This window comes from Gossypium raimondii, chromosome 10 (genome assembly GCF_025698545.1).
Source record: "Gossypium raimondii isolate GPD5lz chromosome 10, ASM2569854v1, whole genome shotgun sequence".
NCBI classification, from domain to species: domain Eukaryota; kingdom Viridiplantae; phylum Streptophyta; class Magnoliopsida; order Malvales; family Malvaceae; genus Gossypium; species Gossypium raimondii.
In genome coordinates, this window is record NC_068574.1 from 28,548,097 (window position 1) to 28,620,185 (window position 72,089).

At 34.5% G+C, this 72,089-nt stretch overlaps 1 protein-coding gene and 1 non-coding gene across 2 annotated transcripts; one reads left to right on the forward strand and one right to left on the reverse strand.

Annotated features, from left to right (window-relative positions):
• Positions 1-21,082: 21,082 nt before the first annotated feature.
• LOC128034184 (small nucleolar RNA R71) lies at positions 21,083-21,188 on the reverse strand. The gene has a single exon (XR_008190316.1). It is a non-coding gene; the product is annotated as a small nucleolar RNA R71 (small nucleolar RNA).
• A 3,647-nt stretch (positions 21,189-24,835) lies between these two features.
• On the forward strand, positions 24,836-43,391 carry LOC128033935 (uncharacterized). Its single transcript, XM_052622435.1, has 3 exons — positions 24,836-25,248; positions 25,346-25,409; positions 43,137-43,391. Exons 1-3 carry the CDS (start codon positions 24,836-24,838, stop codon positions 43,389-43,391), a joined length of 732 nt encoding a protein of 243 aa, XP_052478395.1.
• The last annotated feature ends 28,698 nt before the right edge of the window (positions 43,392-72,089 follow it).

Consider the following 72,089-nt stretch of genomic DNA (forward strand, 5'->3'; position numbering starts at 1 on the left):
TGCATCTACCAGTAATACAGTTACGTATACAGTTACATCTGGAATGGTACCATGCATTGATTAAGTGTTTGGTGAAACTCAAATTCTTGATTGTCATTAAAGTTCTATGACTTTGGGATTGTGGAATAACTGGTGATATTTATGTTGGAAGTTTCTTGAGATTATCCGAGGTAGTGAACGGGAAGTTCGTTAGAAATAATTTCCTGGTTTGAGAGTGAAATATTATCTTGATTTGCATTGAAATTAGAGTTGTGCAGCGATAGCGTGGTGATAAGTTTGGAATGTGAAATTTCAAATTTGTGGTTATGTGAATCGTTTGACAGTGGGAATTTCGAGAATGAAATTCTTTTAAGGAGAGAAGAGTTGTCACATCTCAAAAATTGAGTTAGAAGAAATTGGGTTAGTGAAACCAAGAGAGGTCACGTCCTGATTTTTAGTTAAGATTGTGAGAATATTTTTAAGTGAGTTAATTTAGTTTAGTGGTTAAGTGTTGTGCTTGTGTGTGAGAGGTCTAGGTTCGAATCCTTTTTCTTGTATTTTTTTCTATTTTTGTCTAAACCTCTATCTTTGAACATCTAACTTATATATTATTTTCACTCAATTGATGATAAGAATCTGCCAGCTGGTTCAGCGGTAAGGCTTCAGTTTACCCTTTGGTCGTGTGTTTGAATCTTGTGTGTGCAAAGTGGTAATTGTTTTTGGTTTGAACTCTGAAGGAATCTGATAGGTGGTCAATTAATGGGATTTAGTGGGATATGGGTAGTTCTGAAATTATCCCAAATTACCTCTCCCACTTCCCACTCTCTCACGTTCCTCTCTCCCACTCCCATTCTTCTCCATCTTTTCTTTTTTATTTTGTTTTTCCCCACCACTCCTTTCTATCTTGTGTGTTAGGATTTTTTTCAAATTTTTTCTTTTCTTTATTGTTTTTCCTTCATTGTGCTTCCTATTCTCATGCATTTTTTTGGCTTGTTGTGTGGTCGAATCTTCATCTTTTCATCATCTTTTTACAGGTGTTGATTGTGGAACGATCAATTATTCAGCAAATTAGTTGTTGTTGGTCATTTTTTGCAATGATTCGGAGTGTGCTGCTGTGTGGTTCATCAAAAGTATTGTTCGATATGTGATTCAAACCTGAAAAAGTGATTAAAACTCGGAAAAACCCAAAAAATAGTGGTTGTTTTGAAACTATTGTTCATCAAATGGTCGTGTGGCTATTCGTGTGCTAGGTCGTGTGCACCACAAGACCGTATGTCAGGCTGTGTAAAGCATACGGGTAATTCAAGTGGGCCTTATGGGACACTTAGGCATGTGAAATCACATGGGCAGATCAAGTAGGCCATGTGGAACACGGGCTGGCCATTTCAACCATGTGGGCCACACAACCATATGGGCCCATTTTTTGGAAAATTTCACCTAGGCCCATTTGACTCCGAAATTTGTAATTAGACCTTCCATAGGGTCTATTTTTCTTAAATAAGACTTAAAATGTAACATTTTTTGGTATGTGTATGTATGTGATCTAGGTAAGATATGTGAAAAATATAAGTGCGATATATGTTCTGATAACTCCGAAAGGATGATTACATATGAAAAGTATGCATGACATCTATTTGTGGAATATATGGGTTAGCTTATTTCTTCATGTGCAATTAGGAAGGGTTTGATATGTTATGGAGGAAGTGTATTCTGGCAATATTACTGCAATTTTGGCAGTTAAACTACAATATTTGTCTAACAGCTCAGTTGCACCTTTATTGGTTTGATTGGATAGATGGAATCTTATAGTCCTAATTGGTGTGATTGGTTGGACAGAGTTGGTGTGTAGGGGATGAGGGTAGGATCTGTGATTGCATTTGTATTTGAATCTGAATATGCATCTGTATCTGATTATAAAAATACATCCGAATTTGTATATGAAAATATGTTTGAATCTGTATCTGAAAATGTATATGTTTATTTATGTATATCTGATTTGTTACTTGGGATGTGTTACACGTTGAGCTCATAAAGTTCACTCTTTGTTTGTTATCATCTCAGGTAACCAGCAAGTTTAGGACTGGACGACGTGTGAGAGCTTGGATTGGTTTTCTACAGAAGATGGTTCGAATTATTTTAATTAAAATATTTGGACTTTTTTATTTTTGGACTAAGTTTTAAGATTTGGTTTTGTTTTGGTTTTTTTTATCTGTTCGTTGGTTTTTGGGGTTTTTAAACGTAAAACTGCAAAATCATATGAATTCGACCAATTAAAAGTTCAGTTTTCAAAAACTAAAAACTCTAAAAATATCCACTGCAAAATTATGTATCAAACTAAATGCTTTTCATAAAATGAGTAAGTTCTGTGCATGAGCTTTTCTAAATAGCAATGTGTAACAGCCTGTTTTCAGTGAAATTAAAAATTGGTTTTGGAACCATAAATCTGATGTGAAAATATTTATTTTATCATCATTTTAATGTCTACAGAATATTAGTAAGGTCGTATAAAAATTTCGTTAAGAAATTTTGACGTTTGCATGCTTAATTAAGTAAAAAGGACTAAACCGTAAAAGATTCAAAATTAGAGTTCTATAACTTAAAGGTACTAAATGGGTATGCTATTAAATGGTTAAGGGATTTATGTTGTAATTAGACCTGTCCATGGGCCGGGCGGCCTGGCCCGCCCAAAATATGGGAGGGTTCGAGTAAAAATATAAGCCCGAAATATGGGCTTGGGCAAAAAATGAGGCAGATTTAAAAAGCAGGCAGAGCCTCGAGCACCACTTTTTGGCCGGGCACCGAATATAATAAATATATATTTTTTATTTTTATTTTTTAATTTTAAAATTCTTTTAAAATATTTTTTTTATTTTTTTATTTTTAAAGTAATTTTTTAATGTTTATTAAAAAATGGGTCGGGCCGGGCCGGGCTTGGGCTTATGATATTTTTCCCGGGCTGGGCCTGGGCAAAATTTTAGGCCCATATTTCAGGTCGGGCCGAACCCGGCTCGGCCCGGCCCGGCCCATGGACAGGTCTAGTTATAATTAGACCATTGCTATTATGAATGGACTTTTATGGACATCATTTAAATGATTTTAAAGGTTAATGTATAAGGTTATATAGGTAATTTAATTAATAAGTTAATTAAAATAATTAAAACAAAGTTATCATCTTTGTTTTGTTCATCACTACCACCAAAATAGACCTAAGAAAAGCCATTAAAGAAACTTGAAGGTTCAGCCAAGCTCTACCTTGTGCATATCAAGTTAAGCCTCGTACAGATTTAGATCGAAGGAAAGATAAAGTGTCAGACTAGTCGATCCTATTTCATCGTTTTTGTGATCGAGGTATGTTCGTAAGTTTAAATACCTTTTAAACGTATTTGATTTAAATACTGTTATGTTATTTATCATATTATGCTTTGACGGAAAATCTAAAGACGTTTCGATGACTATTGAGCCCCATTTGAACCTTAGGAAAATATATGATACAAATGACATGTCATTAGGGTTACCATATTTAGGGTGCTAGTCTTGAACGTCCTACCGATGGCTGAGTTCCGGCATTTGTTGCAGATACTCATCTGCTTGTGTGAGCAGCATCGTGTAGCTACATTTCGATCGTCAACTTGTGTGAGCAAGCCCGTTTATGGCTCATATGAGCAATTACGTAAAGGAAAAAGGAAAGGAATGGTTTCGACCATGTGTTAGCACACTTTGTGTGAGCTTTCCGTGTATCCGATATTAGTCTAAGTAGTTTACCGGGCATGGAAAATGATGAACCGGTATGGGTTCTGATTAATTACAATATGAAATTATGAAAAGTATGAATTCATATGTATTATGATTATGAGATTTACCTTATCGTGTGATGAATTTGGAAAAGTTATGTGATTAAGCACTAGCTTGTGTTGTTGGTGATGCTTAGGCTTGTACCAAGCTTGTGTTGGATTGATTGATGTCTATTTTTATTATTATGCATTTAAATGGTAAGTTTTGTTCATGATTTACGAACTTACTAAGTGTTATATGCTTACGTTGTTTTTTTCCTTATGTTGTATAGATTATCTGAAGCTCGATCGGTTGGAAGCTTATTGGAGACCTATCACACTATCCAGAAACTATATTAGTAGATTTTGATGTTTTTAGTCATGGTTATAATGGCATGTATAGGTGAATTGTGTTTGATGATATAGTCATTATGTATGGCTTGTAAATGTGGTTTTATGGTTGATGAACTTTTGGCATTTTAATGTTTTGATGGATGGTGTTGAAATGGTCAAGTAAAGTTATGTTTTGAATGACCAATTTAGTATGCTTGAATGTGATTTTGGCATGTGGGCATTGTGGTAAGTTTGGTAAAGAAATATGTTAGAAATGTATGGTTGATGAATGACTAAATTATGCATATGTTTAAGTATATTTGATTGTTGTAGTTGAGGTGCCTATTGACATATTGGTTGAATGGAAAGATACTAAATTGAATTAGTCTTATTATGCATGTTTTAGGTATTTTTTGAAGTTTGATTGGTTGTGCAAATGGCTTGTAGGTGTGAGCTAAAATTGGGTGAAAGAAATGGCTTGAAATTGGCCTATTTCTTGTCCACACTGCCTAAGAAACGGGCGTGTGTCTCAGCCGTGTGTGACACACGATGTAACAGCCCGATTTTGACCCTAATCAGACACTGTGGTTTTGGGACCACAAACCTGAGTCAAAAAAATATTTGAATATTATTTTTTGTGTTTATTATGTGTGAATTTGATTTTGTGAAATTTTCGTGTTTTAATTTTGTCATTTGAGTGACCGATTAAAGAAAATGACTTAATCGCGTAAAATGAAAATTTAGCGGTTAAATCTAAAAGTACCTAATTGTTGTTGTCTTTATAAAGTGGAGCATTTAAGATGCAATAAGGCCAATATATAGTTAGTGGGTGGCAAAGGACAAGTATAAATTTATATATATATGTGTTTATTTATTTATACAAAGGTTAATTGTTAAATATAACAAAAATTAAGCCATATTCTTCATCTTTTGACCGAAACTAAGAAAGAAATAGAAAGGCTTTAAGCTTTGGTATTTTCGGCACATGCAAAGCTTGATTAAGGTATGAAATTTGTTTGGTTTTTGATTATTTTTATGTTTTTGAGATCGTTGTTTCGAATACTTCAAAACCATGTCTTAAATTTGTTAATTGATGATGATTTCGAAATGTTACATTGATGAATGTTTGAGTTTATGATGTTAGTTGATGAAAAATGAAATATATGTGTTAGTTTAACATGTTTTGTTTTTGAATTTTTGGTGAATTATAGTAATTAGGGCTAAATTGTGAAAATAAATTTTTGAGGGAATAAAATGCAAAATAAATGAAATGTGTTAGCTTGTATGAAGACTATGAATTTTCGGCCCTAGCATGATGTGTGTAAATTTTTTGTATTTTGTGTTTTATACAATAGGGACTAAATTGCAAAAAGTGTAAAATTTTAGGGGAAAAATAGTAGTTTTCTCATTTATGTGTTTTTGGATTAAATGGACTGAATGTGTGATTAAATTAGTTAAATTTGAATTTATTTAGATCAAAAACGAAAGAAAACGGAAGTAGATCGGGGGAAATCGAAAGTTATCGAATAGTCGATTATATCGTTCGACAACATCCGAGGTAAGTCTACAAGCATATAAATGTTGATAAATTTTACTATATATATAGATTACATGATAAATGAAATTGTATGAATTTTAATTGGTGTTGGTTGAATGTGATTTGAGCAAGAGAAATGTATTTTGAGTTCGATTTGATGAGGTTTCAGTATCAGAAAGCCCCTATGAACCCTAGGAATAGATAGGATAGTTATGTCATGACATAGGAGTTCTGATATGTGTTTCCGTGTAAGACCACATTTGGGACGTTGGCATCGACTTGTGTTTACGTGTAAGACCCTATCTGGGACAGTGGCATCGATCTATGATCACATGTAAGACCACATCTGGGACGTTGGCATTGTACGAGCTTTCTGACTATCCGCGTATCCTTTCTAATTTTGAACGGTTGAACGGGTAATGTTAAATAAAGACCGAATGTGAAAACAAATTAGAAGGTTCAGGTAAGTTGTATATTCAATTAATGATTCAAGATTAATTAATATACGCATGATATGTAAGTATGTTTATACTTATAAGTGATTTGGTTTATAAAAGCAAATGTGATATAAAAGATTTGGCCTGTTATTATAATTATAATTTATGAAATTATGAATATACATGGATTTCAGTATATATGCATCCAACTTTATAAACCTAAATACTTATTTATATTTGATTTACTTGGTTCGGCAAACTGGTTTGAGATATATGTTAATATGAATAATATTTGCTTATGACTTACTAAGCTACGAAAGCTTACTGTGTGTATATTTATTCTTCATTTTATAGATTTTGGAAGTGGTTACGAGCTCGGGGATCATTAGCAAGACTTATCACACTATCGACAACTTTTTTCGGTACTTTACTAATTTGATTTTGAGTATATGGCATGTATAGCATAGTTGGAATGTTGATTTTGGATCTAGTACTTCTAAATGTAATTAATAGCCATGCGAAAATGGCTTATCTTATTTTGATCGAGTTTGGTGTCTATGCGTATGGTCTTAATGGTCATTAAAATGGAGTTTATATTTATGCATATTTGATTATGGTATAAGCTTGTGATAGGTAAATAAGTTTGTTGTATATAGTTTGGACATATTAAATTACATTAAGTGATTAGTATATGTATAATTGTTATGCAATAGGTGATGGATTGATTTGGTTATGGGATGAATTAAATACGAATGTATATTTATATATATTGATTGATGCTAAATGAAATGTAAGTGTGGATAGGTATTAGCAAGTATATCATACTTGTATGGTGTGATTTGGTTTTGGTATTATATAGATTCGGTTATGGCTTATAAGTATAGAGCCATGTTTAATCCTTAAGCCTTTGATACATTAGTTTGAAATGATATTGCTAATTATGTATATTCGACTATGGTATGAGTTTATATATATGTGCATATTGAATTCGGTTTTAAGAATTTACCCTTAGCTTGTTTTATATGTAATATAATTACTTTGTTTATATTTGCGTGTATAATCTTGGTTAAGGTAAGTTTATGTTTAACTTGTTTAATATGTTTTGATAATGAGTGATGAATGAAGTTATAAGTATAGTAAGTATAAGTCTTACATGGAAATTTGAAAGTGTTAAGTTATTAGCTAAATTATTTGATTGGTATTAGATGGTATATTATATATATGTACATAATAGCCAAACTTCAATCGGCTAGGTTTAAGTTTGAATATATATATTCGACCTTATAGGTAGTTACCAAATTCGCTATTATGTGCTTGCGTATTTGGTTAGGTGAACTATTAAATTGTTAAATTTATGAATTGGTTATGTAGCATATTCGGTTCTAGTATTTGATTAAAATAGGTTCGATTATATTATTATAATGTGCTAAGGATTAAATAATTTATGTGCAATGATCGAATATGCTTATGTTAACTATATAGAGATTGTGAAATATGGATGGTTCAATATGTCTAGGTTATTTGAGTTTGATTGAAATGGTAAAATGTACACTTTTAATTTGCTTGAATGGTTAGTCTATGTACTTGAATTAATTATTAAGCATGCAAATTTGGTATACTTGATTTGTTTAATTTTGTTTATGCTATATAAAAATATATTTTCATATATAGTGCATTATTCAGTTTTTAATTATTAAAAAAAAGAGAAAGAGTTCTTATGTTAACTAAAATTTAAAATAAGCTTTATGTCTGGTAATGCCTCGTAACCCCAATTCGGTGACGGACGCAGGTTAGGGATGTTACATTTGATTCGTATTAGAGCTACAGTTTAGTCGATTCTAGGACTAACATAGAGCGTGAGGGTCTAGCTAACATGCCATATTTTTTATTTACTGGGATAGTGTGATGACTTCTGACATCTGAAAATGTGTTTTCGTACAGTAATGGATCCCGATAGAGCCGTAGCTGATGATGTTGAGAGTATAGCGCCTACTCCCACGCAGGGGACAGAGCCAGTAGATTCTAGACTGACCTCGAGTAACTAGGAGGGAGAGGCTAAACAAGCCTTTTACCAAATGATGATCGACTGGTTTACTCAATATATCCGGACTAATCCGGCTGCAGAACAACCTCCACCCCCGACTAATCCATCTTCGATACCTGCTATACCTCAAGTGAGTGATCTGGTGAGATTGCTTAAGCCTCCTATTGATAAAATTCGAAAACACGGTGCTAAAGAGTTTAGAACCACTAATGATGATGATGCTGAGCGAGCTGAATTCTGGCTCGATAATACTATTCGAGTGTTTGATGAGTTGTCTTGCAACCCTAATGAGTGCTTAAAATGTGCCATATCTTTGCTACGAGACATTGCATATCACTAGTGGAATACACTAGTATCGGTGGTTCCAAAAGAGCGAGTGACCTGGGAATTCTTTCAGACTGAGTTCCGTAAGAAATACATCAGCCAGAGATTCATTGATAAAAAATGCAAGGAATTTCTTGAATTGAAACAGGGTCGGATGACACTGACAGAGTATGAGCGAAAATATTTGAGACTCAGTTGGTATGCCCGAGAGTGCATTTCGACCGAAGCTATAATGTGTAAAAGATTTGAAGATGGGCTGAATGAAGACATTAAATTGTTAGTTGGCATACTTGAGATAAAAGAGTTCGTAGTACTTGTTGAGTGAGCTTGCAAAGTTGAAGAGCTTGGGAAAGTGAAAAGAAAGGTTGACTCTGAAGATAGAGATTTACGTAAAAGACCATTCAGTAAGTTATTCCAATTGACATCAAAGAAGTTTCGAGATGATTCTAGCCGTACAAAGGCTACTGCAGGGTATTCACGACGTGATTAGGATAGACCACCTGTGTGCTCGAGAGCTACCTTAGTAGCTAGTGTGGCTAATGTCAGATCAAATCAACCCGAGTGTGAACATTGTGGTAAACAACATTCTGGCAGTTGCAGATTGCATGATCGAGCCTGTTTTAAATGTGGATCGAGGGATCATTTCATTTGTGAGTGCCCAGACTTAGCGGATCAAAATCCGATACAGAATACGAGATCATGTAACATTGCAGCTAGAGGTAGACCACCCAGAAACACAGGTAATATGAGTGGCAGTCAGAGGGGTACCAAAGATACAGTTGTTAGATATGAGGCTCACGCACCTGCCAGAGCATATGCTATACGCGCTCGCGAGGAGGCTTCTTCCCCATATGTCATTACTGGTACTTTCACTCTCTATGATACTAATTTTATTGCATTGATTGATCTTGGTTCGACTCATTCATATGTGTGTGAGACTTTAGTATCCAGTCAGACTTTGCTTGTTGAGTCTACTGAGTTTGTGATTAGAGTATCAAACCCCCTGGGCCGATGTGTTTATGGTTGACAAAGTGTGTAAGAATTGTCTGTTGATGATTCGAGATTCGTGTTTTTTGACTGATTTGATGTTGTTGCCATTCGACGAGTTCGATATAATTCTGGGTATGGACTTGTTGACGTTACACGATGCTGTGGTTAACTGCAAAAGAAAGACTATTGATTTAAGGTGCCAGAATGACAAGATTATTCAGATTGAATCTAATGATCTGAATGGTTTACCAGCAGCGATATCCTCGATGTTGCCTCAGAAGTATGTGAGAAAAGGATGTGAAGCTTACTTTGCATATGTTCTTGATAGTAAAGTGACCGAAAAGAAGAATCAATCCGTACCAGTTGTGTGTTAGTATTCAGATGTGTTTCCCGAAGAATTGTCGGGTTTGCAACCTATTCGAGAGGCAGAGTTTGGTATTAAGTTAGTATCAGGGACGACTCTAATTTCGATAGCTCAGTACCGTATGGCACCGACTGAATTAAAAGAGTTGAAAGCACAGTTGCAAGAGTTGACAGATAGAGGTTTCGCACGACTGAGTTTCTCTCCCTTAGGTGCGCCAGTTCTATTTGTGAAAAAGAAAGACGGAATGATGAGAATGTGCATTGATTACCGAAAGCTCAATAAGGTGACTATAAAGAATAAATATTTGTTGCCACATTTTGACGACTTGTTCGATCAGCTAAAAAGGGTTTCAGTGTTTTCGAAGATAGATTTGAGATCGAGTTACTATTAGTTACGAGTTAGAGACTCCGATGTGCCTAAAACTGCTTTCTGAACAAGGTACGGGCACTATGAGTTTTTGGTTATACCTTTCGGACTTACTATTGCACTACTGTTTTCATGGATTTGATGAATCAGATCTTCAGATAGTATCTGGATCGATTTGTGATAGTATTCATAAATGATATTTTGATCTACTCTCATGATGAAACTGAGCATGCCGAACATCTGAGACTTATGTTACAGACTTTGCGAGATAAACACTTGTATGCAAAGTTTAGTAAATGTGATTTCTGCTAAAGTGAAGTCAGCTTTCTGGGCCATGTTGTATCAGTATCGGGTATTCGGGTTGATCCGAGTAAAATTTCAGCTATATTGGATTGGAAACCTCCAAGGAATGTCTCAGAAGTTCGAAGCTTTCTGGGGCTCGCTGGTTACTACAGATGGTTCGTGAAAGGATTTGCTATGATTGCAACCCCGATGACGAAGCTATTACAGAAAGATGTTAAGTTCGAGTGCTCAGAAAGGTGCCAAAAAAGTTTTGATTAGTTGAAAGTCTTTTTGATCGAAGCTCCAATACTAGTTCAGCCAGAGACGGGTAAAGAATTTGTTATTTTTAGCGATGCATCTTTGAACGGTTTGGGCTGTGTTTTGATGCAGGAAGGCAAAGTTATAGCTTACGCCTCGAGATAGTTAAAGCCACGTGAAAAGAATAATCCGACGCATGATCTCGAATTGGCCACTATTGTGTTTGCTTTGAAAATATGGCGCCACTATTTGTTCGGTGAAAAATGTCATGTTTATTCTGATAAAAAAAGCTTGAAATATTTGATGACTTAGAAGGATTTAAATTTGAGACAACGACAGTGGTTAGAGTTGCTAAAAGATTACAAGCTTGTTATTGATTATCATCCGGGAAAAGCTAATGTTGTTGCTGATGCCCTAAGTCGAAAATCACTATTTTCTTTCCGTGCAATGAACGCGCATATAGATATGTCTAATGATGGTGTGATAATAGCTGAGTTAAAAGCAAAACCATTATTTATTCAACAGATTTGTGAAGCTCAGAAAGCCGATGATGATTTAAGTGCAAAACGGGCTCAGTGTGACTTGAATGTTGATTCAAAGTTTCTAGTTGATGCTGAGGATTGTTTGAGATTTAGAAACCGATTATGTGTTTTGAAAAATTCAGAGTTAATTCAGATGATATTGAATGAACCTCATCGTAGTCAATTATCTATTCATCCGGGCGGGTAGTACAAAAATGTATAATAATCTGAAACAGCTTTACTGGTGGCATGGTATGAAACGAGACATTTCTGACTTTGTTTCGAAATGTTTAGTCTGTCAACAAGTAAAAGCTGAGCATCAGATACCTTCTGGATTATTGCAGCTGATCATGATACCTAAATGGAAATGGGACCGAGTCACGATGGATTTTTTATCCGGTTTACCGTTGACACCGAACAAGAAATATGCAATCTGGGTTATTGTTGATGGATTGACAAAATCGGCTCACTTTGTTCCAGTCTGTACTAATTATTCACGTGATAAACTTGCTAAATTATATATTTCTCAGATTGTGAGATTGCACGGGGTACCTATTTCTATCGTTTCTGATCACAAATTTTCGTGTTTTAATTTTGTCGTTTGAGTGACCAATTAAAGAAAATGGCTTAATTGCGTAAAATAAAAATTTAGGGGTTAAATCTAAAAGTACCTAATTTTTGTTGTCTTTATAAAGTGGAGGATTTAAGATGCGATAGGGCCAATATATAGTTAGTGGGTGGCAAAGGACAAGTATAACCTTATATATTTGTGTTTATTTATTTATATAAAGGTTAATTAGGTAAATTAATTATTAAAGTTAATATATGTAAAATATAACAAAAATAAAGCCATATTCTTCATCTTTTGATCGAAACTAAGAAATAAATAGAACGGATTTAAGCTTTGGTATTTTCGGCACATGCAAAGCTTGATTAAGGTATGGAATTTGTTCGGTTTTTGATTATTTTTACGTTTTTGAGATCGTTGCTTCGAATACTTCAAAACCCATGTCTTAATTTTGTGAATTGATGATGATTTTGAAATGTGCCATTGATGAATGTTTGAGTTTTATGATGTTAGTTGATGAAAAATGAAATATATGTGTTAGATTAACATGTTTTGTTTTTGAATTTTTGGTGAATTTGAGTAATTAGGGCTAAATTGTGAAAATAAATTTTTGAGGGACTAAAATGAAAAATAATTGAAATGTGTGGGCTTGTATGAAGACTATGAATATTCGGCCCTAGCATGATGTGTGCAAATTTTGTGTATTTTGTGTTTTATGCAATAGGGACTAAATTGCAAAAAGTGTAAAATGTCAGGGGCAAAATAGTAATTTTCCCATTTATGTGTTTTTGGATTAAATGGAATGAATGTATGATTAAATTAGTTAAATTTGAATTTATTTAGATCAAGAACGAAAGGAAACAGAATTAGATCGAGGGAAATCGAAAGTTATCGAACAGTCGATTATATCATCCGACAACATACAAGGTAAGTCTACAAACATACAAATGTTGTTAAATTTGACTATATATATAGATTACATGATAAATGAAATTGTATGAATTTTAATTGGCGTCGGCCAAATGTGATTTGAGCAAGAGAAATGTATTTTGAGTTTGATTTGCTCAGGTTTTAGTATTTGAAAGCCCGTACGAATCCTAGGAATAGATAGGATACTTATTTCATGACATAGGATTTTCGATATGTGTTTTTGTGTAAGATCACGTCTGAGACGTTGGAATTGTACGAGCTTTCTGACTATCCCCGTATCCTTTTTAATTCCGAACGATTCAAAGGGTAATGTTAAATACAGACCGAATGTGAAAACAAATTAGAAGGTTCAGGTATGTATTTATACCATGTTATGAAATTAAGGTAAGTTGTATATTGAATTAATGATTCAAGATTAAATAATATACGCATGATATGTAAGTATGTTTATACTTATAAGTGATTTGGTTTATAAAAGCGAATGTGATATAAAAGATTTGGCCTATTATTATAATTATAATTTTTGAAATGATGAATATACATGTATTTGAGTATATATGCATCCAACTTTATAAAGCTAAATGCTTATTTATATTTGATTTAGTTGGTTCGACAAACTGGTTTGAGATTAATGTTAATATGAATAATATTTTCTTATGACTTACTAAGCTACGACAGCTTACTGTGTGTATATTTATTCTTCGTTTTATACATTTTGGAAGTGGTTACGAGCTCGGGAATCGTCAGCAAGACGTATCACACTATCGACAGTTTTCTTCGGTACTTTACTAAGTTGATTTTAAGTATATGGCATGTATAACATAGTTGGAATGGTGATTCTGGATCTAGTACTTGTAAATGTAATTAGTAGACATGCGAAAATGTCTTATCTTCTTTTGATCGAGTTTGGTGTCTATGCGTTTGGTCTTAATGGTCATTAAAATGGAGTTTATATTTATGCAGATTTGATTATGGTATAAGCTTGTGATAGGTAAATAAGTTTGTTGTATATAGTTTGGACATATTAAATTCGGTTAAGTGATTAGTATATGTATAATTGTTATACATTGGGTGATGGATTGATTTGGTTATGGGATGAATTAAATATCGAATGTATATTTATATATATTGATTGATGCTAAATGAAATGTATGTGTGGATAGGTATTAGTAAGTATATCATACTTGTATGGTGTGATTTGGTTTTGGTATTATATAAATTCGGTTATGGCTTATAAGTATAGAGCTATGTTTAATCCATAAGCCTTGGATAAATTAGTTTGAAATGATATTGTTAATTATGTATATTCGACTATGGTATGAGTTTTTATATATGTGCATATTGAATTCGGTTTTAAGAATTTAGCCTTAGCTTGTTTTATATGTAATATAATTACTTTGTTTATGTTTGTGTGTATAATCTTTGTTAAGGTAAGTTTATGTTTAACTTGTTTAATATGTTTTGATAGTGAGTGATGATTAAGTTATGAGTATAGTAAGTATAAGTCTTACATGGAAATTTGAAAGTGTTAAGTCATTAGCTAAATTATTTGATTTGTAATAGATGGTATATTATATATATATATGTACATAATAACCAAACTTCATTCAACTAGGTTTAAGTTTGAATATATATATTCGCCCTATTGGTAGTTACCAAATTCGCTATTATGTGCTTGTGTATTTGGTTAGGTGAACTATTAAATTGTTAAGTTTATGACTTGGTTATGTAGCATATTCGGTTCTAGTATTTGATTAAAATAGGTTCATTTATATTATTATAAGGTGCTAAGGATTAAATAATTTATGTGCAATGGCGAATATGCTTATGTTCACTATATAGAGATTGTGAAATATGGATGGTTGAATATGTCTAGGTTATTTGAGTTTGATTGAAATGGTAAAATGTACAATTTTAATTTGCTTGAATGGTTAGTCTATGTACTTGAATTAATTACTAAGCATGCAAATTTGGTATACTTGATTTGTTTCATTTTGTTTATGCTATATAAAAATATATTTTTATATATAGTGCATTATTCGGTTTTGTATTATTAAAAAAAAGAAAGAGTTCATATGTTAACTAAAATTTAAAATAAGCTTTATGTCCGATAATGCCTCGTAACCCCAATCTGGCAATGGACACGGGTTAGGGGTGTTACACACAGCCATGCGACATGGATGTGTGTCCCTTGTAGGTTTCAAAGGGTTGCAAGTTAGGCAGTTACACAGCCTGGGACACGGGCACACGGCCTAGCAGTTACATGGACGTGAGGCCATTTCGAGAGTTACACGGCTTGGCACACGGGCGTGTGGCTTGGTCGTGTGACCCAAGTCAGAGAGTTACACGGGCACAGACACGGCCTAAGACACGGCCGTGTGTCTTAGCTGTGTAAGTCACACGGCTTGGCCACACAACCCACTGTGACCCCTGCAGTGTGAAAATTTCTATCTTTTTCGTTAAAGTTCTAAATGTTTCCAATTTAGTCTTGAATCATTTCTAATGTGTTTATAAGGCCTCGAGGGCTTGAATTAGGGATGATATGCATGTGATTGAATGAATTATGCTATGAATTATATAATGTTCAGAATGAAATGTTTTAAGTCACGATTTTATAGTAATGCTCTGTAACCCTGTTCCGGTGACGGATACAGGTTAGGGTGTTACTCAATGTAAGAGTTTTGCCAAAAATTAATATTTTCAAAACACAATATTACTAATGCTAGAGTGGAATTACTTAAAGTTTTCGCTGTTTTTATAAGTAGTTGTTTAACATATCATGTTGTGAAATAGGTGTTTTCAAACATGAGAATTTCCTAAAACTCCTTATGAGCTTAGCGAAATTAAGATTTTAGATTACACAATTTTTTAGCTAGATTTTAGTTTTTCAAATGAGTTGATGTAACTTCTCCAGATTTGACCGTAACATCTAGGCCAGGTTTGGGGTGTTACATTATGTTGCATGAAAAATTTTTAACAGTACCTTGAAAGTGAATAGTGTATCAATGTATGAATTGAAACTTGACCGAGTTAGTAATATAGGGAAATTCACAGGCTTGAGCTCAAATGTCTGCAAAACAGGATGCAACAACTTTGTTAATCACTGGTTTACTGAAAGAATATTGTTGATATAACATGATAATTGGAAGTGAAATAAATAGTCCCAATAGATACCATAGGTCATATGTTTGCTGGTTACTTGAGAATGCTCATGTATGCCTTGAGGACTCCCAAGATTGAAAAGCGTAAAAAATAATAAAAATAACATTTGACATTGTGGACTTTGAGGTACAAAACTACTGCTGACTAGGGCCATATTTACGAGGAAATGTAAAGGGACATCCTTCTCCATTGGAGCATGCATTGAGGAGATAGTTATAATCTTCTTGACCTTTGTGACAAAGAGGAAGTTGATAAACTCTGCAAAAATTTTTTCTCGTTCGTAGAGCTTCCCTGGGTTAAGCTGATGAATGGGAGTTTGCCACCAATGATGAGCTTTCGAAACACGAAAATTTATATGTTTTTACATGCGCTTTTTAACTTAAAATCATGCTATTTCGGTTAAATTCTTGTTTAAAAATAATTAAATATTATAAAATAATTAAATTATGTTAAAAATATGAAAATGATGAATTTTAATTAATTTTATAGTTAATTTTGACTATTTTCGATAGATTCGCATAAAGGGCGAAAATTGGCTCGGCAGACAATGCTCGAAGAATAAAACCGAGAAGCAATTTGAAGCATCGAGGAAAATTTATTTCCAGCCTAAGATGGTCCAAAACTGTGTGTTAATTCATAATATAATTAATTTTAATTTATTCCCAATTTAGTTTGGGCTAAATAAACTATTATTAATTAATTATGGAAAAAAAGGGTCCAGTTGAACCGCATTGGTTGAATTGAATCTACTAAACCGAACCAGCCACCAATTGGGCTGCCCAGAACCATCCATAAGCTGACACAAATCAGTATTTTAGTTGACTAAATAAGCTTGCAAAGAAGCCCTTGAAGAACTTTCAACCTTGCATTCAAACCCCTCCAAAAAATGTGGCTTTATGGATTTGCCCCAGGCTATTTTTAGCAAAGTTGAGTCTCTCAACTTTGCCATGTGTGTGGCCAGCCAAGGGGGGTCTCTTTGGCTGATGGAATTTGTTATTTTTAGCAGCCACAATCAGCTACAAAAGCAAGTCCTTGCTGATCATTCAACACATCCCTCACACTCTCATTCTCTCTTCTCTTCTCTCACTTTCTCTCAACTTTTCCTTCCCTTTTTCCTTTTTGTTCAAGTGTCGATTTCTTCTTTTGGGAAAGAGGTCCTCATCAGCCATTGTTGAGCAACAATTAAAGTGTTCATAAGCCACCTTGATAGCCGAGGACAACGGACAACAAACAATGGAGAAATCATTCAAGCCAAGGAGAAACATCGGATTTGCTTCTTGTTCCCTGTCTCCTTAAATTTTTTTTTTGTTTTGACAAACATGTTTATGAATATTTATGCTATTAAAATGGTTAATTTAATCAATCTAGCTTGAATTTAATCCGTGTTGTTGGGTTGATTATATTTTTCCTGCTTGAATTATTGAAATTGGGTTTGTGCTGTTATAGGCTTCGGTAAGATGCTTGATTAAGTAAAATCATGCCTAAGTTATTCTTGCAATATTAATTGTTAAATAACTAATGAATTAATTACTAAATCGTATTGAAATTGTAATTCGTCAACACAATACTTAATCAGTGCATGTTTATTCTTCTAAGGTAGCTGAAGTTAATTTAGCATTGTATTTGGCGATACATATGCCTTGCATAACTTGCAAGATTATTGTGATTAGACTATTTCAAGGTAGAAATACTCTGTTACCTCACTTGATCTTTTATATGCTTGTGAAGATTGATTAATTGCTTGGATTGACATTGAAAAATGTTCAAGAGATTGATTAATTTAATAAGTATGTATGAGCAGTAGTTAGCAAATTACCAAGTTGCCGTGAATTTGTTCGTAGCAGTATAAACATAAGTTTAATAATTCTAAGTTAAATGAATGTAATAAATCCAACACAATTATATCATCTTGATTAAACCTTATTTGAAATCGTGTACTAGAACCTATTTATTTTTAAAATTTTTTACTTAGTTTTTAACCCTTAGTTTTTAATCATCTTTAAACCAAATATTTTCCATCACCAAAGTGTTTTAACATTAATTTCATAAATATTCTTTTTTACAGTCCCTGTGGGTATGATAACTCGACATTTACTTGTAACGCCTCGAATTTTTGGCCTAGAAGTATTGGGCCTTGAGCTTGGAAGCGGATAGGAGACTATTCTTAGATATTTTAGTTGTGCAAGTGAGTAACACAAATTGCATGTTTGGTTGAGTGGCTAAGTGATTTGAGCATAATTGGGAGTGCTTGAGAAGCTTGGGCTCAAGTCTAGCCTTTGCGAAAATATTAATTTTTGGGCTCTTAAGGGAACTTGGATGTTAGCTTACATGATTTATAATTATCTGTGGTTGTTTTATGACACAAAGAGAGGGGATGGTCTAGTGGGAAGGTGGCGTGCTGTTTCTGGTAGGGGACTAGAGTTTGAGTCTCATTGTATGTAGATGGGATTATATATTTTGTTCAGGAGGAGGCAAGAGTTGGTGTTGGATTTGAACTCTGTTGTTGGAGAGTTTGAATTGGTCTTGTGAGTTGGTTGTGGATGATATCAATGAGAGATAAGGGGAGAAAATCAAGGAGATGGGGTGGAGATTTTCAAGGAGTTTGAAGGCTTGAGAAGTTGTGCCGAATTAGGTTTCTTGCTCTTGGAAATTTAGCTAGGGGCTTTTGTTAGGTATATTCGAAGTACCGAAGTGGTTTTCTAGGCTGGCTCTTTTGTATGTTACCGTTTGGTCTCTCTTTTTCAGCTTTAGTTTTGCTTATTTTCTCTAAAAGAAGTCGAATATTGTTTCTTCTCTGCTTGAAACTTCCTACTCATCTCTTCTTTAATCATTTTCTACTGTAGTCGACCCTCTCTTTTACTTTCATCTCTACCTCTTTTCCAATTCTATTTTTCCTTTCTTTGTTAGGTCGAATTCTCATACTCTCTCCCTCTCAAATCTCTTTATTCTTCTTATTTCGGGACGAATCTTCCTGACTAACTATTTTCGAAATACGTTTGTTTTATTGGAGGGGGGATTTGCCCTTGATTAGCAGTGAGGCACTAGTATATGTTAGATCTAGTAAGGTTTTGTGCTCCAGATTATTCGTACTCTTCGTTGTTGCAATCAGGTGTGTATTTGTATGCGGTATTCGATGATCAGCTGAAAAGCCTAAAGTATGTTTTGCTACACTGCTATGACTGTAGATTGGAAAAATGCCAAAAAGTCAGAAATATGGCTATGATATCACACGAGCGTGCGATCGTGCGTGTGGTGAATCGAGCTAACGAACATGGGCGTTAGTCTGTAGAGGCCACCACGAGCGCTCTCGTGGTCTTGGGCTGTTCTGGGCCTCGTTGGGCCAAAATGGGTTGTGTGGGCCCTGTGGGCTTGTGGGCCACACGGATAAAATGTATGTGATGTGGTAAGTGTTGTTAGACTGTGATGTTTGCATAGTTGGGGCCATTATGGGCCTTTGTGCCAATCATATCACCGTTACTGATGGCTGTATCCCAATCATATCACTGCTACTGATGGCTTAGTGCCAATCATATTACTGTACTTATGGATTGTAGCCATTCAGTTTATAGCTAATAGCTATCCTACTTACGGCTCTTAGCCATTCTGGTTACTAAAAGCTTTGCTGTAATATTGATTAGTGCCGCAACCGGTGCTGATATTGATGGTTGGCTGGGTGGGTCGATTTTATCCCCACATGGTGTGTTGGTTGATACAAGTGGTGTGTTGGCTGGATTAGGATGGGTTGCATGATTGCATTGTTGCATTTCTATTACTGATTCTGTCACTGTATTGGGCGTAGGCCCACATGTATTCTGTTTCTGATTTTGATACTGTAATGGGTTAAGGCCCACATTACACTTTTACTGTTTTGGGCTAAAGCCACATTGTTCTATTACTAAAAAGGGCTCAAGTCCAGACTGTTACTGCTTATATTACTGACTGAATGATAGTGGATTACACACTGAGTTTTTGTAAACTCACCCCGTTTTTAACCTTTCAGGTAATCCCCAGTGTTAGACGGTTCGGAGCTGCGAAGGACTCGGAGAGGGCCACACAACTGCACAAGTTTTATTCTGTTTTGCTCATTTACTAAAGCACTTTGATTTTGATTTGGGTTGTAATAAGGTCTCAAAAATTTTGGATTTTAAATTCGGGATTTATTGATTGTGATTCTTATCTGCTAGAAAGAGAACCTGGTTTTCCAATACAATAACTATTTTCAAACGCTACGTCTCCGCAACTCAATTTTTAAATAACACATTTTCGCAAATCATTTGTTTTAAATTAAGCTTTCACAACAATAAGATTTTGAAGGTAACAACGTTTCTTTAATAAACCTCGATTGAAAATAAGCAAACGCAAACTGAGGTTTTGTACAAGTTTTAAATGGTAAGAAGTTTGAAATTTCAAGAAGGGTTTTCAATGAAAACATGGTTTTCGAAAAACACTTCAATGTGACACACCAGATTCGGCAATAACGTCTAGGTCGGGTTTAGGGTGTTACATTACTTGTTGCGATTGTGTACACTTGTACATTTTCGTCGTTCTAAGTTTTTGGCGCTATTGTCGGGGAGTGTTTTAAAAAAAGCCATTATTTGTGAATTTGTTTTTACATTTTGGTTTATTTATTTTCCTTTTTAAATCTTTACTTACTTAATCTTTCTGTGATTATTTTAGGTGTTTATGAGTATTGACCAGATTATCGACTTACTTCCTGTGGACCCTAAAATAGAACTAACTTTTCGACAGTGAAGAAGACAAGCGAACCAGAGAAGGACCAAAGAGATAAACTTTGAGAATATGAATCAAGGAAACGGAGCAAACCTTGCTCAGAATCCTATCCTTATTGCTGATGATAGGGATAGAGCTTTACAATAGTATGTCGTGCCAATATTTAACGATCTTAATCTGGGTATTAGGAGACTCAAAATCGAGGCATAATAATTCAAGCTGAAGCAAGTCATGTTCCAAATGCTTCAGACTATGGGCCAATTCAGTGGAATGCCTACTGAAGATCCTCATATTCACTTAAGACTATTTATAGAAGTGAGTGATTCTTTCAAGTTAGCCGGTGTACCCAAAGATGCATTATGACTGAAGCTGTTCCCATATCCGCTAAGGGACAGAGCTCATGCTTGGTTGAACTCATTGCCACCGAACTCCATTTCTACATGGCAAGAGTTAGCCGAGAGTTATTTCCCGCCGAGCAAGAATGCCAGGTTGAGGAATGAGATCACTGCCTTCCAACAAATGGATGATGAGTCCCTGTTGAGGCATGGGAAAGGTACAAAGAATTATTACGAGATTGCCCTCATCATGGAATCCCACATTGCATTCAACTTGAGACATTCTATAATGGTCTCAACGTTTACATGAGGATGGTAATGGACACCTCTGCTAATGATGCTCTCCTTTCTAAGTCTTATAATGAGGCTTACGAAATTATTGAAAGGATTGCCAGCAATAGTTACCAATGGCCAACCAATCAAGTAGCGTCAGGAAGTCGAGTCGCTGGAATACATGAAGTGGACGCTCTCACTTCACTCGCATCTCAGGTATCTTCAATATCCTCAATGCTTAAGAATCTTACCACTAATGGGTCTAACATTTTTGCAGCCCAACTGCCTAACCAATTTGAGAATATAGCCTGTGTGTATTGTGGGGAACGAAATTTGTTTGAAGAATGTCCATTGAACCCCAAATCTGTATATTACATGGCTAACCAAAACCAAAACCGAGGGAGGCAAGGACTGCAATCCAACTTTTATAACTCATCATGGTGAAATCACCCGATTTTTTCCTAAAGTAACCAAGGGGCTAGAACCAATAATACTTACGCCCAACCTAGACCAACTCAGTTGCCTAGTTTCCACCAACAAGTTCAGAAACCAACGCAAGCGGAACCATCCAATAGCTTAGAGAATCTATTGAAGGGATACATGGCAAAAAATGATGTCACTCTAAGGAATTTGGAGAATCAAGTGGGCCAGCTTGTTACTAAACTCAAGAACCAACCATAAGGTTCTCTACCTAGTGACATGGAGAATCTGACAAATCTAGGGAAGGAACATTGTAAAGCGTTGACATTGAGGAGCAGAAAGACAGTAGAGCCCAACACTGTCGAAGTTGAAAAGGAGCTAGTTGATGCTCAAGATTCAGAAGAAGTTCAAGCAAGTGTTGAAATTCTAGTTTCACCAAAACCAGACTCGACAAAGTAAGCTCAAGACCAGCTAATTCTGATCAACTAACAATGTCATTAATGCAAAACTTTCGCCAAAGATGAATCAACCAGAATCAGTCCCAGTAACAAAACCACCACCACCCTACCCTCAAATACTTCATAAACAAAAGCAGGAGATTCAATTCAAGAAGTTCCTTGACGTACTCAAGCAACTTCACATCAACATCCCGTTGATTGAAGCACTTGAGCAAATGCCGAACTACATCAAGTTCATGAAAGATATATTGTCTAAGAAACGAAGACTTGGAGAATTTGAGACTGTAGCTCTGACGAAGGAATGCAGTGCATATCTTCAAGACAAACTACCCCAAAAATTGAAGGATCTTAGATGTTTTACCATACCGTGCAACAATGGAGCAACATATTGTGGTAAGACATTATGTGACTTAGGTGTAAGTATCAACTTGATGCCTATGTCAATATTTAAAAGTTGGGGATAGGAGAAGTTAGACCAACTACAGTTACGCTTCAACTAGTAGATCGATCCTTAGCACATCCAGAAAGGAAAATCGATGACGTATTGGTGCGTGTAGACAAGTTTATCTTTCCTGTTGACTTTGTAATTCTTGATTTTGAACCAGAAAAAGAAGTGCCAATCATCCTAGGAAGGCCGTTCCTAGCAACTAGAAGGACCCTTATTGATGTACAGAAGGGCGAGCTCACTATGCGTGTTCAGGATGATCAGGTAACATTTAACGTCTTTAAGTCTATGGGATTTCCTTACACAATGGATGATTGCTCTGCAGTGTCCGATTTAGAGGATTTAATAGTGGAGAAGGAACTCAACTATGTTGAGGACCCACTGAAAAGAATTTTGACAATGGATCCTCCAAATGATGAAGAGGAGGATGAATACTTAGCTTTGCTAGAAGCTAATCAAAGGGGATTTAATCCGCAATCCCATTTTAAATCTTTGGAGTTAGAAAAGAGAGACTATTCTCAACCAAAAGCGTCTATCGAGGAGCCACCTAAATAAGAACTCAAGGTATTACCTTCTCATTTAAAATACGTTAATTTAGGTAACATTTCTACTCTACCTGTGATTGTTTCAGCAGAATTGACCACTAAGCAAGAAGAGAAACTTATCTTAGTTCTGAAACAATTGAAGAAGGCCATCGGATGGACCATAGCTGATATTCGTTGTATTAGTCCATCTATATGCATACACAAGATTATCCTCGAAGATGGAAAAAAAGGGACGATCGATGGACAACGGAGACTGAACCCCATCATGAAGGACGTAGTAAAAAAAGAGATCATCAGGTGGTTAGATGCGGGTATCATCTATCTCATCTTAGACAGTTCATGGGTAAGCCCGGTCTAGTGCGTGCCAAAAAAAGAAGGTATCACAGTCGTAGGGAACGAGAACAACGAGTTGATACCGACTAGAACGGTTACGGGATGGAGAATCTGCATCGATTACCAAAAGCTGAACAAGGCGACTAGGAAAGATCACTTTCCTTTGCCTTTCTTGGACCAGATGTTGGATAGACTCGTAGGACGAGATTACTACTATTTTCTCGATGGATACTCTGGGTATAATCAGATTACAGTAGCACCGGAAGATAAACACAAAACGACATTCACCTGCCCGTACGATACTTTTGCATTTAGACGCATGCCATTTTGTTTATGTAATGCACCTGCTACATTTCAAAGATGTATGATGTCTATTTTTACTGACATGGTTGAGAAATATTTGGAAGTTTTTATCTGTGATTTTTCAGTATTCGGAGATACTTACGATCATTGCTTAGCCAATCTAAGGTACTAAGGTCATGCGAAGAAACGAATCTCGTACTCATCTGGGAAAATTATCATTTTATTGTATGAGAAGGAGTTGTTTTAGGGCATTGGATAACGAGACATAGGATCGAGGTAGACAAAAGAAAGGTAGATGTTATTGAGAAACTCCCACCTCTTACATCTGTAAAGGGTGTTAGGAGCTTTTTAGGCCACTCCGGTTTTTATCAAAGATTTATCAAGGACTTCTCCAAAGTTGGTAAACCCGTATACAAATTATTGGAGAAAGACTCTATATTCAAGTTTGATGAGGAATGCTTAAAAGCCTTCAACGATTTGAAGAGTCAACTAGTCACGGCACCCATAATCGTCACACCAAACTGGGATTTGCTATTCGAACTGATGTGTGACGCAAGTGACTTCTCAGTTGGAGCTGTCTTGGGCCAGTGAAAGAACAAAGTTTTTCATCCCATCTACTACACAAGTCAAACCCTAACAAGAGCTCAACTAAATTATACAGTAACAAAAAAGTGTTACTTGCTATTGTGTTTGCTTTCAACAAGTTTCGATCTTATCTGATAGGTACCTAAGTGGCTATCTATACGGACCACTCGACAATTAAGTATTTACTTGTGAAGAAAGACGCTAAGCCGAGGTTGATCCGATGGGTACTTCTACTTCAAAAGTTTGATCTAGAAATTCAAGATCGAAAGGGAGTCAAAAATCAAGTAGCAGATCACTTGTCCAGATTGGAGCCACAAGAAGGGAATTCTCCTCTTATACCAATTCAGGAGACGTTTCTAGACGAACATATCCTAAAGGTAAATCATGTCCATAATACCCCTTGGTTTGCTGATATTGCTAACTATTTAGCTTGTGGTTTGTTGCCAATTGATAAGACTTATCAACAAAGGAAAAAGTTTCTTCACTATGTGAAGTACTATTTCTGGGAAGAGCCACATGTGTTTAAAAAGTGTGCAGATCAGATGATCAGGAGATGCGTGGCAGAAGACGAAAAACCAAAGATTTTATACCACTGTCACTCAGCTCCAACTGGGGGGCACTTCGGAGGTACACGTACAGCGGCCAAAGTATTGCAAGCCGGATTCATTTGGGAAACACTATTCAAGGATGCATATGCTTACGTGAAGAGCTGTAATCGATGTCAAAGGGTTGAAAATGTCACCAACATAAATGAGATGCCTCGAACAAACATCATTGAGGTAGAGTTGTTCAATGTATGGGGTATTGATTTTTTTGGTCCTTTTCCTCCATCTTGCGATCTCAAGTACATACTAGTAGAAGTAGAAAATGTGTCTAAGTGGGTCGAGGCTGAGGCATATTCGACAAATGATGCTAAAGTTGTGATGACGTTTCTGCAGAAGCATGTGTTCACAAGGTTTGGAACCCCAAGAACTATCATCAGTGATGAAGGATCCCACTTTGTGAGCAAGTGGTTAAAATGTTTATCAGACAAGCATGTTGTGAAACACAAGGTTGCAACAGCTTACCATCCGCAAACAAATGGGCAAGCTGAACTGGCAAATAAGGAGATCAAAGGTATACTTGAGAAGGTTGTCCGCCCGAACCGACGAGATTGGTCCACAAGATTAGAATATGCTTTATGGACTTACAGAACAGCATACAAGACACTGTTAGGGATGTCACCCTATAGGTTGGTCTTTGGGAAAGCCTGTCATCTACCATTGGAGGTAGAGCACAAAGCTTACTGGGCTATTCAACGGCTTAATTTGGATCCTAAGCTCACGAAAGAGAAATGGATGTTCCAACTCAATGAGTTAGAAGAGTTTCGAATGTTCTCATATGAAAATGCCAAATTACTTAAAAAAAGACTCAAGAAATGACATGACAACCACATTCGAGTTCGATAATTTGAAGCAGGTCAGCAAGTTTTGTTGTTCAATTCTAGATTGAAGTTCTTTCCAGGTAAGCTAAAATCACGTTGGTCCGGTCCATTTACGATTCACCAAGTCTATCCATATGGAGTTCTTGAACTCCAAGGTAAGGGAGGTAATTTCCGAGTTAATGCTTAGCGCTTGAAACATTATTGGGGAGATAAAATTGAACGGGATAAAATCTCGTTCATTTTATCGGATACTTAATTTTTTGTTTTTTCTTTTTGAATAAATGATTTAGGGATATTTTCGGGTAAAGTATGTTTAAATAAATTCTATCTAGGAGATTGGAACTTAAGCGGGACCGTTTATGACCCCTCCAATCTTTCTTGGGAATTTATTTTGACATAATTTTCCAAAAAATTATCCCCTGTATGGAAAAATAAATTTTTAGTTTCAAATAAAAGGGTCAATTTTGATCCATGTTTTAGTTTGCAACTCAATTTTAAATTTTCATTAAGTCTAGGCACTTAATTGAATTATTTTTAAAATTTAGTCACTTTTTTGTAAATAATAAAAACTAGGTGCCTTTCTTTGTGAATATTTTCAAAAAGCATCTAGAATAAATATCTTTAATATTATTAATAATTTGATAAACTTTAATATATAATTATATTATTTATAATTTATATATTAATTTTATCAACTTAGCTTAAATTAGGATTAATTAGGAATTTTTATTTCGCACAATAAAATAAGAGATGGGAATCAAAAGTAAATATGGATAAGTAGTAAAGTCTCTTATTTTATTTCTGCACAATAAAATAGACATATACATGTCTAGGATTGGATCTAGGAAGAGCTTGGTACTTAAGCAGTCAAATTGACTTACCTCCTCTTTTCTGGAATCCTACCTGGTGTATAGTATCTATTCACGTTAAACAATGAGGACATTGTTCATTTTAAGTTGGGGGACCGAAAATTGAAATTATTTTCACTCAGAATAAAATTTTTCTTTTAATTATGAATATGATATATTTTTGTTCAATAAATTTGAATTTTGTCAAGTATGCTAAATTTAAGTATGAATAAAATTTAATTATTTCAATAAATTGTTATGTTAGCTTAATAATGACATGAAATGCATTTCTAATAAAGCATGCAAATCATATCGTAAAATTTTAGTTCTTTAGGAAAGTTAGGCATGCATGAAAGTTTAAGTCTTTAGAATTGACTTAGTAGTTTCTTGAGGCGAAATCCTAGGAAGCATGGAACGTTGAAAATGATTTAGGCAACTGTTGGTTGGACCATTTGAGCCTTTCAAGCCGACCATGATGAAATTTTTATCCTTTGAAACCCAACTTTGAGACTTTATGGCCTAATTTTATTTGAACCCTTACAAAGTTAGCCATCACTTTTCTTAATTATCTTAAAAATGTCCCAAACACTAGACTCAGTACTATTCAGAGTATTCTTTGAAAATAAGCTTGGGGGAGTTGCAAAGAAGTATGAAATGCTCTAAAAATTGTAGTACATGTAGTAAAATACTCGAAAAAAAACATATGTACTTGAAGTAAATTGCATTAAAGAGCTTGTGAAAAGGAAAAAAAAGTTGATGTATTGAAGGTAATTATTTCGAAAGGTCTGATACAAGCTGAGTCTAGGGTTTGTTTTAAGCCTAAAATTATCTATCTTTTACCTACCCCTAAGCCCAGCCACGTTACAACCTTGTTAAAGACCTATTTATTCAAAGTTCCAATGTTACCCACATTAGTGGAGAGAAATTGCTCTATTCAACATATGAAGACATCAGTTAAGCTTAATGATTGCAGTTTAATTTTGAATAAGGGATTAAAATCAAATTGGTAGGGATTAACATGTCTTTATTAAGAAACAATTAGTCTAATTTTGCTATTGTATTAATTGTTGAGATTAATTTGAACGATATATATACTTGAGTAGCATAATTAGCAAATTTCTTGTTTTTGAGCATAAGTATATTGATTTCATGATTTTGGGAAGAATGTTGTTCTGAAGGAGTTTTTCAAAAACTGTTTCCGAGAAAATTCTTTTCAAATTTGTGCAATACTCGAGACGAGCAATGAATTAAGTTTGGGGGTGTGGAAACACGAAAATTTATGTGTTTTTACATGTCCTTTTTTAACTTAAAATCATGCTATTTCGGTTAAATTCTTGTCGAAAAATAATTAAATGTTATAAAATAATTAAATTATGTTAAAAATATGAACATGATGAATTTTAATTAATTTTATAGTTAATTTTGACTATTTTCGATAGATTCGCACATAGGGCAAAAATTGGCTCGACAGACAATGCTCGAGGAATAATATCGAGAAGCAATTTGAAACATCGAGAAAAATTTATTTCCAGCCTAAGATGGTCCAAAAATATGTTTTAATTCATAATATAATTAATTTTAATTTATTCCCAATTTAATTTGGGCTAAATAAATTATTATTAATTAATTATGAAAAAAAAGGTTCTAGTTGAACTGCATTGGTTGAACCGAATCTAGTGAACTGAACCAGCTACCAATTGGGCTACCCAGAACTATCTATATGCTGACCCAAATCAGCATTTTAGCTGACTAAATAAGCTTGGAAAGAAGCCCTTGAAGAACTTTCAACCTTGCATTCAAACCCCTCCAAAAAATGTGGCTTTATGGATTTTCCCTAGGCTATTTTTAGCAAAGTTGAATCTCTCAACTTTGCCATGTGTGTGGCCAGCCAAGGGGGGTCTCTTTGGCTGATGAAATTTTCTATTTTCAGCAGCCACAATCAGCTATAAAAGCCACCCCTTGCAAATTATTCAACACATCCCTCACACTCTCATTCTCCCTTCTCCTCTCTCACTTTCTCTCAACTTCTCCTTCCCATTTTCCCTTTTGTTCAAGTGCCGAGTTCTTCTCTTGGAAAAGAGGTCCTCATCAGCCATTTTTGAGCAGGAATTAAAGTGTTCATAAGCCACCTTGATAGCCGAGGACAACAGAGAGTGAAGAAAGGAGAAATCAGTCAAGCCACGGAGAAACACGGGATTTGCTTCTTGTTCCCTATCTCTTTAAATTTCGTTGTTGTTTTGACAAACATGTTTATGAATATTTATGCCATTGAAATGGTTAATTTAATCAATCTAGCTTGAATTTAATCTGTGTTGGGTTGATTATATTTTGCCTGCTTGAATTATTGAAATTGTGTTTGTGCTGTTATAGGCTTCGGTAAGATGCTTGATTAAGTAAAATCATGCCTAAGTTATTCTTACAATATTAATTTTTAGATAACTATGAATTAATTATTAAATCGTATTGAAATTGTAATTAGTTGACACAATACTTAATCAGTGCATGTTTATTCTTCTAAGGTAGCTGAAGTTAATTTAGCATTGTATTTGGTGATACATATGCCTTGCATAACTTGCAAGATTATTGTGATTAAACTGTTTCAAGGTAGAAATACTCAGTTACCTCACTTGATCTTTTATATGCTTGTGAAGATTGATTAATCGCTTGGATTGACATTGAAAAATGTTCAAGAGATTGATTAATTTAATAAGGAATGTAATTAATCCAACACAATTATATCATCTTGATTAAACCTTATTTGAAATCGTGCATTAGAACCTTTTTATTTTTAATTTTTTTACTTATTTTTAACCCTTAGTTTTTAATCATCTTTAAACCAAAATATTTTCCATCACCAAAGTGTTTTAACATTAATTTCATAAGTATTCTTTTTTACAGTCCCTGTGGGTACGATAACTTGACATTTACTTGTCACTTTATTACTTGTTGCGATTGTGTACACTTGCAAATTTTTGTCGTTCCAAGCTTCTCTTCCATGTAACTACCGTGCCAAAACAAATGCCTTCTTTTATGCATCTAGGATGTCATGCCTCAATAGGAGCGTGGGTGGTTTCAGAAAGAGGTTGGATTGGGTTCAAAAATCCTTTAGTGATAAATTCAACAAAAGGATGACCAAACGAACAAGGCTTACCAATTGGTGAGAATATAATAAAGAGAATCTCACTACCACATAAAGTGGAGAACTCAAATATCTTCTTATAAATTTTCGAATTTCCTTTTGAAAATGAGATGAGCCTATCATCCTCATTTTCAATTATCTTAATATCAATTTTTTGTTTTCATCTAGTTTTGTTACCTAAGCTTGCCATTGCAAAATAGATCAAAGGACAAAAGAAACAAACAAGAAAGTTAAAAATGAATGCTTTACTAGCCTTTTAAATGGTTTAGAATGAAGTCTTCTTGGCTGGAATTCATATATATAGGCCAAAAAATCTCAAGAAATTAAATGCTTAAATTAATTAAATTAGGTGATTAGATTTGACGTTCAACAATTGATTATCATGTTCGTAATTGAATTTAGTCTTGAATTAGATAGCTAAATATGTTTCTTTAATGCATTATAAATATTGTGTTATTGATCGTATATATATTATATCAAATATGCCATAAAATAAAAAAATATCATGATATCATGGTGCGTTTTAAGTCAGATATATGTTGCAAAGTTTCGAAAATCGATACAGTTAATCGGTAAAATTAAAAGCTTGCCCTAGAATAACTGATAGAATGTTCAAAAAAACGAGAGACTTCTAAAGAAATCAAGAAAATAAAGCTCCAAAAACCTTTAAGGAAATAATGGATATAAAATTTATTGCATTTCAACTTTTGGTAAATTTTAGAACAGGTTAGGCTATACTACCATTAAAAGTATGTTGATGTTGTCAATAGCATCTAAAATGACTTGAATTATCTTCTCTACTTGGTTTTATTTTACGATGCATGAAATATCACAATGTCTACATCAGTGTTATTTAGAGAAGAATAGATGAAGAAAATCAAATTGTTTAATGTTTAATAATTTAACTCTTAGTGTAATTGCAAATTGCAGTAATAACAAGTGGTTGAATGAAAGTTGACCGCCTAGAATTATACAACTTCATAAAAAATAGGGTTATCTAGTTCAGGATTTTTCTTGTGCAAAAACCATAATCCATGAGGAAAGATCAAAAATGCCGATTTGTCTTGATAATCCATTTATTGCCTGCTTTTCATGGTTTTCATTGATTGGAGCTATACAAATGATGTTCATTAGTTTTAATTGTCTTATTACAATTCTTTTACAATTATTAAATAATTTAGTTCTTTTATAATATGCCAATGAGAAAAATAAAACAATAGAACTCAACTATGCTAATTTAATAAAATATACCATTAAAGCATAATTAAAAACTTCGTACATGTTTTTTCTGAAAAGAGCTTATTACATGTAAAATATATCTAAACATAAAATTTAGATTATTTTTCGACACATTTCACTATGCCATTTCCATTTTATTACTTAAAAACATTTATATATATTTTCAAATTTATGTTTTTATTTAATGATAATTGTAAAAGTTACACTTACTAAGTAAACTTAAAATGCAAGTTTATAATTAAATTTAATTTTAATTATCATACACCTAATGTATGCATTTTTTGTTATTGTCTTTTATGTTATTTTTGAAGTTTTATCAAAATTGATATGAAAATATGACTTTTTTAGGAAAAAATTCAACCAGCTTATATTAAATTCAATAACCAAAAACAACAAAAGGAGATGAAAAGATAACTTGGAAGATATGACTTTTAAATACATAAAACAACTTAAAAAGATGTGGTGAAGGCATATAATTAATATGGAATTGTAGGGACAAAAACTTGCTACAAGAAGAACTCCCAAAAATATATTATATTTAGACTCCATCGCCTATCATTAATACTAAAGTAAAAACTATTTAGATGAGAAATAATTGCCAAGCAATCTTTTCAAGAAATTTCCATTAATTTTAAATCATTAGGGTGCAAAACTTGATGTAGAATCTTGTAAGGAGTATACTCCAGAGTGACATGTTCTGCTATTTATCTTATATGAAAACTTTTTTAACGGTATCCTAAAATTGATAGTGTATCAACATATGAATTGAAACTTAACCGAGTCATTAATATCAGCAATTGTACGAACTTAAGCTCATATAATTACTTAGCAAAAAAGTAATATTTTACAAACAAAAAAGGGTGCAACAATTTTATTAATCACGATAACCAGTATTGCATGATAATTAAAATGAAAATAGCCCTAGATTGTAAGCAATCAAGGACATGTTCATGTATGCCTTGAGGACTCCCAAAATTGACAAGCTTCAAACATAACAAGAAATAAATAAAAATAGCATTTCGCATTGTTAAATTTGTGGTTTAGAATTGCTAGTGACCAAGGTCGTATCCAGAGGGAATTTCTACAGGGAAATCCTCATTCGCATTGGTTGTGGCATGCATTGAAGATATGGTTGTAGTCTTCTTCTCCCTCGTGACATAAAGTGGGTTGATAAGCTTTGTGAAACGTGTGTCTAGTTTATAAAGCTCCCTAGGGTTAAGATGATCAGGGGGAGTTTTCCACCAATGATTAATTTTTCTTCCACTTGACTGCTAGGCTAGAGCAAGCACGTTTTGCTTCTCTTTTGATACATCTAGTTGCTGTGGACTTCATTGTAATAGTGGATCAGCGAGTTAATTCTTACTTTATGGTGAGCCTCAGAAGCATAAGTGTTTTCATAAAGAGCTTGATTTAGGTTTAAAAATTGATTAGTAACAAATTCAACAGATGCCTAAACGAATAGGCTTCCGTACTGGTGAGTAGACAATGAAAAGAATCTCACTACCACATAAAGTGGACAGCTCAATGATTTTCTTGTAGATTCTTGAACGTCATTTTGAGAATGAGATAAGCCTATCATCCTCATTTTCAATGATCTTAATCTCATTTTTTTGCCTTCCTCTAGTTTTCTTTCTTGAGCTTGCCATTGCAATAACAAAAGATCTAAGGACAAATGAACCAAGCAATAAGGTTAAAAATGAATGCTTTACTAGACATTGGATAGTTTGCAATGAAGTCCTTTTTGGATGGAATGCATATATCTAGGCTAGAAAAACTCAAGAAATTAAACGTGAAACTAATTAAATTAGGTGAGCAATTTTGACATTTAATGATTGATCATCGTGCTAGTAATTAAATTTAGCTGTGGATTAGGTACTAACTATGTTTCTTGAATGCAATATAAATCTTATCTTTGTTGTAGTCTATATATTACATCAAATATGCCATAAGATGAAAAAGATGTTGGGTCACCGAGACGCCCCGTGGCATAGCGGAAAAATTATTTCGGCGATCCAAACTAGGAATGCATGCACAAGGAACGAATCGAGAAGGAAAGGTTTGAAAATATACCTTTCGAAATTTGAAAACTATGAAGGAACCATTACTAGTTCAATCCCCTTTACACGCACCCGATTCAAAGCCTCAACAAAATCGTCTCGACTTCTACGTAGTCCACCCACTTGCGAATGAACGAACGAACAAAAACTCTCTTTGAACGTTTTAGAGAGTTTTTTTCAAAAAAAGTATGGCAGTTAGACCTAGTTTTTTTCTTTTTTCGTGGTTAATGTTGGTAACACTATCTCACCTTAAGGTTTATTTTTATATGATTCCCTTTTAGTTTAATATTCATACTAAAACCGGAATCATCCCTTCTTGGTGCCGAAAATATATGGAAAATATCATAATGTAATATCCTTTCTAAAACGATATTAATTTCCATATATTTTATGTTTGACCGAAATTATTATAACACTTTATTTTAATAATTTAGTAAAAAATAAATAATTAATATTTTATATGAATCAAATTCATACATTTATATTAACTACGTTCTCTATTCTTGTACAATGAAATTGTACATATATTGTGTTTATTATTTAACTGCCAAATTAAACTAATTCAATTCTTGTGACAGTTAAATTTAGTACCAATTGTGTTTAGATTCTGTTCGTTCCAACCATAAGGTGTGACCCTGTAGGCTCTTGTAACATTGGTAGTACTACTAGAACACTTCTAACGATACCAGCAATGGGTGACATCTAGAAATGGATCATCACTACCCAAGTTACAAGAAGTCATGGTTCGACATAACCTTTCTGTGATAAATATTCATGTATTATATCCTTTTGTCCTTTATATCTCGATAGGACACAAGTCATGGAATAGTCACATTTGCAATGTCCAATATCATGTTTCTTGATACCCGAAGTAGACTACAATAAACAAATAAGTGTAATATCTCATATTAACTTATTTGAGCATGGCTATGCATTTCTAGTCTCATTTCATCAAGTTACCTAAGATATTGCTCCCATTATGTAGGAGGGACAAATCCTATCTTGATCAATCATATCCCACTACATAGATTGTGGCATAGCCAGCATCAATCTTTATAGTACAACCTGTTGCATTAGACATTTGACTGTACCAAAATATATGACTCACAATGTTAGGATAATGATGATCTCCAGTCTAAGGATCGTATACATAGTTATCACCAGGAGTAATGTTTTGACTATTATATAATAATCCAAGAAACATACTTATAGCGAGTCAGTCTAATATGTCGTTCCCTAACATATACTCATGTATTGAGACATTATCATAAATCAATTTATTTTACACACATAGAAACTGAAACTAAAATAACAATGACAATGCCTTTTATTAATAAAAAAGGTACAATGAATATGTGATTACAATCATCCAATGATTGGTCTTTGGACATACTCTAACAAAAGAATCATGATATCATGTTCCATTTTCAATCAATTATATGTTGAAAAATACAAGAAATTGAAACTGTCACTCGGTAAAATGAAAAGCTCGCCCTTGAATAACTAATGGTCACTAAACTAACTATAATTATGACCAAGGCAAGTGCACCTATTGGACAATAGTATAGCTATGGTGAGTAGGAAATATCGTATCCATAAGGACTAAAAGTACTAGTAATTACCGTTATTTAACCGATAAATTGGGATGATTGATTTTAATCTAAATTTACTAAACTAATTTACTAAGAACGCAACAGAGAATGAAATAGGAAAGTAATTGAAGATAACCCAAGAGAAAGACAATACCCAGGAAAGAATCCACCTAGACTTCACCTATTATTCTAAATCTAAATTAAACGATTTATTTACTTGTGTCTTGATCCATAGAAATCCCTAGATTATGTTAATATCCCTTTCGAGAGTAAGAACAACTGACTCTAGGTTGATTAGTTGAAATATTTTTCTAATTAAAACCCCTATTGTCGCATTAACTCGATCTATGGATTCCCTTATTAGATTTGACTCTAATTCGGTAGATTTATGTCGTTCTATTTGTAGGATTGCATGCAACTCCACTCAATTATGCTAGATTTACTCTTAAACATGGACTTTTGCTCCACTGAAATAAGCACATTAAACATGAATTAATATCCTGATAATAGTAAAACACGAAATAAGTATACATAATTGAGAACAAGAATAAAGTATTTATCATGTAAATTAGAAATCAAATAATAAGATTCATCATAGGTTTCATCTTCCCTAGGTATCTAGGGAATTTAGTTCATAGTATGGGATGAAAACTTCTCAAAGTTAGAAAAAATACAAGACATAAAGAAATTCAATAAAACTTTGAATGAAGTTAAAAGGATATCCGCTTCTAAGTTGGCTCCGATGGTGTTCTTCGAGTATTTCTTCAATCTTATTTGAGTGCCCTTTAGATCTTCTTCTAATTGATATTTATAGCCTTTAGAATGCTCAGAAAGCCTAAAAATTGGGTTTTTCTACATGTTTCCGGCCAGCCCATGTGGCTCACAAGGGTGTGTGGCCAGCCTGTGTGGCGCACACGGGTGTGTGGCCAGCTCGTGTGGCTCACACAGGTGTGTGGCCAGGCTGTGTCGAAATGCCTTGGCTGTGTGCATCTTGGAAACTACTCTATTCATCTGATTTTGGCTCATTTTTCGTTCCTTTTGCTCCCAAATGCTCTCCTAAGTATAGAAACATGAATTTAAAAGATTAGAAACGTCAAATTCACTAATTTACATCATTAATCATCCAAAAATGGATTAAGAATGGGATTAAAATATGTTACTTTTACAACTTATCAATAAATGATAGGATGTTTAAGAGAGGAAGAACTTCTAAGGAAATCAAGAAGAAAAGGCTCCAAAAACATATAAGGAAAAATGATATCAAAATTATTACATTGCATATTATGGTAAATTTTAGAATAGGTTAGGTCGTAAGCATTACATGTTCTACCAATGAAAGTATGATGATGTTGTTAATAGCATTTGGATTGAACATGGTTTTGCTTTTCTACTTGATTTTATTTTACCATGTATGAAATATCGTAATTTTTTCCTTAAAGTTACATAGAAAAGAATAAATGAAGAAAATCAATTTGTTCTAAGTTCAAAAATTCAAATATTAGTGTTACTGTAAATTGAAAAATAACAAGTTGTTAAATGAAAGTTGAACACCAGAAAATAAACAACTCTGCACTAAGTAGGGTTATCTAATTTAGGATTTTCCATTTGCAAAGATCCATGAGAAAATGTAGAATGTTAATTCATTTCCCTCTTATTGATTTGGCATTTTAAATTGTTATTGTGTTGTTTTCATTTGAAGGAAAGAAGCAAGCTAATTTATGCCATCCGTTAGTCTTGTATTAGTGTTGGATGTTGCACCATGTGGCATACTATTTAGGTAATCAGGTAACTGTGTTATGAATTTGTTGAAGTTCGTCTTTTGGTGGAATATGTAGCTGACCTGTATATCTTGGCATGTTCGATGAGGAGAACCCACCAATCAGTGGATTCTCTTAGTAAGTGTTTTTGTTAGGCCCTTCTGTTAGTATCCGTCAATGATAAATTGTTAAGCTGTGGACTCGATAGCCTTCTTTATGATCACGTGGGTATATTGTTCAATTTTAGTTGGTTTCTGGTTATGATCTAGTAGGAAATTAACTAGAGTGTAATGGATATATAAGGTAGGATTTTCCAATAAATTATTATGTTGGCCATAATAGGGTGGTGAGTCAGCTTTGTATGGCCACGTGTAAGTTATTATAAGAGTTGTGTGAGATATAAATATCAGTGAGACTATTATAGTGGAGGGTTCTTACTTCCTTTTCTTTTACTTTATTTTTACTCTAGTATTCCGTTTAAGAAATAGTTCTTCGTTGGAGAAGAACCTACAAGTGTTTGAATATTAAGTAAGCGTTATGGAGTGTAGCGAAAGACTTACTGTAACCAACTTCTTAGAGATCTTCAGTGATTATCTAGTTTGTGTTAGTCGTATGTGAATTTTCCTCTTGGTCTTGGTATTTTGTTAAGTTCTGGTTGCCATAGTTAAGAATTCACATGAAATCGTCATCATGAAATATTGTAAGCTATTGCATGTAATTATCTGCGTCTGCATGTAAATGGTAACAGAGGTGACTTCCTTGGTGTGTAAACTCGGTATCTGTACAGGATGGGCCACTGGTAGGGCATGTTAGTTGCTAACCAGATGTGTCACATCCCAAAAACTGGGTTAGTAGAAATTGGGTTAATGCACCGAGAGTGGTCATGCCTGGGTTTTTTTTTAGCAATTGAGTAGTGGTGGAGTTGTCCTTGTTAATAAGTGTTTGAATTCCTTCCCTCCTATTATTTTCTATGTGGAGCAATTTTGTTTCCAACCTTAGTAAAGGTCACATCCCATGGTTTTAATTATTTATTTTCTAAAATGAAAATAAGGAGTAAAGAGGTAAAGTGGTTAGGAGCTCTAATTAAATGTTATAGATATTAGGTTCATGTCCCCTCAACAACACCTTTTTAGTTTAATTTTTGTGTTTTCGCCATGTGCTTATTGCTCCCTTGCCCTCCAACCATGCTTTCCATAATAAGGGAAGATTCGTTCCATTGTTTTTTGTCAACATACCTTATTTTTTGATAACATGATCCCCTTTTCACTCATTTGTCCCCTTAACTTACCATTCTCTCCATCTTTGTCATATGAAGGGATTCAATGAACCTAAACATGTTTAATCACAATTATTTTCATCCAATTTTGATTGTTCCCCTCTCATTGCCGCACCACCCTATACTCCTCCACATTCTCTCCCTTTTCTCTCTTTTCTCTATTTTGTTTAGACTTCAACCTCTCATTTTTGCTCCCTGTTCCTTCTTCTCCACTGTTTCATAGCCTTGAACCACCATCACCACACCACCGAATCACCACCTTACTGTAGGATCACCGGTACCCCCATGGCGTAGCAAAAATTAAGAAAACAAATAATTCTAGCAATCCAACCCATGGATCCATGTGCGAGGAACGAATCGGGGTGAAATAATGGTTTCAAAATTACCGAAACTTCAATCTGAGTAGACAACAACGCCTCGGCAACGAGAATACTGATCTACTATCAAACCAAGCTGCAACCTTTTATGATTCTGACCTCTATGTAATCCACCCAGTTTGACAATGAATGGAAAAAATCTCCAAAACTATTTTTTTGGAGAATTCTTTGCTTGACGACTGCTAGACCTCACAAACAAAGTTTTTAGGTTTTCCCTTTTTTTAGGGTTTTAGAAAACTGTCTATATATCACCCTTTTATAATTGGTATATATATAATGAATCATAATTCATAAAATTTTTATCTGAACATAATAATCATAATTAAAATTAAATATAATAATGTTTTTAACCAAAAATTATAATTACATTAATTATAACAAGGATTTCGTAAACTATATGTATTTAAATTTATATACTGAACCAAATTCATATATTAATAGAACTATGTTCTCATTATGTGCATAACATCCTTGTACATATAATATGTTCGATATTTGATTGCCCAATTAAATTAATTCTATAATTAATTTAATTCATGTGACAAGCAAACTCAATACCAACTATGTTTTATTCTATTCATTTCAACCATAGGGTGTGACCCTATAGGTTCTTGTAACGTTAGCAGTAATACTAGAATCATTCTAATGTTACAAAAAATGTGTGGCATCTAGAAATGCATCATTGCTACCTAAGTTACATGAAGTCATGATTCGACATAACCTTTTTGTGATTAACCTTTCATGCATTAATCCTTAAGTCCTTTATCTCTGAAATGGACACAAGTCATGGAATAGTCACACTTGCATAGTCCATCCCATGTTCCTTGATATATTGAGTAGACTATGATATATACATAAGTATGAAATCTCATATCAACTTATTTGAGCATGGTCATGCATTTCTAGTCTCACTCAATCAAATGGCCTAAGATATTACTCCCATTATGTAGGAGGGACTTATCCTATATTGATCAACCATATCCCTCTACATAGGTTGTGGTATATATAACATTAGTCTTTATAGAACAACCAGTTACGGTGTACGTTTGACTGTATCAAAATATACAACTCACGATGTTGGGATAATGATGATCTCAAGTCTGAGGATCATATGCATATTAATCACTATGAGTAATATTGTGACAATTACATAATAATCCAAGAAACATACTCATAGTGGGTCAGTCCAATATGTTGTTCTCTAACACACATATTCATGCATTGATTTTGACACTCCATATCAATGACAACTCTTTATCATCAATCAACTACATGTTAGTCTTAATGCATTATTGTTGTCCTAGTCAACAATAATATTTGACTAAGGATCTTTTAAGAATAATCATATTATTCTCAGGACATTATTATAAAACAGTTTATTTATACACACAGAAAAGAAACTGAAATAATAATGGCAACACCTTATATTAATAAACATGGTAAATCAAGTATGTTATTACAACCTTCTCATGATTGATCTTTGGGCATACTCTTACACTTGCCACCTCCCTCCTCTAATTTTTGTCCAACGCCACACCTAGTGTTGCCCTCCACCACCCTCGCAACCACTATGCAACACCACCCATTTTTTTTCTCTTCTTATTTAAGTGGGTGACTGAAACCCATATAATCTTTTCTTTTTCCTTTGATGAACAACTGACTTTGTCGTTGTCAAATTTTTGCCTCCGTTGTCAGACCATCACCCTTGCTACCGAATTGTCACTTCCGTCACCGCCATCGCCAACATAGCACCACCCTGGATGGTTGTGTTTCCTTCTTTTTTCTTCATCATTTTTCAAAAAACATTATTTCTTTTAGTAAATAAAATTCTGCACTATTTATTTCACATAGTTTCATAAATTTTATTTCACAGTTTCATAAATTCTAAGTCTTTATTTTGTAAACTTACTCTTAATCAACCCCTTCTTTATATCATTCAATTTTCCTGGATCAAAATCAGGAAGATCCACCGATCTCTCCTTTTCGACCGATATAGAGTAAGTACAAGGGTTGAATGAGAACCGCTCCTCCCTCACTGTTTCTCTCTTGATGGAATATTCATAAGAGTTATGGTGAATTTTTCCCTCATTTATTAACTTTTAGTTATGATGTCTTTTCGAAGGGTCAATCGGTACCAACCCAAGAGATCATTAATGTTGGGATCAAAATCACTAATTTGACTAATTATTTTTAGGGTAATCTAATTGTTAGATCCAAGTGTGGACATTCTCAGAGAGTGGTTGCACATCGGGTGTATGATCAGGTGTGGGTTTTAACATTTAAAAATAAATAAATCTATATTTTATATTGATTAAAATCATTATTTAAATAATATCTGATAAGGATACTTTAAGTATCCATTAAGAGAGATAAAACCCATCGATACGGACTACATCAAGTAAGTGATTCCGAATCGTATATGTTGTGAAAAGCATAATATATGATCTTGATGATTATTTTTTATATGAAATGTATGAAATCTCATTCTCATTTTATGTGATCTTATGGCATGTATGATTTTCGCATGATTTATAAAATGTGGAATATTGATATAAAGTGTATATATGTGATTTGCATGTTAAGCATGCTTATATGATTTTTAAGTGAAAGGTGATAAAATGAGCATGTCTTACATGCCAAAGTGAAAAGTGATTTTTGAGTGAAAAAGTAATTTTGTGGTCATATCACATGCATGGGGTGGGACATGTGAAAGGTGGAAGAATGTGACGGTTTATCTGCAGAAGTGGTGGCTTGTCCACAAATTTGATTATGTGGCAGTTTATCTACTTTACCATGACACTGTTCACAACTTGGCATGTTATTGGATGGATGAGTTCTGGGGAACTCAATTGTGGTGTGTAGCGGAGATGGGTGGACCATTTTCATAAAATCTGCAACGTTTTAGAAAAAGTGCATTAACATGATCATGCATAGTATAAATGTGAAATATTGAGTTATATGAAATTGCTATGGTTATTATGATTGTATAATGTATATGTTCATATGTATGTGATTGTGTTTATGTTAATCTCACACTGGGCTTAAAAAGCTGACCTTATTAGTGTTATAATCTTTCAGGTAACACATAGACATAAGACTTGGATTCAACATTCTGTGGAGCCTCTCGGGTATTTTTACCTTATGAACATTTTTATGAATTTTAAAAATTGTTCGGATTTTGGTTTGCGAACTTTTGACTTTGGACACTACTTTTATTTTGGGTTGTGGTTTGTTTTTACAACTTTAGAACTATCACACATGCATGCAAATTTATGAGATTTAATTATTTTTAAATTATGAAATTTATCTAAACTAATTATGATTTTACTTGGTTTTTAAACAAAATAATAACTCTTAAAATTTCTAAATAGTTTTATTGAAATCCGCTACGAAGTTCTTCCAAAAATCATTTTTATAATTATAATGCAAAATTCTTTATTTTAAAAAACTTAAAATGATATTTCGATAAATGTCGCTTTTTCAAATAAAATATATTATTAAGTATTTTTTAAAGAAATAAAATTATTCGATCTGTAAATTTGTAGGTTTTCTCAAGGAATTCAAACCTAGTGATTTTCAATAAACAAATAAAATCTAGCATCATTTTATGTAATTTTCAAGATTTAGCCGTAATGTCTTGGCCGAGTTTAGAACGTTACAAGATGGACGAATAAGATTGGCCACTAGTAGGGCATGTTACTTGCTAACCACATTGGAGTGAGTGTTGGGTTTCTGGTAGGGCATGTTAGTTGCTAACTAGCCTAGCGATATGGGTGCTGCCATCGGTAGGACATGCTAGTTGTTAACCATGGAAAAAAGCCTTGAGCTCATGGAAACATGCATGTGCTCGAAACAATAATGATTGCGATATCTGTTTTGAAATGTGAATATAGGATCTGAGGTTAGCACAAGGAAGGGCGAGAAAAACAATAAGAAAATATCATTTTGGATGTGTTCCATGTTATGTATATTTGCATATAGGAAAGAGACGGTGATAATATTGCATGTTAAGTGGTAAATCTTTATCCTTTGGTTGTGTTGTGCACGTAGTGTATCCATTAAGTTGTCATGCTTGGTGTACAATATTCGCCCTCGTAAAAGTGAGTTCGGTATGCATCTAAATGTTAGTCTAATGGTATGTCTAAGATGATAAAGGTAAATGTTGGTAGAGATCATGTTCCTAAAGTGAAGTACCCATTATGTCAAAGAAACTATTCTCTATGAAGTGGGGGCAAAGAATATTCGCCCGTAAAGGATAGGCATCCCCCATCGATCCATGTTTGAGGGTATACACCCAATTGTCTCTACATTTAGAATGTTGACTTAGAAGTATATGTGTATATATATGTTGTATCATCCTTCCTCTTATAATTTTCCTGGAAAGGGTTAAGCAAAGCTATTTCTAGAGCTCACTAAGTTATTTCGAACTTACTCTTTTCTTTCCCTTTTCTAGGTGGTAATTCGTCATAAGGGCTTGTTAAGGGGACTTAACTAGAAAGAGCGACCTGGTTGTGAGCTTTTCTTATGTTTGTTTTGTAACATGCATATATTTAATATAGGGGTGGCATGTAGCATTATCCTGTAACGAAGATTTGTAATAATTTACTTCTTTTGATAAATCACTATTTCAAGAGAATATTACTTTTGAAGAGTCGATTAAGCTTTTATGAATTGGGTTTATAAGGTTATCCTTTAACTGTGTACGCTAGATTTATTTAAATAATGTTTTACTGCCAACAATGTATTTAATGTTTTTATGAAAAAAGGAACTTACATTGCATTTTATATAAGCTTGTCGACTTTGTAAGGTCTCCTTCGAAAGATTTGTTTTAGATTATGTTTTGTATTATATGGCGTAAACCTAATCTGAATGTTTCTCTTAAAATTTTGGGTTATTGCCCTAGTTAAATAATTATGTGCCAAAAGCTTATTAAGATTTCATTCTAAGTTTAAGTTTACTTTTATACGTAATGCCTCAGTCTGATGTTAAGGAATTGAGGTGTTATAAGTTTGGTATCAAAGCCTAGGTTGAGTCGATTCTTGAAAAATCGAAAGTTGAGTTACACCCCAATATGCATGTTATATGTTTTCGGCTATTCCCTTATAGTTTTGCTAAACTGTATTTTTGTGTGTAGTTTAAAATATCTTCGAATTTACATGATGCAATTAGTAAAGGAATGAAAACAAATAATCCTCAACCTCATGGTCCGAAACCTTTGGCTAACCTAAAAGCAACTGGGAATGCTGCGAAAGATATTTTTGTTAAGATGATGAAGCGATGGTTTGACCAATTTACCGAAACTACTCGTGTGCCTCCACATCAACCTCAGTCTCAATCAAAAGCTACTCCACAAAGAATGAATATTCCAACTGTACCAGCTATGAACTAGCTTCGAGGAGATCTCGTGAGAGAGATATGTAGACGGGGTGCTAAGGAATTTCTAGAGATAGAAGCAATGACCTTGCAGTAGCAGAACAGTCGTTATGTCGCTTAGTAAGGGTGATTACACAACTGAAATGTACCCAACATATAGTTTGTTATGCATTGTTTCTTTGTTGGAAGGAGAGGCATATATTAATGGTGGGAAACGTTGGTAAGTGTGACCCTCGAAGAACAAATAGATTGAAATTTCTTTTTAAAGAAATTTAGAGAGAAATATGTAAATTTCATATTTGTGGAGCAGATGAAGAAAGAACTTTTATATCTTAGACAAGGACAGATGTTAATAATGGAATACGAAGAAGAATTTTTCAAACATAGTTGATATGTAATGGATATGTTTTATACTGAAAAATTTTTGTGATAAGTTTGAGTAGGGCTTAAGAGATTAAATTTGTGCTCTGGTGGCAACTTCAGAAGTTTAGAGTTTAGCAGCCATGATAACCAAGGCTCATAAGATGGAAATGATTGTTCAAGATAGAAGAAGTGGGTAGGGGAGAGAGAGAGAGAAATGAGCATGTGAATGTTGAACCAGTCCCTATCACAAGTTTTAAGAAGCCTAAAGATGTGAGAAATTTCTCCTACAAGCCAACAAGAGAGTCTTAGATGATGGGAAGTCACCGTGATAGTAATAAGCATTGGATAATATATATGGCATGTTTTGGTGGATAGAAGAAGATAAAGATTCCAGTCTATAATACCTGTGGAAAGAACCATGGGGGAGTTTGTTGGAATATGATGAAAGTCTGTTACAAATGCAGGTCACTTGACCATTTGGTTTGTGATTGTCTAGCAAAGACTAGAGGCCAATCTGAACGACGAGTTCAAGAAATTAACATGAATCAATGTGATATGAGAGTAAAAACTGCTATGAGATTGAAATTTTCCCTAGGAACTCTGAGTAGAAATTCTGCTAAGACCAACTCGAGATTATCTGTCAATGTTTGTGAATGGAGAACTCAAGATGGTGTTATACTTGATGCTAAGAATTTCATGGAGGAAATTCCTTTTTAGGGTGGGAGAGTTGTCCCCATCTAGCATAGTTCCTGTGGGTAGCTTGTGTGGGCGGATTGTTGGCTAAGTATTACACCCTATCTGCTAGTCTTGTGTTAGTGTTGGTCATCGCACCATGTTGGCGGATTGTTTAGCTAATCAAGTAACTCTGTTATGACTTGGTTGAAGTTCATCGTTTGGCAGGGTATAGGTAACTAACCTATATATCTTGGTGTGGTCGATGAGGAGAACCCCTCAATCAACAGATTCTCTTGGTGTCGTCCAAACCCGGTAGGGATGGTCCAACCTGAATTCTGAACTTCATGTTAGCCACCAAACTGACTCTCCAATCAACATTCACCAAACACACTAATTATCCCATATTAAATGGACATACTTCACAATTAATTAATCACTATACAAATATCCTAAAATCATACTTCTCTAATTAAAATTATCACATATTAAATGGACATCCTTCAAATGTGCAATACTTTCACAGACATACTTCGCATGCATTAATTGAGTTTGCTCGATTATGCCACAAAATGCGTTATCGATTTCTCAAGTAGCCTCTTCAGTTTTGTGATTATGCCACAAAACCTTTAGTAAAGGTATGCTCTTATTACACAACACCTTTCCTTCACAAGCTAATATCTCAATTGGTTCATCCTTGTAGGTAACATCAGTTCAAACCTCAATCTCCTTGATCGAAACAATATGTGATGGGTCGAATCAATATTTTTGCAACATGGATACGTGAAGCACGTCATGAATACACTCAAGTTCAGTCAGCAACCTGAGTTGATATGCTAGCATTTTGATTCTCTCAATAACTTGATAGGGTCCAATAAATCTTGGACTCAACTTTTCGTTCTGTCTAAATCTCAAAAATCTTTTCCCAGGTGAAACCTTAAGCAATACTCCATCCCCAACCTAAAACTCGATATCACGACATTTTTTATCTGCATTAGACTTCTGCCTACCAGAAGAGGCTTTCTGTCTGTCGGAAATCAGTTTCACCTTCTCCTCAGTCTTCTAAATCAAATCTAGACCCACAACTTATCTTTCATCCAATTCGGACAAATATAAAGGTGTCCTACATCTCCTACCATAAAATGCGTCGAATGGCGACATCTAAATATTCGACTGATAACTGTTGTTGTAGGTGAACTCTGTTAAAGGCAGATATGGCTCCCAACTACTACTAAACTCGATAACACAACTGTGCAACATATCCTTGAGTGCTTGAATTACTATTTCTGACTGATCATCCGTCTGAGGATGACAAGCCGTACTAAAGTTAAGCTTTGAACCCAAAGCTTCATAATGACTCTTCCAAAATCTCGAGGTAAATCACAGATCTTTTTTTAGAAATAATCAAAATTGGAACAGCATGAAGTCTGATTATCTCAGCTATGTACAGTTTGACTAATCTCTGCATCGAATAGTTAGTACACGCAGCTAGAAAATACACACTATTTGAAAATTGATTGACAATCACCCAAACCAAATCTTTCTTTGTCGAGGTCAATGGAAATCCAAAGACAAAGTTCATATAATCCTCTCCCATTTCCTCTCCAGAATTCGAATCAGCTGTAACAAACCCTAAAAATGTTGATGCTCTCCTTCACCCTTTGACACACTAAACATCAACCCATGAAATCAGTCACATCACACTTAAATCCAGGCCAGTAACACATCTCTCTAAGATTGCGATACATATTTTTACTACAAGGATGCATAACATATAGGTTACATGCACCTTGGTAAGAATCGCATGCCTAATTTCCACAGCAACATGCAAACATAATCTCCCTCGAAAACTTAGAATACCATCCGTATTCAACTTTAAGTCTCCTCCATTACCTTCTTCAGCCTGATAGATTTTCTTTACTCAGACTCATCAATCAACTGTCTTTCCTTAATCTGCTGTGACAAAGTCGGCTTCTCTTGAAGTTCAACAACAAACCACCATTACCGGATAAGCTCAATCACATAAACATGTCTTACTAGTCAGTCATCAATTTCAAGCTAAATATATCTGCAACAACATTCACTTTTTTGTAGTGATATTCGATCACACAATCGTAATCCTTCAGCAACTCAATCCAATGCCTCTATCACAAATTCAAGTCTTTCTGGGTCAGGAGATACTTAAGACTCTTGTGATTAGTGTAGATGACACACCTCTCACCATATAGATAATGACGCCAAATCTTAATCGCAAATACCACTGCAACCAACTCCAAATCATGGGTCAGGTAATTACGCTCATGTGGCTTTAACTATCTCCAAGCATAGGCTAACACCTTACCATCCTGCATTAGAATAGATCCGACTCCTGTATATGACACATCACTATAAACAACATATTTCTTATTGGACTCTAGCTAGATCAAAATCGACGCCTTAGTCAATGTTGCATTAAGCATCTCGAAGCTTTTCTACTTCTCATCAGTCCACTCAAATACCACATTTTTCTGTATAGTTTCGTTAAGGGGAAAATATGATGGAGAACCCTTCAATAAACCTACAGTAATAACCATCTAAGTTACTCAAAATATATGCATGAGTAGATCCTAAATAAACCAATAAAAACAAAGAAATAGATGGCAACATGAAAGTACCTGCAATCACGACAGTTGATTCAAGGTCCTTTAGCTCCCTAACTGCATAAACACGTGTTGGAACTCTGGACTTAATTGGTGTAGCTATAGTATGAGCAAAAGTCCTATGACCCATCTATATCTGATTGCCTCTGGGCGTACCAACGTCCATAATAGAAATCCTACACAAAAGATGTGAAAAAGTGGTATCTGCAAGTATACGGGTTAGGTTTTAATATAGTTACAATGGAGTAGGTAACTACTCTGAGGATCATACCCAAGGGAGGCGAGCGCTAAAGTAATTTTGATTTAAACATAAATAGATCTAATTAATACTTTAATCGAATTATAGTATGAAAGATTAAAAGAAGGGTTTTTAATAAACTATACTCATAATAAGCATAGGCATAAAAGAAAATTAAATATATGAAAAGCAAGAAATCAAATAAGAAAATATGTATCAAATCTGGGCATGGGTGATTAGCTTGCTTTGGTAATCTTAATCAAGTATCATCTGGGGTGTTCTTGTTCAATCAACTAGTCAATATACCCCAGAAGGATCTTCTGATACATCCACTGAAATACTGAGTCGAGAAGAACTGCTTATCTCTCGACCTCATAGTCTAGACCGATTCAGGGTTAAAGTGTTCATGGATAGGCCATATCAAATTTGGGTTAATTCCCAACTTGATGAATTCCTAGGGTTTAGATTCCTCCTTACCTGAACAGTTGATCTGTTAAAAAATCCATACAAAAAAGTTAATTATTCATACCTCCACTCGCTAATACTCCACAGGAGGAGTAATTCCTCATGGATCTAATAAATAATAATGACTTGAATGGAAGAATAAACATAAAGAATAATTTTAAGCAAAGAGTTTAGAAGAATCCTGATTGTATTAAATTTAAGCGCAAAATCCTCACAAAGTTTGAGAATATGTCTAGAATCTGATTTCTCCCTAAAAGTAAATAACAAGAACGGGAATAAAATCTAAAACCTAAGAAAAAGAAAAACTAAAACTAAAATTACATAGGAAGAAACTAGGCTATGGAAAAGGTGTCCATAGCATATGCTAGTTGAGGTTATTTATAGACTTAGAATGGTTGTCATCCTTAAACCCAGGTTAGCTGACATTCCCAAGCCTAAAGATGGATTGTGCAAAACAAAATGCCCCTAACTTGTATTAATTTCTTGTACAGAGGTGAGGTCACGACACATCAGGTCCTAGGCAACATACTCATATTTTGGGTATCTTCATGGGTATGTCGTAACATCCTCATGTTGTGTCACGACATTAAAGGCTGTCTTGGAATTCTTCAGTTCTACTCCTTATGTTATGACATCCAATGCTCCATGTTGCAATGTAGCGACCAATATCGAGCTAGTATGCTTTCTAATGGTCTCCTACACACTCACAAAGTATATCAGCTCACCCATAGTCCTCATTCAGCTCCTAAGGTCAATAAAAGACTCGAATAACACAATTTATTGAATTTAAGTAAATGTAAGAAAACTTAACTAAATTCATACTAAAATGCTCTTATTCAAGATCCTCAAATGCGAAAACTAGTTTAATCTGATACACCGAATTATGACAGATCAAACTCCCTCACACTTAAGTCATTACTCGTCCTAAAGCAATAGAAAAAAACAAAAAATGAATAGACAACCCTTGAGTAAGTATGGTACAAATGTTAGCTTTGGAGCACATGAATAGGCATTTTATATTCACACATAAATCAAGAGCTATGAGTGGTGCAATAATGGAGAAAGAAATAAAAAAAATTGAAAGAGAAGATGAGAGAAGGGGATGGATGACTAGGGTGGGAAGAATGGGACTAAAGACTGATTATTTTGTCTAAAACTAATATTGTAACAACTCGTTTCAGTGAAATCAAAATAGTGGTTTGGGGTCAACAAATCTGACGTGAAAATATTTATTTTATTATTATTTTAGAGTCTATGGAATATTAGCAAGGTAGTATAAAAATTTTGTTAATAAATTTTATCGTTTGCATGCTTAATTTGGTAAAAATGACTAATTTGCAAAAGGTGGAAAATTTGAGTTCTACAAGGTACTTAAGGGCTATGATATTAAATAGTTAAGGGTTTTATGTGGTAATTATACCATTGTTAGTATGAGTGGACAATTATGGTTATTAAACATGTGATTTCAAAGGTTAATTAATAAGGTTAAACTTGTAATTCAATAAATAACTTAAAATAAAATATATTAAAAGATGTATCATTTTCAACCTTGAGTGATCCACCAAAATTGAAGAAAAAGGAAAGAACATTTTGGGCTTTGAAGCATTCGGTCATCTCTTCCTCTTGTATGTAAGCATTTTCCCTCTCATTTTTAATGATTTCTATGTTTTTGAAGTCGTTATAGCATAATATAGCTAGCCCATGGACTAATTTGCAAAATTATTAAAAGGTTAGGGTTTTTCCATGAATGTATTCATGTGGTTTTTGATGTTTGATGGAAGAAAATAAATTCTTGTTGATAAATAAACAACTTTTGTATAGTGATATTTATTGAAATTGTCAATTAGGGATTTATTTGTAAAATGAATAAAATACATGGTGAAAAGTGTGAAATAATGAATTGTATGATTTGATATGAACCTATATGAAATTCGACTAGCTTGGGTAGGGATGAAATTGCATGAATTTCAAATTATGAGCTTAAGGACTAAATTAAAATGAAAATAAAATAATAGGGGGAAAAGTGTAATTTTGCAAAAATATAAATTTGGATTGAATTGAATAGAATGGTTATTAAGTAGATTGAATTTATTTATTTAGATCAAGATAGACCTCGTACAACTTTAGATTGGGGTAAAGAAAAAGCTTCGGATTAGTCGACTCCATTTCTACGCCTTCATCGTCAAGGTAAGTTCGTGTAATTATGTAATGTTTTAATGCTATCTTTTGATGCTATATGTAAATTATGGATTGTTATATAAATGGTTGATGTAAATCCAACGATGTTACGATGTCTATCGAGCCCCGTTTGAACCTTAGGAATTCATAGGATACAAATGGCATGCCATTAGGGTTTACATTTTTCAGGTGCTGGTCTCGAATGACCTACTGATGGCTAAGGTCTGGCATGTATTGGCGGATACTCCACAGCTCATGCAGCTTACATTCTGATCCACAGCTCGTATGAGCAGACCCATTTCACAACTCATGTGAGCATACCTATTTCACAACTCGTGTGAACAACTATGGATATGACAGGAAAGATTATGATTATATGATTAACACTCTTCGTGTGAGCTATCCCATGTATCCGATGTTATTCGAACAGTTCAACGGGCATGAATTTGAAAGGATATGGTAAGTGTTCAATATGAACTAAGACATGTATGTATAAAACACATTGAAATGGTGAGCTACATGGGAAACATGTTATGTTATGATGAATGATAAATCCAATTGAATCATGCTCAAGTGTAATGGTTATTAATGTTAAATTCATATGAATTATGTTCAAGTATGCTAACATGTTTGTGTTGGTGCTTAGGCTTGTGCCAAGCTAAAAGTTGGATTATGCCATGTTAAAATTTAATGTTATGAAATGCAATGGTAAGTTGTGTTTTATGTTATACGAACTTACTAAGAATTATATGCTTACATATTCTCATTTCCCATGTTTTATAGATAATCAGAAGCTCGTTCAGTTTAGAAGCTCATCAGAGACCTATAACACTATCCAACAACTATATCGGTAGATTTTGATGTTTTGAGTCATGGTTATGATGGCATGTATAAGTGAATTATGTTTGATGATATAGTGTTATGTTTGATATGTAAATATGTGGTTACATGGTTGATGAGATTTTGGCATTTTGGTGCTTTGATGGCTAATGTTGAAATGGTTAAGTGATGATATGTTTTGAGTGACCAAATTGGTATGTTTAGATGTGTTTGGCATGTGGTTAACCGTGCTATGGCTGGGCATGAATATAGGTAGTTGTGTGTGGTTGATTTAAGCCAAATGTGTTTATGTTTTGGTTGATTTGATGTTTTAAGATTGAGGTGCCTTTTGGCATATTGGTTGTATGGATAGATGTCATATTGATCTAGCTTTATTATGCATGTTTTAGGTATGTTTTGACGCTTACTTGTATGTGTAAATGACTTGTAGGTGTAAGCATGGATTGGGTGAAAGAAATGGCTTGAAAATGGCCTAATTCTTGTCCACACAGCCTGAGACACGAGCATGTGTCTTAGCCGTGTGTGCCACACGACCATGCGACACAGCCGTGTGACCCCTGTAGGTTTCAAAGGGCTACAAGTCAGGCAGTTACATGGCCTAGTACACGGCCTGGCACACGACCGTGTGGCTTTGCCGTGTGACCTAAGTCAGAGAGTTACACGAGCACAAGCACGGGCTGGGACACAGTTGTGTGTCCCTAATTCGAATGTCCACATGGCTCGTGTGACCCTACAGTGTGAAAATTTCTATCTTTTTCTATAAAATTCTAAATGTTTCTGATTTAGTCCCGAATCATTTCTAATGAGTTTCTAAAGCCTCGAGGGATCGAAATAACATGTGGTTGAATGAGTTTAGATATGATTCATGAAATGTATCTGATTGAATGTTTTAAATTACATTATTACGGTAATAATCCGTAACCATATCTTGGCGACAATACAGGTTAGGGGTGTTACAAATATTTATACCTTGCCCTAAAAGGGTATGGAAGGTACACACATAAAAAAAGGGATTTTGTAAAATTTAATTATTTTGCAAGGGAAAAGATTCGAAGTTGAGACCTTTTAATTTCCATGCTTCCTTATTTTTCCTTTAACCATTAGGTTATTTCCTCATTCGTAAAATAATTTTGCAATATTTATTTTAAAATAAGGCATGTCAAATACTAGGGTTTGTTGCAAAATTTGGAAAATAAAAAAAATGGTGCGAGAGAATGGATTTGAAGTTGGGTTTCAAGGAACGTTTCACTAGCACTTATCCTACAAACCAAACCTCAATTATTTACTTAAAATGCACAAATAATCTCAAAAATTAGGGCATGACCACTCTCTCTCGATTCACAAACCCGATTCTACTAACCCTCAATTATTGGGATGTTGCAATTTCAAAAATAGTAAACATCAAATAGTTTGAAGCACGAAAATAGTTTGGCACATCATATTGTCCCCTATTCTCCCCCTTAGTAACCCTTTCTCGCTACCCGCCTTATGTCTCTTTCTCTCACCTTCCTTAGTTCTCCATATAGGAAGTCACCATCTAATATAACAATCATGGTTAGCTCACGAGTTTTTGTGCACTAATGAATTAGCTTTTCTACTTTTACGCCTCTGTCACAATATTTTCCTTTTCAAAACATCTCACTCACAAATGCTTTTACTTTTCAAGTACTTTTTCTTCTCGTTTTGATTTCTTTCTTTGAATTTTCTATGTCACCCCATACTTTAGATAACACATTGTCCTCAAGGTGTAGCCCCTAAAAAGATAAGGAAAGAAGTTATCTGATTGACCATGATTGTTTTGTAGGCTATTGATGGGTGCTTCATCCATTGCTCGTTGAAAACTCTAATTCTTGTGCCTCCTCCGTATGGGGTTCCCACGTAGAAAATTAGAACAAGACACAAAACAACTCATAATCTACTATTAATCCTACTCCAAAAAAATAAATTAAAATCATCCAAGAATTTATCTCATCATCTCCTTTCACTTCACTTTTACGCGCTTCTTCCTCTTGCTCAAGATGTGTTGACCCAAACATATCCGGCATATAATTAGGCACCCTAATATTTTTCTATCATGTAAACACTTGAAAAATTGGGCCCAATTCTTGCATCAATGTATCATCCAATCCAGCTTTGGATGATTGCTCTCTCCAACTTCTTCTTGAGCGGTTGATTTTGCTTTCCTTTGAGACGAAACCATGGTGGTTATCGCTTCTTGTTGGCATTTGTTCCACTCTTTTATCTGTTGTGCCCAAATTTCAATGTATTCTGTAAATAGAGTACCACTGATAATGCTTCAGGAAGGGTTCATTGATTGTTCTGTGGATGCCATTGGAACGCCTTATTTTTTGCATAAAGCCGTCACCAAGTGGGGGAAGAAAACTCCCACATTCTAGCCACTGTCACATCTATTCATATTTTGGTAGATCCATTTCCCGATGCATATCTATTTTTTCTGCAAGATAACATAAAGCAAAACCACTCGAAAAGTATTGACACTAGACACATTTAAAGCAGGAACAATTTGTAAGCATATAAATTCAATCCACATTTTAGCTTCAGGAAACATTATAGCTTGATGAAAGGAGGTTGGATTATTAGTACCTGGGTGATATTTCCATTCGCCCATTCCCTTTATTAAAAAGTTTATAATGTTATCCATATCTATGTCTCAAAAATACTCTAAGTTAGTTTCATCAATAAAATATTTTTCATAGTATGGAGCATTATAAAAGTCACAAATAATTTAAGGGGTTATTCACACTTATTTCTCTCGCACAAGTACTGCCTCCTGTAACGCGTAGGTTTATGCAAGTGTACACAGTCGTTATTAAGTAATAAGTAAGTATCAAGTTATAGTCTCCACAAGGATTGTATTTGTGCTAAGTCACTTAATTTGTAAAATTATATTAACAATTTGGTAAATAAAAACACAATATCGGATTCTTTCACTTTGAGTTGATAATACCCAAATCTTAAGTAAATTTTGGAAGAGATAGTTGCACCTCTGAATTGATTGAATAGGTCATCAATCCTTGGTAGAAGGGCACTTATTCTTGCTAGTTAATTTATTCAGTTTCCTATAATTAATGCACAACCGTAAGGTTCCATCTTTCTTCTTCACAAATAAAATCGGTGCACCCCATGGCAAAACACTGGGCCTAATAAAACCCTTATCCAACAGTTATTGCAACTGCACCTTCAACTCCTTAAGCTCTTTCGGTGCCATGTGGTAGGGAACGATGGGCACCGGTGTCATTCCCGGTAACAACTCAATTTCGAATTCCACTTCCCTCTCCGGAGGTAACCCTGGCAATTCATCGGGAAATACATCAGGAAATTCCCTCTCTGTGTGAATACCTTCAACTACAAGGTTAACGAAGCTTGAATCTCAAACATGAGCCAAAAATGCTTTGCACCCTTTTCGAACCATCTTTTCTGCTGCTAAAGCAGAGATTATATTGGACAGATAATTCGAACATTACCCTACCATAATAACTTCTTTCCGAGACTCAGTCACCAAAGTCACCCTCTTCAATGCACAATCTAATCGAACTTGATGCTCAACCAACCAGTCCAACCCCAAAATCAAATTGAATTCATTGAAAGGAAGTTTCATCAAATCGGCAAGGAATACCTCTCCTTGAACCTCTAAAAGACATATTTTATAAACTTTACTCATAAGTGTGGAGGATCCTAAAGGACTAACTACAATTATAGTGTTTTTGGTTTCCTCTACCCTAATCCCCAATTTTACAGCCACATTACAAGAAACATATGAATAGGTAGATCCTATGTAAACCAAAGTAAAATAGGGCATCGAGTAAATAATGAAGGTACCTGCTATGACATCAGACACATCTTTATCCTCTTGGCGCCTAGCCGCATAAACCATGCTAGGTTGTCTCGCCTCAACTCGGTTAGCACCTTGTGCTGGTGCTCTCTGACCCTTATTGCCATTCCTATTTCAGTTCTGATTACGGCCCCTCTAACCACCTTAATTAACTCTCTAATTTTAACCTCCAGCTGGGCCTTGATTCTGAGCTGGAACTTGCACCTGATGACGAGGACAATCCTAAATCTTGTGCTTCATTGAACCACATACCAAACAAGCACCCATCCTCCTCCAACACTAGCCCAAATGACGCTTCTAACAATACTAGTAAACCTGAATCTGTCGTTCTTGAGGGTCTACTGCTTCCCTTTTCTGCCGTGGCCTAGCCTCTTTGGCTCGCTTAATAGGTTGCGAATTTGGGCCAGTAAGGCCCATTTCTCTTTTGGGTTTATCCTTCTTTTTCCCGCTCCTCTCACTCTCCACGCGTTTAATCTCCTTAATAATTTTGGTCTTCTCGACCAAAGCCTCAAACACATGCTCTTGGTGTGGAGCTACCTAAACCTTGAGGTCATACCTTAGACCTTCCTAAAAATGGAAACTCTTTTTCTGCTCAGACGCCACCAAACTAGGTGCATAGCGACCCAATCTTAGAAATTCCGCCTCACACTTAGAAACTATCTTGTCTCCCAGTTTAAGTTCAATAAATTCCATCAAATACGCTCTGGCAGCATTCCTCTAACCACTGATTGCCACCACCGATATGCATCATCCCTTAATAGAGACACGAAATCCTTAAGTTTTTGCTGAGGAGTGCATTCCAAATCCTCCAAAATTCATTCAGTAGTTTCCATCCAATACTCAGCCACAGTAGGACTAGTTCCAGCAATACCCCTAAACAATTCTGTCGCACTAGAGCAGAGCCTTTCAGCAATCGTCCTTTGACTAACACCTCCTATTGGAGCCCCAACAACCCTATTCAAAGCCCTCAATAAAGCCTGAGTTACTGGATCATTCTCAACATGGTCATCATTCATTTTCCCATTTTCCATACTCCCACCCTCAGTAGTGGGTTCACTCTTAACCTCATTCTATTCATTACCCAATTCCGACCGTTACGATGTAGCTAACTCAACCGGAGCCCTTAAAGGCCACCCCCTATGACCCCTCCTACCACAAGTTATCATTCCGCATGCATTAATTTTGGTGTTTTATGGATTTACAATTTTACAAGTAAGAGCTTTTAGTACCTTGTTTTAGTCTTTTAGGCACTCACATTTTATAATTCTTTTATAAAAGTTTTATGCATTAGTCTCTATAGTTTTAATATATTTTCACTAATGTTTCTATGGACTTGGCATCGAACCTTCGGGCTTCGTCATTTCTGTATAAGACATTTTCTGAATCCAATGTGGTTTTTTTCCCCAAAATTTTCCCTTTTCATGTACGCATGCATGCGGACTAACTTAAGTAAATTTAAAATCTCAGATTGAGGTTTGGAACCAAGGCTCTGATACCATTAAATGTAGCATCCCAAACCTAGCCTATACATTATGGTCGAATTGGGAAGGCCACATTGGACACCTTAGTGTCAAATTTACCCTAATGATAGTTAAAATCTTCAAGTACTTCTTTTTATAAAACCATGGTTTCTATTGTTAGATTTAGGAAACGTCCATTTACTTAGTCCAACCATGCTTAGGTCAAATTAGCAAATTAGGTGAGTTTGTGTGGCACCTTACTGACGATGTTGCCTTTAAAAAATCATTTTGTTCTTTTATTAGCAGCAGAAATGTACCATTAGTAGTCAAATTATTAATTTAGTCATATATCATGCATAGTCCATTTTAACATATTTATAAAAACCATGTCTATATACCAAATAGGTGTGTCATGAATGCATGAAAAACCCTAAAATCTCAAACAGTCCCAAACCACAGTTTAATGAAACTTTACAATCCAAAACAAAATAATAATAATATAACCTAAAAATATAAGTAAGGTAAAATAATATGACGAAGTAAAGTCCAAAGTCCACCATACGTCCGCATGCCAATTCCGATCCTAAGTTCGACCATTACTTGAGAAGTTGAGATAATGGGGTGAGCCTAACAAGCTTAGTGTGAGTCTAAACGAGTATTAAGCATTCATACAGACAATTTCATATAGGTACCAATAGCAAAATCAAACATTAACAGTAATAATTTTCAAATGCACATGTGAGATCCTACCCATACCATCCACTACACACCACGTGTTCCCAGAACCCGTCTGCCAAACTCCAACATATGTGAGCAATGCTCGAAGTGGTAAAACCACCAATAATCAATAATGCAGTGAAACTGCCAAATGAATAATGCGATATAATCGCCAATCCCCTCGATACTCCAAATGCAGTGCACTGACTAAAAATATATATGGACTTAATATGCCACCGGTATTCCACGAAACTCCTCTGTCAACCACAAAATCTTATCCCAATGCACATGCAATATGTCATACAAATTCATACATAATCACATTTCAATACTTTTCACATTTATTCGACATGCTCAACATGTCCTCAACAATCACCTACTTTTAGAGAAAGGTAGCAGTGTTCCAATTTTCAATTTACCATTCAGATGGTATCTATCAATATCTTTCAATTCACATACTTTACGAATTTCATTGTACACTAATAGCAAACTCACATGTATATATCATAGTAAATATTTCATGCATTTAAATCATGCATAAAACTAATATCTCAACATTTCATACCATTCAATCAAACATTCTCATGTCGCATAATATAACTATGCATAACAATCTCAATTACACATTCATACGGTCAAACTAGCAATATCACCAACACATCAATCTTTTAAGTCTCAAAACATACCTGGTTCGGCCACTCGTAAAACTAATATTTTGGCTACTATGTCCAACCAATCAGCAAGTTAATTATCAAATATAACATAACATTTATCATTATCAAAAAAAATTTACAAGTTTAGGACCCACACCTTATTTTTCGCTTTCTCGCAGCACCCTAGTGAATCTTCCAATTTTCCTTAATAAACCTTTTTTACAATCCTAAACCAAAATTCAATATAAATTAAATCAATACAACACTTAACCAACTACCAATTACCAACTTATGTGTTCAAACTAATTGTCGAATTAATAATTATTTTACGGTTTCAACTAGTTCGATTCCTTACCTTTTATCAATGCAAACCGTACGTATGATCGTTTTTCAACTTTACGGTTAACTCGAGGCATTTGGGTCAGAGCCTTATTCTATAATATACTGGAAAATCAATAGCTAATAATTATTCAATTCTTTCATTTAATCAATCCAAAACATTTACCCTACAACTATGTCGAAACAACAATTAATTTTACACTTAATCGTACTTATGCTTCTCGATTTGTGAGTTTTGAATGCCCAAATGATCAAGAACATTTTTCCCCTAATTGACATGCGTTTAATAGATGATTGAGAGGGTTCAAGAACTCAAAATAAGGCTGAAATTACTTGGGTAAGATTCAATAAACACCCCCTACGCTACACATATGCGCACACACCACCGCCCATGATGGCCGAAATTAGGGCTGAATTTAAAAATGATTTGCAACCTCATTAAAATATAGAAAAATAAAGTTAAAAACATTTAAAATCCCCAAAATTCTAGATCTAGAAATTTAGGTTTTTAATGGACAAGATTAATTAAGAAATTGAAAAGAGAAGAGACGTTACACAAGCTAGTTGAGAGAAACGGCAATGACACTTTCTAGGCGATTTTTGGGATCAATCCTAGAGTTCAAAATTTTAGATTTAGGGCTAATTTAATTGAGGTAAATTTTCAAAAATATAGAAAAGGAGATGGTCCACAATCTTGATGCATGAAGAAGAAGAAAAATATGGTAAAATGGAAGGTGTAGGCAACAAAAACAATGGCGGAAAAAAGGAAAAGAAAAAAAACTAGAGATGAAGAGAGGGAGAGGGGGTTAGGGATGGCTAAGGTAGAATAAAATGGGTTAAAAGACTGATTATTTTTATAAAAATTTGTATTTATACGTAGGTTTACTAAGCTTAGATGCTAACACATAAAAAAATAAGAGAATTTGCAAAAAATAATTTATTTTGTAAAAGTTGATACTTGAATTTGGGACCTCCAACTAACCTTCAAGCTTTCACATTTAATGACTAACCATTAGGTCAACTCCCTCTTTTTGATATATTTCTAAATTTTGTGGAGCTTGCATAATCATACCAGAGCTTGCATAATATAGTTCGCATGTTATCATAACTCGCATAGACAGAAACATTTGCTCTAGGAACTTAGGATATGTGTTTAGACTACCTAAGCTCCCCTTATCACGTGAAATGGGGCTTAATTGTGTCACTCATGACCAATCACCACTGCTATTTTACTACTTGTTACTGAACCTAGGTAAGCTTTTCCTTACCTCTGTCTTTGCTCGATGAGGCTCATCCTTGATTTTTCACTTCTCACACATCAAACACAATACATATGTATTATTAATAGTAGTAACACAATCAAAAAACTCCTTGTAACATCCGATTTTTTTCTTAAAATAATGTAGAATTATATTAAAGATGAGTAAATAGGCCAGTGGTTGAATGAAAAATGAGGAGACAGTGTAATTAGATCAATGTCTCGAGTTTAATTCCCTTCTCTTGCAAAATAGCTTAGTTTTGCTAAATTTTCTCCTTCCCCCCATTTTTGTGCCACCTATGCCTATTAACGTAGGTATAAATATCAGTTTTTCACCTAATTATCAGCCTTTAGTCTTTTATTTTCAACCATAGCCACCCTTTCTTCTGTTTCTCCTTTATTCTTATTCAAAACTTCCCCCTTTTCCCTCCATTATGCGGCCCCAAAGATCCTTTTCCTTGTCGTCCTTCCCTCCTTCATTAGTGCTGGTTTTAGATTTTTTTTTCTTCCTCCCTTTTTGTTGTTAGTTCAATATTTTTCTATCCTTGAAATAATCTCTTGATCCACTAAAAAATTGGCCTCCATTTCTACCCTAAAGATCTCCATTGCCACCCCTTTACCTTGTTAGAGTAAGTGCCTAATTCTCTCATTATTCTACATCATTTTCTTATCGTTTTGTCTTAAAAATCAAAACTATTTTTAAACAAATGATTTCTAGCCGTCAAACATCCCTTTTGAACCACCCAAAACTATCCCAAAAACTGTTGTCGGAAATAGTGGTTGTTATCTCTAAAGTTTTCATTTTTATGGACCGTCGGTATGAGATTTATTTAGTGAAATACATTGATGTTCTAGCCTTGATCTTTAATGCTTTCCAAGTCTAAAAATAATTCTTCATTATTTCTAAACAAATTTCTTTTGTGTTTTTTAAAACAGTAGCCTTCGTAGTTAATTTGGGTGGTGTGTCGCTCCTAGTTCTACCATTGGGGGCTACCATATTTTTTTTTATTTTCACCACTTATTTCCAGCAAGGTTTAGGTCTATTAAACCACTTCCTAATAATTCTTTAATCATTCATGATTTTGGAAAATTCGATCTTAATCGTTTGACAACTCAGATCTAATGAATCGGGAAGCGTAAGTACGGTTGTTAGCTGGTTAATGCGTAGTTTTGGCTTGGTTGTTAGAGACATTTACTCTTTACACCCTCGTTTCTCATTGAATTAGTGTAAGCGAACTAACTGATTTAGATTTTATAATTGAGATATGGTAACACCAATTTCATCAAACCCTTAGAGGGTGTTTAAGGCTGATTTAACAACATCTCAAATCGATAAATATTTAATTTCAATTTAGGTTCAATTTAAGTCTAAATGAGGAATCATGGGTTTCTATAGTAGTGCTACGGTTGTGCGAAATTAAGGTTTGGGTTCTAACTTGTAAACATGAGTGTTTAAATTATTTTTTAGTGGTTAAATTGATATTTAAGCTTGTTGGTAAAGCTTGGTTAAATGGCTAAGTAAGTGATTTTAAGGTTGTCGAATCAGGTATGTTTTGAGCTTTAATTAAATGGCATGTTTGCAAAATTGGCATGGTTGACTGATAATTTGTATGAATGGTATTGGTATGAAATGACATGGATGATTTGATTATAAAATGAATGTTGGTTGTATTCTTAGCATGTATTAATATGAAAATAATGACTGAATTCATGAAATATATGCTTGGGTGAAATTCTATGAAATGTAATGAATGCAAGGCTATTATACATGCACTAGAAAGATTACTTTTGAAATGATTATGAAGCTGGGGCATGTTAGAAAGTCACTGTATTGTTGGTGAAATCGAATGCTTGATGAGTGTTACTACTGAATGTGTTTGTATAACATAACGCATGTGCAATGGGTGGAATATTGTGGATGACGGAGGAGTTTCGTGGTGTAATGGTAGTAAATTAATTCTGCATATATGTTGTGAGTGCACTGCACCAGAAGTAATGAGAATGGTGATTATATCGCATTTTAAATCCTAGTATAATTGTATTATGTATAATGGTGGTTTAACCATATCTAGCTTAGCTAGCAATGTTTGGAGATTGGCAGACAGGTTCTAGGAACACGCGGTGTGTAGCAGATGGTTGGGTAAGATTCTTTATGCATTGTGTTATGATCATGAAATTTTTGAATGATAAAGTTGAATGTTGCATTATGTGTTGCATTAATATTAATGATTGCTATTTGTATGCTTAATTGGGTGTTCTTACTGTTTAGACTCACACTGAGCTACTAGCTCACCCCATAGTTTCATACATCTAAGGTAGTGCTCAAGACTAGGATTGGACTCGGCATGCGAACATACGAAAGACTTTGAACTAAATAATTATTTTGCATAAGTTTTATTTAAATTTATTTGGTTTTGGACTGTGGTTCCGATTTTACTTTTATAGAGGATTTACATGTATGAATACTAGTCATGTTAATCAGTTTTTCGAGTGCAATTTGAAAGTGGATAATGCATCATATTTGACTTAATAATAAATCTGTCATAAATTGAGTTTTTCGCTGCAATAAAAGATAATAAGGTTTTGTTGAGTGACACAACGAGCAAAGTGTTTACCAAAACCACATTGCTGCTAGTAAATGACATAAGAATAATTGACATGATTAATCAATGTTTTCCCAAAATTACAAGTGTAAACTGTGATTTGTCTTAAAATAGAGAAATCAAGGTTTTCAAAAAACGGTAGGATAGTTTTTTACACAAGTGACTAATGTATCTTCCCAATTTGACCATAAAGTCTAAGATGGTTTTGGAAGGTTACATTTAGTGGTATCAGAGCCTAAGTTTAAAATGTTAGAATGAATTCTGATTCTTTTCAAAAATGAGTCTACATGCATGCATACATGAAAAAGGAGGGAATTCTAGGAAAAACAAACTACAACACTTTGAAAATATATTTTTTTATTAAGGAAACGAAAAAGTCTAGAGGTCCGATGCCAGGGCCATAAAATTAATGTTGAAGCTCTAGAAAAATACTAGAAACTATTGCATAAACCTTTAAGCAAAAGAACCTTGTTAAAGTGCAGGAAAAGATTGAATATAATACTAAAGATATTCTCACTTTTTAATTGTAGATTCCATAAAAAATCAAAATGAATACTCGCAGAATGCTAACTCGTGGTTGGAGGAGCCATAGAGGGCAACCTTCGGTGGCTTCGACTGATTCGTCAACATCTCAAGAGCACGCATAGAATAATTAACCAAATGAGACTGTTAGTGAACCCAACACTGAAGGTGGGAGTGTGGATAATCAGAACTATGATAATGAACATCCTGGGGATGATGTGGTAACACAAGCTTTGTTGAGGGCCTTAGAAAGTGTCGCTAGGGTCCAAATTGCTAAGACGCTCTACTCAAATCGGATGGAGTTGTTCAGTGGTATTGTTGGAACTACCCCTACAGTGGTCGGATATTGGATGGAGACCATTGAGCGCATATTTGATGATCTAGACTATACACCTAAGTAGAAACTTAAGGGTGTTGTATCCTTGTTAAGGGACGAGGAAAACAGGTGGTGGCAATCAGTGGTTAAGGGTACGCTACCAGAGCGTATTGATTGGGCATATTTTTAGGATTCCTTATTTTGCATTAATAGATATAGGATATACCCACTCTTATATTGCATGTGATCTAGTTGTAAAATTGGGAATTGGGGTAGAGAAAACTAATAACACTGTTACCATAATCAACCCTCTAGGATAATATGTGCTTGTAAATAAAATATATAGGAAATGCCCTTTAGAGATTCAAGGGGAGGTTTTTTTTTCTCGCCGACTTAACATAATTTCCTTTTAATGAATTTAACTTGATTTTGGGAGTGGATTGCTTGGTTGAGCATCAAGTTTGGCTAGATTGTGCATTAAAGAGGGTAACTTTGGTGAGTGGTCTGGAAAAAAGTTGTTATGGTTGGGGAACATCGGAACTATTTGTCTAATGTGATCTCTGCTATGGTAGTGGAGAAAATGTTTTGGGAAGGGTGTGAGGTGTTTCTTCTTTATGTTCGAGATGCAGTACAGTTGATCCTTCTATGGATAGTATTCGAACAATAAGGGAATTTTCAAATGTCTTTCCCAAGGAACTACTAGAGTTACATCTATATTGGAAAGTGGAATTCAGTATTGAGTTGCTTATAGGAATGACACCAGAGCCTATTGTTCCTTACTGAATGGCACCCAAAGAGTTGAAACTACAGTTGCAAGAACTATTGGATAAGGGATTCATTAGACCTAGTGTTTCACCATGGAGTGCACCGGTATTGTTCGTAAAGAAAAAGGATGGGAAACTCCGATTATGTATTAATTATGGACAAATGAGTAAGCTAACTGTAAAGAATGAGTATCCTCTACCAAGGATTGACGACCTATTCGATCAATTCAAAGGTGCAACTGTCTTTTCAAAATTTGGTTTGAGATCCGGGTACTATCAACTCAAGGTGACAGGATTTGATGTACCCAAGTGAGCTTTTAGGACTCGTTATGGACATTACGAGTTCCGAGTCATGCCATTCGGATTGACTAATGCACTGGCTGTAGTTTTGGATCTTATAAACCATATTTTTCAACTTTCCTTGATCAATTCGTCGTTGTGTTCATTGACAACATCTTAGTATACTCAAAGATAGGATCTGAGCACGATGAACATTTGAGAGTAGTCCTATAGATAATTTGTGAAAAACATCTTTTCAATAAACTCAATAAGTATGAGTTTTGATTGAAGAAGGCTATGTTTTTGGGTCACGTGGTATCAGCTGAGGGTATCCATGTGGATCCTAAAAAGATTGAATCTATCCTAGATTGGAAAGAACCAAAAAATATCTAAAAGATTTAGATTTTTCTAGGTCTTGTTGGGTATTACCGAAGGTTTGTTGAGAGGTTTTCCTTAATAATAGCCCCATTGACTAAGTTATTAAGGAAGACTACTCCATATAAGTGGGAAGAAAGAATAATAGGACACCATTTTGAAATTAAAATCTGTGTTGACTGAAGCTCCCGTTCTAATTCAACCAGAATCTGGTAAAGATTATGTTATGTATAGCGATGCTTCGCATGTTCGACTTGGATGTGTCTTAATGCAAGGAGGTAAGGTAGTTGGCGACTGCCATTTTTGCTGTTAAAATCTAGAGACACCATTTATAAAGTGAGAAGTGTATTATTTGCATAGATCACAAAAAATCTCAAATATCTCCTTACCAAAAATGAGCTTAACTTGAGGTAACGCAGGTGGATTGAATTGTTAAAGGACTACGATTGTACGATTGAGTATTACCCTAGGAAAGCTAATGTAGTGGCTAATGCCTTGAGTAGAAGGGTAATGTCTGACTTGAGGGCTATGTTTGCTTATTTGAGTTTGTTTAATGATGGGGGCATTTTGGTTGTGTTGCAATTAAAGCCTATTTGGGTTCAAGAAATCAAAGATAAAGAGAGTCTGGATGAATGTTTAACACTTTAGTTTAAAAAGGTTGAGGATGGGTTGCTTGAGGACTTTGGGATTATTTCTAATGGTATTTTGTGTTTTAGAGGCAGATTTTGTGTATTGAATGATCAGGGTTTAAGGTAATCTGTACTACAACAAACACATAGCAGCCTTGATGCTATGCATCCTAGTAGTAATAAGATGTATCCTAACTTAAGGGAAGTGTATAGGTGATCAGGTCTTAAATAAGAGGTAACTGAGGTCGTGTCGAAATGTTTGACTTGCCAACAAGTTAAGGCTGAGCATTAGTTTCCATCTAGGTTACTACAATCGATTTGTATTCCGTAGTGGAAGTGGGAAAGGGTGACTATGGACATTGTTAATGGGTTGCCCTTAACACCTACTAAGAAATATGATCTATTGGTCATAGTGCATAAACTGACTAAGACTGCCTATTTTCTTTTGGTTCAAAGGATTACTCTGTACAGAAGGTAGCTAAGCTTTATATTTTTAAGATAGTAAAATTGGACGGAGTGCCAGTGTAAATTATTTCAAATCGGGATCCCTGTTTTATTTCTTGATTCGGGAAGAAATTGCACAAGGGTTTGCGTACGCGGTTAGACTTTAGTACGATTTTTCATCTACAGTCCGATAGTCCGTCAGAGAGGGCCATTATAATTTTAGGGGGTATGCTGAGAAGTTATGTGATTGATTTTCAAGTTAGTTGGGAGGAGTATTTGTCGATGGTAGAGTTCGCCTATAATAACAACTTCCAGTCTAGTATCCAATGACACCTTATGAGGCTCTTTATGGTCATAAGTTTCGTTTGCCTTTATGTTAGACTGAGTTGAGTGAGAAAAAGTTATTCGGTCTGGAATTGGCTTTGGAGACTAAGGATAAAATTTGATTAATTTAGGGCATATTAAAGGTGACTTTGGACAAATAAAAGTCATATGCTGACTTAAAGTGCAATTGAGTTTAATGTAAGAGATGTTATAGTATGCCCAAAGACCAATCATGAGATGATTGTAATTACATACTTGTTTTACCTTGTTTGTTAATATAAGGCATTGTAAATATTATTTTAGTTTTTTTTTCTATGTATATAAGTAAACTGAATTGTAGTAAAGTCTTAAGAAAATATGATTATTCTTAAAAGATCCTTAGTCAAGTATTATTGTGGGCTTGTACAACAATAATGCATTGAGACTAATGTGTAGTTGATTGATGAAAAAAAGTTATCATTGACATAGGGATGTCAAAATCAATACATTAGTATGTGTTAGAGAACAACATATTGGACTAACCTGCTATGAGTATGTTTCTTGGATTATTATGTAATAGTCACAATATTACTCATAGTGATAACTATGTAACGATTATAAGACTTGAGATCATCATTGTCCCAACATCGTGAGTCATGTATTTTGATATATTCAAACGTCTACCGTAATAGGTTGTACGATAAAGACTAATGTTGGATATACCACAATCTATGTAGTGGGATATGGTTGATCAAGATAAGATTTATCCCTCCTACATAATGGGAGCAATATCTTAGGTCTCTTGATGGAGTGAGACTAAAAATGCATGGCCATGCTCGGATAAGTTGATATGAGATATCACACTTATTTGTTTATTGTAGTCTACTTAGAAAATTACGAAATATGATATTGAACTATACAAGTTTGACTATTCCATGATTTGTGTCCATTCTAGATGTTAAGGATAAAAGGTTATAATACATGAAAAGATTATCACGGAAAGGCTATGTCAAATTATGACTTCTTGTAACTTAGGTAGCAATGATGCAATGCTAGATGTCACTCATTGCTTGTATTATTAGAAATGTTCTAGTATTACTATGAACATTACCAGAACCTATAGGGTTACAACCTATGGTTAAAACAAAAAAAATCAAAACACATTTTGTATTGTGTTTGGTGTCACATGAATTAAATTAATATTGAATTAATTTAATTTGACAATTAAATATCAAACTAATTAAATATACAAGCTTGTTGTACACAAATAGAGAACATAGTTAAAATTAATGTATGAAAATGATTCATATAAAATTTTAACATAATATAGTTTACTAAAATTATTATAATAAATTACTATTATGATTTCGGTCAAACATTGAAACATGGTAGTTGTAATTTGTTTTGGAAAGAATATAACATTTTTAATAGTTTCATTATGTTATAATTCTTTCCAGAAAGAATATAATATGTTTAATACTTTCCATATGCTCTCTATAAGATTTGATAATGTTTTCAATATATGCATACTAAAATCCTGAATTAGGGTAAGTGTGTTTTAAAAGAAAAATTAACAGAAAGGGCTTAGCAGCCGTTTTGGGAGATTTTTCTCAAGAATAGTTCCAAGAGAGTTTTATAGTTCGTTTTAATATCGAGTGGACTACATAGAGCCTAAAATTTTTTTGTTGTGGCTTGGAATCGACAGCAAATCAACAACATCCTCTCATTGTTTTTGTTAAGAAAGTATATCTTCAACCTTATCTTAAATCATTTCATTTCGTATACATGGATCCATGGCTATGGATCGTCGAATTTTTTTTCGCTGTGTCATGGGGCGTAGCGGCAGTCTCAACATGAGATTGGGTTTTTCTTAAGGTTTCTTTGTGGAAGAAAGTTTTGAGATTCATTCGGAAGGACAAGTTGAGCCCTAGGTTCATTGGACCTTATCGAGTGCTTAAGAGGGTATGTCTAGTGGCATATTAGCTTGAATAGCCTCCTGAGTTGGATCTCAATCACGATGTTTTCCATGTCTCGATGTTAAGACGGTATCAATTTGATCCTTCTCATGTTCTCCTAGTTGACGACGCCGTGGTTAGATCAGATCAAACATTTCAGGAAAAGGTTGTTCAAATTTTAGTTCGTGAGGTTAAAGTTATGAGAAGGAAGTAGATCCCTTTGGTCAAAGTTCTTTGGAGAAATCATGGTATTGAAAAGGCTACTTAGGAGCCAGGGGATTTGATTTTTATGGATTGGTAGTGTGAGATTTATTTAGTAAAATACACTGCTATTCCATCATTGATTTTTACTCTTTTTCAAGTCTAAAATTAATTCTTAAGTAGTCCTAAACAAATCTTTTTGGTGTTTTTCAAAACAATCCCCTTCGTAGTCAATTTTGGTTGTGTGCAACTCCTAGATCTACCATTGCGGGCTGCCGATTTTTATTATTTTTACCACTTATTTGCAACAACGTTTAGATCTATTAAGCCACTTCCTAATTAGCCTTTAATCATGTATGAATTTGGAAAATTCAATCTTAATCGTTTAGCAACTCAGATATGATGAATCGAGAAGCGTAAGAGCGATTGTTTGTGGGTTAATGCATAGTGTTCGCTTGGTTGTTAGGGAATGTGTTAGTTAATTGAATTAAGGTTATATATGGATGGTTAGCTACTAATTTTTTAGTATTTTACTTGTTAGGCGCTGACTTAAACACTCCAGACCAGTAGTGAGATGTTCAAACTTCGCACCCTCATTTCTCACAGAAACTGTGCAAGCGAACTAACTGATTTAGATTTTATAATTGAGATATGGTAACCCTAATTTGATCGAAATTTTAGAGGGTGTTTAAAGGCTAATTTAATAGCATCTTAACATGATCAATATTTTATTTAATTTTAGGTTTAACTTAAGTCTAAATGAGGAATCGCGGGTTTCACAAGTAGTGCTACGGTTGTGCGAAATTAAGGTGTGGGTTCTAACATGTAAACTTGATTGTTTAAATTATATTTTTAGTGGATAAATTGATATTTAAGCTTGCTGTTCAGGCTTCATTAAATTTATAATTAAGTGATTTTAAGGTAGTCAAATCATGTACATTTCGAGCCTAATTAAATGGCATGTTTGGAGATTTGGCATGGTTGATTGATAATTTTTATGAGTGGTATTGGTATGAAATTACATGGATGATTTGATTATGAAATGAATGTTGGTTGTATTCTTAGAATGTATTAATATGAAAATGATGACTGAATGCATGAAATGTATGGTTGGGTGAAATGCTATGAAAAGTACTGAATGAAAGGCTATTATACATGTTTTGGAAAGATTACTTATGAAATTGAGCCAAGTTAGAAAGTCATCATATTGATGGTGAAATCAAATGCTTGATGAGTGTTACTACTTAATGAAATTGAATGATATAATGAGGGCGTGTAAAGCATGCTACTTAAATGTAAATGTAATGGAAACATGTTCCTGGTTGTATATTTTATGACATAACGCATGTGCATAGGGTTGGATATTATGGATAACGGAGGAGTACTATGGAGTATTGGTGGCAGATTAGGTCTGCATATATGTTGTCAGTGCACTGCACCGAGAGTAATGAGGAGAATGTCGATTCTATAACATTTTAAATCGCAGTATAAATGTATTATGTATAATGGTGGTTTAACCACATCGAGCTTAGTTTGCAATGTTTGGAGTTTTGTAGATGGGTTTTGGGGAACTCGTGGTGTTCAGTGGGTGGTTGGGTAGGATTCTTTATGCAATGTGTTATTATCATGACATTTTTTACTAATAAAGTTGAATATTGCATTATGTGTTGCATTAATAGTAATGGCTACTATATGTTTGTTTAATTGGGTGTTCTTAATGTTTAGACTCACACCTGGCGTGTAGTTAGGGACCCTTGTATTGCTCTGTCTTGCAGATTCTTGAAATATTGGTCCGAACTCCTTCATCCACTACATCATCTATTCCAGTTTAGATTGACTACTCTCACTAACTTCCTGTTGAGCTCAAGTCAACCCTTGTGACGATGCTGGTGTAGTCGTCACTTCTTACTATCATTTGTTCTATTCTTTGATTTGTTTGGCTTGTAGTTCTACGTACTATAGGAGCAAAGTATCACCAATAATGCTCCAAAATGGTTTTAGCAACTACTCAATGGATGGCATAGGAATGCCTACTCTTTTGCATAAGGCTACCACTAAGTGGGGAAAGAACACTCCTACTTTTTTGCCATTGACACACCTCTTCATATTCTGATAAATCCATTTCCCGATGCATATTTGTTTTCTCTGCAAAATAGCATAAAGTAGAACTACAAAGAATCATGGATGGATCAAATACCCTCTCTTGGATAAAGGTTTGTCCATGAAGTTCAAAAAAGTATTTTTCAATATTCGGGTTTAGAAAATTAAAGTGGTTTGGAACCGTCGATGATTTTGGTTCATTAGTTCGTCTAACTTTTCTAGAATGCATGATATTTAGTTCTACTAACTAATGAACTATCAAGCAACTTAATTCTATAGAACAGTAAAAGTTGAGTTAGGAACCCTTAACCTTGTATAGATCATTAGATTCTTTGTTACATTTTGTTTGTACGTCATTCCTTGAGATGTTTTCGTGCTTTCTTACACCAAGTAAGAATGAAAGAAGAAAATTTTCCTAGCAAATCAAAAAGAAAAAAAGAAGAGTGAGTTTTAGGGTTTAAGGGGTTTGAGAGGCTTTAAGAAATTAAGGGGGCTAAGAGATGTGTTAAACTAAGAGTAATATGCATTTAGCTTACAAAGTAGGTGTTTGGAAGGTTAAAAATCGGGTAAATAAGGGTTTAATCTATCGAGTTGTGTGAATGGGTCTGGTCAACCCTACTAAAACTTATAACGATGACGCGACACAAGGCTTCCGTGTCGCAACATCCCTAGTAGTTTACCATTATCGCAACGTTGGGGTTTGATGTCACGACACACAAAGTTTGTGTCATGACATCGAAGGGATTTTCCTAGTCTCATCGGTTCTACCTTTAGTGTTGCGACACGAGACTACCATGTTGTAACACTGGCTCTGTTTTCACCCAAAATTCCAATTTCTAGAGCGTTATGGTTTTTATAAAACATCAAGTTAATAAAAATTAAAATATATACTAAAAATTTAGCTAAATATACAATAATTTACAAAACTTAAATAACAATTCAAATAAATTAAGTTTTATTATTGGGTTCGTCTAACAACATCATTAATTCACAGATATATGATCTTTCAATTCTATCAGTATTAGTCCATCGTCCCTCGTGCCATTCCACCTTTTGCCACTTATCACTTTCCTTAAACCTGGTTTTTCGACCTATATGCATTAAAGGAAGTATGTCCCTTAACTTGGGAGTATTAGAAACAAATAATTCCTTGCACTGCTCTCCTAACTCCCTCCTTCCTTCCTCGCTTGTTCGATGACCACATTTAAATATTTTAGTCTCACCATTGATTTTCATGGTTAATTCATTGTTTTCTAAATCAATCGTGGACCTATAGGTGGCTAGGAAAGGCCTACCTAATAAGATCGATATGTCAAGATCTTCTTCAAAATCTAGAACCTCAAAATCTGTTGGGATGATGAAGCTGTGCATTTTAACTAACACATCTTCCAGTACACCTTTCGGATGTACTAAAGGTCTGTCTGCCAACTGTAATGTTATATGCGTATTTTTGAGGTCCCTAACTCGAATTTTTAAAAAATTGTTATAGTCAGTAAATTAATACTAGATTTTAAGTCACATAGAGCTCTATTAAAATGAATGCTCCCTATCTCCATAGGAATAGTAAAACTTCTCAGGTCTTTCAATTTTTTGGGAACCTATCTTGAGATAATAGCACTACAGGAAGCTCTTATACTAACTTGTTCACCTACCTTAATTTTCCTGCACCTAGACATAGTTTCTTTTAAAAACTTGGTGTACTTAGGAACTTTTTCAATTAAATTGATTAGAGGTAGGTTAACGTTTAATGTTTTTAAAAAGTTTAGAAAACTTACAAATTCTTAATCATCTCGCTTTTTTTTCTAATCTTGAAGGGAATGGGATTTTTTCAACGGCAGTATCTTTAGTTATTTCTTTTTCTGACTCAGCTACCGGTGCAATTTCCTCCTTTGACTCTGGTTCCTCTTCGACTTCTAGGGGTTTCTTTTGAAGATCAAGATTCTCCATATTTACTTTCGGAGTAGGGTTTTTTGGGCTACTCATGACTTTGTCCAATCGAAGCACTATTGGTTTCACGTGCTCCTTTCCTACCCTACGAGGATTATTTTTTGTATTGCTGGGAGTACCTGTGCCAATTTGTCTTTGGATGTCACCCAACATGCTAATCAATTGGTTCATTTGATCTCCAAGTTTAGTCAATTTTCTTGTTGAATTGGTGCACTCTGATTGCACCTGCTTTACATATGTTCTCATTGACTGCATCTCTCCCTCAATTGTATTCAAATGTTGACCACATATAGTAATGTCACTTGGGTTGACCCTATCCTGAGGTTTCTACAAATAAGGAGGATGATCGTTAGTGTTTTTAGCTTGATTTGATCTATTACCTCTTCTTTGGTTTCATCTTTATCTCAGATTCGAGTGATCTCTCCAGCCGGGATTATAGGTATTTGAATAAGGGTTTCCACCCCTAATTTCGATATAATTCACACCCTCGGTAGGACTGTTGATGTAGTAGAAGAGTGGTTTGTTTCCTCCACACATAGACGGTGTATTATTAGCAGATTCGATACGGTTAAGTCTATCCACTAATTAGTACTGAAAAGTG

Excerpts from the sequence above, each read along its gene's own strand:
- LOC128033935 (XM_052622435.1), top strand. The coding sequence starts at position 24,836 with ATGATCAGGAGATGCGTGGCAGAAGACGAAAAACCAAAGATTTTATAC. Across the intron at positions 25,249-25,345 it reads CAGAAGCATGTGTTCACAAG|GTTGCAACAGCTTACCATCC; the intron begins GTTTGGAACCCC and ends GTGAAACACAAG. Across the intron at positions 25,410-43,136 it reads GGCAAATAAGGAGATCAAAG|TTTAAAATATCTTCGAATTT; the intron begins GTATACTTGAGA and ends TTTTGTGTGTAG.